Source organism: Hylobates moloch, unplaced genomic scaffold, assembly GCF_009828535.3.
Source record: "Hylobates moloch isolate HMO894 unplaced genomic scaffold, HMol_V3 SCAFFOLD_1, whole genome shotgun sequence".
NCBI classification, from domain to species: domain Eukaryota; kingdom Metazoa; phylum Chordata; class Mammalia; order Primates; family Hylobatidae; genus Hylobates; species Hylobates moloch.
Window position 1 is genome coordinate 163,566,210 of NW_026652276.1, and position 72,089 is coordinate 163,638,298.

General features: G+C 38.8%; 2 long non-coding RNA genes across 2 annotated transcripts; both read right to left on the reverse strand.

The window, feature by feature from the left end:
* Positions 1 to 14,532: 14,532 nt before the first annotated feature.
* LOC131382858 (uncharacterized) lies at positions 14,533 to 22,681 on the reverse strand. The gene is made up of 3 exons (XR_009212444.1): positions 22,640 to 22,681; positions 16,572 to 16,667; positions 14,533 to 14,636 (listed from the first exon to the last, which is right to left on the reverse strand). It is a non-coding gene; the product is annotated as an uncharacterized LOC131382858 (long non-coding RNA).
* A 5,204-nt stretch (positions 22,682 to 27,885) lies between these two features.
* On the reverse strand, positions 27,886 to 36,434 carry LOC131382854 (uncharacterized). Its single transcript, XR_009212439.1, has 3 exons — positions 36,132 to 36,434; positions 29,101 to 29,205; positions 27,886 to 27,932 (listed from the first exon to the last, which is right to left on the reverse strand). It is a non-coding gene; the product is annotated as an uncharacterized LOC131382854 (long non-coding RNA).
* Positions 36,435 to 72,089: the final 35,655 nt, after the last annotated feature.

Below are 72,089 nucleotides of genomic sequence, written 5' to 3' on the forward strand. Positions count from 1 at the left end.
ATAAGTTGTCATTGAAATTCATACAGGCAATGCATTTATCCTGTAGACTGCATTAGAATAATAGCTTTGCAAGCAAAAGGGGGTTTCCATGTCATCTGGTCAGATTACTTATCCTACTGCTGTGGAAACTGAGCCTTCAGGAAGGAACCGGCAGAGATAAGACTAGAACATTGGTCTCCATGTCCCTGTCCAGTGTTTCCTATGTTGAGATATAAAGCCCTCTTATGGCTCAACAGTTAGTGCAGAATCTTCGGGTTAATCTGACTTGCTCATAGCTTGGCCATCTGTTGCTCCACTACTTATGCTAATATGTTAACATTATATACGTGACTGTTGATGGGGCCTTCTTGGCACTGTACATGCATAATGCTCCCAGTTAACTCAGTTGACCCTGTTAAACAATGACAATGTCTGTGAGGCCCGAGTTTGTTCACATTCATTGTTACAAAAACAGGGTTACTGACCTTGTCATATTTAACAGTGTTGAGTAGACACAGCAATGTAGATCCTGAGGGCAAATAAAGAATTTCCAATGGTGACGTAAGAACTATGCTAATTAGCTTCCCCCTCCATTCTGCTTCCAGACACTGCATAACTCTATAGTTCAGCTAGAAGGCTCACTGAGCCTTAAACTAATAAAACCCAAGAATTTTTATGAATAATAATTTACAAAATGTATTTGAGCATGCACAACTTAGAAATGTGTTCATATGTGTTTCTTTAAGAAACAGTGGCTTTTGCAGAGCAGTGTGCCTGGGGGAAGTTATCACTCTATTTTTGCTGTTGCATCTCTACTGCATAGAAGTGAAACAATGATGTAGACTGATTTTTTCAAAAAAGACATAAAATGGAGCCAAGTGTGGTGGCATGTGCCTGAGTATAGTCCCAGATACTCAGGGGGCTGAGAAGGAGGATTGCTTGAGCCCAAGACTGTGGTGCTCTGTGATCATGCCTGTGAATAGCCACTGCACTCCAGGCTGGGCAACATAGCGAGACTCCATCTCTAAAAGAAATAAAAAATGAAAATAGAGTCATCTCTTTATCTATATTCTCTAAGAACCATTCTCTCAGCTTGAGATAAAAAAAAAATGCTGCCACACAATGACTAAGGAATTATATGTGGGGCTGGTTCACATATCTAAGCACTGGATATGAGCATTCTTACCTTGGTAGAAAAACAAGCTAAGTTAATTTTTCAACAATGCAATATTACCTTTGTACATCTTGTTCTCTCTTTCCCTCGGGGTCTTATATGAATGAATCAGAAAATTGCTCCCTTATGTGAAGCCTGAGTCTGCACCTGTGTTAAATTCACATGCAACTGAAATTGGGGGTGTGGGGATGGGGATAAAATGTCAGCGAAGCTAATGGGATGATATATCTAAGTTTGAATTCTGAAGTTGACTAGCATTTAACACAAAAAAGCATTGATGAGGATATTTTTATGGGCACATTATGCCACATTTAGAACTGAAATTAAGAATATAATCATGTTGACCAATTGTCCTTAAGTTTATGATTACAAGCATCTGGCTCTAGATTTTAGGAAACTCAGATAACCAGGTATTCTGAAAATCTCGGCATGCCAAAATTTTTTACTTTACCTTCTTTGGGTCCTGGATCACTTTTCAAGTATTGAAACAATTTCTGTGTCTTAGACATTGTAAGAGAGCTCATGAAAGGTAAGCAAGTCATTGAAGCAAAATACAGAAAATAATAAAGATTTGAAAGAAGAGAAGAGATTAATGACTTCTAGATTTCCAAAAGCAAGCAGAATTGTTGATGTTCTGGACAGGTGAGTGGGTGTGGAAGGTGGAGAGAGGAGGAGTCAGTGTAAAAGTAAGAGGAATTAAATGAGGAAAACAGATATGTAGAGAGAGTTGTGTCTATGTTTTAAGTCTGCTCTTCATCCATGAATGTAAGTGGTTGGGGCAAGTCAGTTTCCCTCAAAACGCAGCAAACTTGTGAATGGAATTTCTCATTTGCTTGATTTATTAATGTTTTTAGACAAAATTGGACAGTGTATGAGACGCATTCTGGATGAAGACATCTCTCTGAAAGATTTTGCTATCAGAGGAAAGAACGAAATGAGAGAGAAGTTTGGGGCTCTGAGACTAAGACACCTCAGTTTTATCAGCTGTGAAGTATACACTGAAGAGGACAATTATTTGCATATTGCAATGGGGGCTGGTTAAAATCCAATCAATTGAATCCAGATGTGAGTTTCTTGTATGTGTGAGTGTGTGTGGGTGTGTTTAATGGAGGGTTGCCAAAACATCTTGGGAGTAGAGACCACAAGCTAATATAAGCCAAAGGATTCACAAAATACAAGGAACACTTTTGCTTTATAAAAATCCTGCTTTAAGCATGGTGACTGGAATAATAAAATAAAATGGTCTGTGATAAATTAGTTAGTAGATATTTACAAATGGCTGGTCCTGTCTAAACAAAATCTTCCAAACTAACTCTACAAAAAGTGTTCCTGATATGGTGGTATCCAATCCCATGTTTAGGGAACACCATAACTGGTAGTTTATGCTCTTTAGGCAGGAGGTAAACTCCAAAAGAGCAATCTATGAGGAACCACCTCCTGGCACAAGGAGGTCATGAATGGAATTTTGATAAAATGCCAAAGGTCTGTTTATTTTATTTTAAGTTCTGGGCTACATGTGCAGGATGTGTAGATTTGTTACATAGGTAAACGTGTACCATGGTGATTTGCTGCACCTGTTAACCCATCACCTAGGTATGAAGCCCAGCATGCATTAGCTATTTTTTCCTATGCTCTCCCTCCCATACCCCACAGACCCCAGTGTGTGTTGTTCCCCTCCATTTGTCATGTGTTCGGATTGTTCAGCTCCCACTTATAAGTGAGAATGTGTGGTGCTTGGTTTTCTGTTCCTATGTTAGTTTGCTGAGGATAATGGCTTCCAGCTCCATCCATGTCCCTGCAAAGGGCATCATCTCATTCCTTTTTATGGCTGCATAGTATTCCATGGTGTATTTGTACCACATTTTCTTTATCCAGCTATCATTGATGGGCATTTGGGTTGATTCCATGTCTTTTTATTGTGAATAGTGCTGCAAAGAATACACAAAAGCATGTATCTTTATGGTATTAATAGAATGATTTATATTCCACAAAGGTGTGTTTTTAAAGAGGTGTAAATGTCCATAGAGATCTCAGTCCCCTTAAGAAACTAACAATAAAATCTTTTATCTTATAAGTTGATTAATTATAAGAATATTAGGGAATAATTCTGTAGGAGAATTTTGTTGCTCTTGTGCTTTCTTTTCAAATGTGACTAATTTTGATTAGTCAAAACCTAACCTCTTTCTTGGCACCGGTATTCTTGAAATAACTGCTTTTGGTTTAGAGTAACTACCACTATGATACAAACATTTGTTTTAATTTATTTTCTAAATATGTTGAACACTTAAAAGTAGATAAAAGGAATAATTTCTCCACAACCTCATTCACTTGGCAAATCAACTTGTTTTCATATTCCTGAGTTCTCATCAAGTCTTTATGCATGGATATTTCGTTTTACAAAGTTACAGGTGTGCTAGAATGAATAAGTGTTTTTGAAATAATAAAGTAATGGAAGTCTTATTGTTTAAATATTTAAAATCATTCAATGTCTTAAAATGATGGAGTTTAATTTATGTATTTATTAATGTGGCTAATTATTATTTGTTAAGAAAAAATTTTGTTTGTGTTAGACTAGAACTTTTTTCCTGAAATCTTAAATAGAACCAAGAATTTGTTTAAACTAGAGCTTTTCTAGAGCTTTGGCTTTTTCCTGTATTTGTTTTAGATTGTTTCATATTACTTTAAAAATATACAACCAAACTTGGGAATGAGAAATTCATAAATAGAAAAAATACTTAATTAGAAGAAATTGGATCCATTTCAACTTCACTGAATTTAATTCAACCTGAAACTTATTTTCTATGTGCTAGGTGTTATAAATGAAATACCATCAGATGAGACTTTTCTGTCTGCTAGGGCCTTCTAATGTACTGCATAGACATATTTATGGGTTGCACTTAAGGCAGGGTTTACAGCGGGAACAACCAAAGTTCTTGGACAACTTCTATACAAGTCCATGGAAAAGCTATTCCAAGAGTGAGGGCTTCTTAAAGTAAATGGAACTTCAACTGGGCCTGGAAGAATGGGAGGGCATGGTTGACTTTTGTTTGGATCCTTTAATAAACTCATCTTGATAAATGATAAAGTCCTCTGAAGGCAGTGGATTATGCATGGGTGATTTAAACTTCTTTTAATTAATGGGAATGGAGGAAGAACAAACTCTTTTTCAAAACTCATACCATGTATCAGACAGTGAATCAAGTAAGCCTCCTTAGGCTAATTGGCAATGAGCAGGGCTGGCTTCATGGGCATATGATCAGCACAGTGGCACAAGACCCTATGCTCAGAAGGACCTTGCACACTGGGTCTAAATGCAGTTATCCTCTCGAGATTATTAATTGTATTGTTTTGTAAGTGAAGTCCAATAAGACAATGGAACATGTGTCGGGGGCTTGGAGTCTTGGCTTGCTTGCTATTCCATCTCTCAATCTCTGACTACTATCTCTACTCCCCGCTCCTCTGGATAGATTCTCAGCCTCCCACTCCCAGCTCTGCCCTGTATATAGAAAATAAAGGCACTCTCTTCCTGGGGTGGCTGCGGAATTGTGTCAGCAGGGGGAGGTCTTTGTTCCATCATTGCCCTCAGTCCTTGCCAGGGACCTAACCATGAGCATGAGGAAGGACAGGGACCTGGGAATAAGCGTGGGAAGTGTGAAGAGGGTTAGGGTCAGGCGTGCAGTCCCCGCGGCATGTCAGCCATAGCCAAGGTGGTATCTGGTAGCACAACGGTGATCCAGGTACCACACTTTTCCCAGAGCAGAGCTTGCAATTTTAGGGGGTTGACAATTTGCTGTGATTTGAGAGATTGACCTCCCTGCCCCAGCCAGAGCCCCACATTTTCATTTTACACTGGGTATTGCAAATCCTGTGGCGGACCCTGACCGTGAGGCAGGTGTTATTGACTTTCTATTACAGACAGGAAACTGGAGCCCACAGAAGGGCTGGTAAGTGGCAGAGCAAAGGTGTCTTACTTGAAAGCCCATCCCTTTTCCACTTTCATGTCTAGTACCATCTCCCTTGAGAAACAGTGGGGTGAGGGAGAGGCCCCTTGGGATGCTGAGTGCTGTGGGTGTTCTCTCCTCTGGAGTGGCCTGGAGGTGACCTATAGCCATCTCTTAACAAGATGGACCTGAGCTTAATTGACTAAAGGTCTCTATGATTTCTTACAGTGGACAAGTAGGAAAATTTTAAGCTCCAGGCCCACTATTATGACTGAGTTATGACCCCCAAATTCAGAATTTAAAGCCATAACCACCAGTACCTCAGAATGTGACTGTGCCTGGAGACAGGTCCTTTAAAGTAATAATTAATTTAAATGAAGGCCATTCGGGTGGGCCTTAATCCCATCTGACTGGTGTCCTTATAAGTAAAGGAAATTTGGACCCACAAAGAGGCACCAGGGATGCGTGTGCACAGATGAAAGACTATATCAGGAAATATCCAGAAGACCGCCCTCAACAAACCAGGGAGAAATCTTTCAGAAGAAATCAATCCTGTTGGCACCTTGATCTTAGACTTCTAGCCTCCAGAACTGTGAGAAAATAAATTTCTGTTGTTTAAGCCTCCATTCTGTGGTATTTTGTTATGGCAGCCCTGGCAAGCTAATGCACCTACTAAGACACTGATAATGTGAATCCATCAATCTTCTGTTGGCCTAAATGGTATGGTAACAGGATTCTACCAAGTATTACATAAACGAAGAGTTGTATATAAAAGCCCATTAGATGAGACTTGAAAATTCTGTATGACAGAAATCCTGCAATAGAAAATTGAGAGTGAGAGAGAGAAAATGGGATGAGGCAAGAAGAAAAAATGTAGAATACCTTAGGTAAGAGACCATTTAGCTGTTGCTCCTCACCTTTTTTACATAAACAAGTAATATGTAAATAGTACATATTTGTTTAAAAAAAAAAAAGCTTACGTCAATTGAGTAAAAAATCTAGGTCTTACCAGGAGAGGTGGCTCACTCCTGTAATCCCAGCACTTTGGGACGCCAAGGCAGGAGGATCACTTGAGCCCAGGAGTTCAAGACAAGACCATTGTAGAGATGGGATCACTACAGTGAAATTTTAAAAAATTGGCCAGGCATGGTGACATGCACCTGTGGTCTCAGCTACATAAGAGGCTGAAATGAGAAGATAGCTTGAACCCAGGAGGTCAAGGCTGCAGTGAGCCATGATCACACCACTGCATTCCAGCCTGGGTGACACAACGAGACTGTTTAAAAAAAGAAAAAAGTCTAGGTTTTTCTGTCCCTCTTCATTCCCCATCTCACTTCCCACCTCAGCAGTAAGCACTGAGAGGTATACTCCTTTAGACCATTTTGCAAATCATTTAAGACTATATGTATAACATTTCTATATATGCTTAACTTTGCTTATCTCAATTTTAATTATTGAAAGAATGTGATTATATAATATGTATTGTTTTGTGATTTGTTTTTCCATTTAATAATATGTATTAGGGATTTTTCTGTATTTGTTATACACTTTTATTTTATGTAATTTATTATGAAAGTGAAACACCATAGTATAGATGCTTTATCATGTATTTAATCATTACATTACTGATAAACATTTCAGTTGTTTTCAGGTTTTTATGATTACAAAAAATATTGCAATAAACATTTTTGTACATATATATGTGACATTTAGATTTCTAATCACCGTATCACTTGGTCACTTCCATGGTTCCTCTTTTGCTTCTGGATTCCTTTTGGAATTTATAGCTAGGACTGTCTTTTTTTATCTGAATTAGGTATGTAAAAATAGGCTGAGATGATTTTTCTTTAATATCCATATAACCAGAGTTATGTATGATTTCCTGTTTCCTTGGTAGAGAAAGTTCTTTAACTGTTAAGGCCATGTAGCATGCTGTGCCCAAGGCCAGGAGTATGCAGTAGGCCACAGAGGATAGTTTAAGCTGTTGAGCTTAACACGTAACCTCTCTGTGGTTTGAGGTAAAGAGACAATAAAGCTGTGAACTAGGGCATGACTCAGCGCCAGAAGACAACCGTGTACCCAGGACGGGGGTGCCAACTCAGAATGACTCTTAGGATTCTCTCTGGGACGGACACGTGTGGTATAGTCTTCAATATGGAGGTGTAGGAATGCCCTGATAAACCCTGAGTGTTTCTTCCCAATTTCCATGTTTCAGTTCAAGGGGTTCCTGCCCAGTGAATAATGGCACCTTATGTTGTGGCTGCACAAAGCAACTAGTGAGACTTTCCTAAGAATAGCCAAGTTAGTTTTATAGTGACATAGTAAATATTGGTTTTTGGTTAAAAAAAATACCTGGCATGATTTTTTCTAATAGTCAAATGGATGAAGAGGTGGACACATTAAAGAACAATATTTTAAAATTATAAGCATTTAAAGATGGGTTAAATGTATACTATCACTAGACTTTAGTCCTTCATCCTGAAGTCTAAAAAGCAATAATTCTGAATCCCTTCCTACGCTTTCAAACCTTCCAGTGTCTGTTCTCTTTGGCAAAACTTCATGCCTCTTGGCTTCAGGCAGGCAATTTGTCAAGAAAGCTTGCCATTTTGGCTTGTTTCTCTTTTATTTCTTGTTCCCACCATTCATTCAGCCTTCAAAATCCTCTAATTAGCTGTTTACCTTAATTATTCCAGCTAGGACTTCATCTGGTCTCAGGTTCTCCCACTTCTGAGGATCCAAAGTGTCTGTGCCTTCCCTCTTGGGAGAATCTTCCTACTTTTCTGAAAAATGCATTCCCACCCCGCTTGCTCTGTGTCTTGTGGCTTCCATAGCCCAGGAGGGAAAAGAAAACTGGCAGTAGTCTTAAACATCTGATTCTGAGCCACATCTATCCCATTTTAGAGAAAATAAAATTTCTTACATAGCCTCAGCAGAACTCCGGGTTTCAGCTTAGACCAGAATTTGCAGACTAGTTACTAAGTACAAGACCTCAGCAAAATCTGGGCTTAGTTCACTTCTAGAATCTATAAGACACTGGAGGAATAGTGAGTTAGCACACTTTTTCTTAACCAGACCTCCTTATCTATCATCTCTTTTGGCTCATGAACATATAACATCAAATTAAACACCATGTAACTTGAGGATGATATCTAGCAGTTTTGAAACGGTTCAGGTCAAGGCACTATCAATCTTTTGAAGAATAGGTAGAGATTCCCTGGGTGACCATGCGGCTACACACCAAATAATCAAATATGTGATTTTGAGTCTCCCTAGGCTATTCATGGAAACCAGACTCATTTTACATAGATGTATTTAATGACTAATGAACTAACTCTTAGCACCTTGATAAATAACATTCTTTGTGTTTAAATTTTTACTTATGGACATGTGTTGGTAAAAGATATTGTCACTAGTTAGGCCCCGATTAACCCCAGAAACTATCTTCCTCATTAGGTATAATCATTAGGGTTGACACAACCTGATCATCCACCAGTTGGAATCTGATAGAAACAGAAGTGCCTACCATGAAGCTTTTGAGTGCCTTGGTGTTACATTTGAATTTGGAATTGACTAAGCCTTAAGCCTTCCAAATCTCACGAAACAAATTATGAAATGCATCACTTAGACCTCTTCAGGTGACATGGACCAGGGGTCTTTAAAACAGAGTTCCCTTCTTGGGCCACTGTGAGACTGTTAAGCTGGAGCAATCTGAAGGGTGGCCTGTCAATCACACACAGAGGAAAGACTGAAGATTATTTTAAGTATGATGGTTTATTTTACTTGGAGGTTTTGCTCCACTAAGTTCATTAAAAATCCTCATATATTTTTAAATTTATTTAAAATTCAGATTCTCTATTTCTCATTTTATCACCACTTTAATTAGGCATAACAGATTGAAATTAGGTATCATAGAATAACTTTGCATGTTGAGACTAACAATACTGCAATTTATTCTACGTGATGATTCATTCCCTCCCTCGATACTTGTCTGAGTCACCAGGCATAAATGAATATGCAAAGAACAGACCTTCATACTTCTGGATTTTCAGATTCTGAAATAAGAAAATCAGACATCTGTTTCTAAGACTTGTGAACTAACCCTGAGTGTAGAAATCTTTATTTTGTGCCTAATGACTGAAAAGCAGGTTCTGATGTGCTTCTTCAGAAGCACTTCATAAAATAACTGGTGCGTATAAAAATAAATAAATAAAAGGGTAAAATATGCCACAAAATATTTGCATATGATAATTTCATGAAACAGTCCCCTTGAGAAATACCTGAGTAAAATTAATTCACAATCAGTAGAAACCCAGTGGGAATGTGTTCATCGAAATAAATAACCCAAAATTATTCTTGGGCTGTGAAGTTTGTTTACTGCCTTAACTGAAGTGTGTATCAAACATAAGTACATTAGCATTGGCTGTGCACTGGGGGAGTCAGGCACAGCCTTCACCTCATGTTTTTTAGCCATTCTGCTGTTTATATTTTTTGGCAACTGGTTCAAACCACAGGGGGGTTTGTTCCAATATTGTGTGTGTGTGTGTGTGTGTGTGTGGATAGTAATGGGCATAGCACCTTTTCAAGAGAGCCTCCAAGGTATGGTTGAATTATTGAAAGCTGCATAAGAGTTTGCTAATTTTAAAAATTATTTTAAAACTCAATTCCCTTATAGGCAAAGGGCAATGAGTATTCTCAGTCAAAGAAATAAAGAGTGTTTCTTCCCACTTGGAATTCTCAGGGCTGACTACCACTCTACTCCTGTCCAGCTCTCTGTTGTCACCTCCCAACACTGCTTGGTGGTTGTTGCTGTGATGTTGCTTTAAATGTTTAAATGAAATAATACATTGTAAACTCTTGATGTTAGAGTTGTTGTCAATAAATTTCACCAGCATCAGGAAAAGCTGGGCAGGGTAAGGCACTGGTTACTTTTGGGTCATCCTTGGGAGAACTTTGGTGAAGGATGAGCTGAAGCTGATAACTAAAATAACAATAGACTAGCCGTAGCCTTGATTATGAAGATCAGCAACAATTCTGGTTTTTCTGATGCATATGAGATGTCACAGTGGCAGCGAACACATTGATTTTGTTCTTACTTAAGAGCAAATATTCACTGTCCCTAACTGCGAAATGTGCATTACTACTTATCAGTCATTTTCTTTCCCATGTGTGCTACTTTAGGACTCAGGTAATTCAGATAATATCTTCAGGATTTGGACTTCTGGAGATAAGGAGGAGTGAGCTGGGTAGTTTTGGGGTTGGCATTGAATTTTTCTGTAGGACTGAGAATACTGGGAGTTAGAAAAGAAAGATAGTGACTACACTTTATATATTTCTAAGATTTCTTTTCAGTCATGGTGATTCTGGGTGTTGCTAGCTGTGCTAAACATATGTGTAGGCATGGTCTTGTTTATATAAACACCTTGTGCCTGATGTTGGGCTACAAATAACTTGACAGACATTGCTTTGCAATGGTCTTGCAGCTTTGAGGTGGCAGAAACAGGATTTGAACCTAGGTCTGTCTAGAGTTTAGAGCCAGTATTTGTAACTATGATACACTTCTTTCCTCATATTCTTCTCAGGCTGCATAATTCTCCTTGCAGAAATCTTGCACCTTGTTTTTCCCCTTCCCTTTCAAGATTTCCTTCAATGTCCATTCTCTCTCTATATATACTTTAAGTTCTGGAATACATGTACAGAACATGCAGGTTTGTTACATAGCTATACATGTGCCACGGTGGTTTGCTGCACCTATCAACCCGTCATCTAGGTTTTAAGCCCTGTATGCATTAGGTATTTCTTCTAATGCTATCCCTCTCCTAGCCCCTCACCCTCTGACAGGCCCCAGTGTGTGATGTTCCCTTCCCTGCATCCATGTGTTCTCACTGTTCAACTCCCACTTATGAGTGAGAACATGCAGTGTTTCATTTTCTGTTGCTGTGTTAATTTGCTGAGAATGATGGTTTCCAGCTTCATCCACGTCCCTGCAAAGGACATGAACTCATCCTTTTTTATGGCTGCATAGTATTCCATGGTGTATATGTGCCACATTTTCTTTATCCAGTCCATCATGATGGGCATTTAGGTTGGCTCCAAGTCTTTGCTACTTCAGTGTCCATTCTAACCATATCTGGCCTATATAGAAATGTTGCTGGTTAGGATTCATACCCATAGTGAGACTCATGTGGCTCTTACAGCCAGATGGATGGAGAGAAGGATGAATGGGTGCATGAGTGGCCACACTCATTTTCTTGGAACAGAGTGGCCTAGGAATGTAGGAATAATGCTACATTCATAACATGTACTGACTAGGCATGGTGGATAACAAGTTGCACCTTCAAGATGTCAATGCCACCAACAATAGGTAGTCCCAATGAAAGTTACTGAACTAGATAAAACCAGTCTCCAGAAAGATTGTAGTGGTTAATAGGATGGAGTTTGAAGACAGAATTCCTGGGTTTAAATCCTATACTGCTGTGTAATCTTGGGCATGTTATTTATTTTTTTCTGCGCCTTCGTTTCCTAATCTATAAAATGGGCATACTTACCTCATGGAATTGTTGTAAGGAATATGAATATATAGACTCAGTTCCTGGCATATAATATGTGCTATTAAGTGTTTTCTAGTATTACCAGTAGTATGATGCCTTGTGTTTGATAATTGCTCCTTCTGATATCTGACTGTGGTCCCAACCGACATATAAGTCTTGGTATACCCTTAATAGAGCTTTTGCTTTACTTTGTACCCAATTCTCCTTCTATCAGCCCATAACCCATGCATTCCTGAATTTGTAGCTGACTTAAAAATATGTGGTAATGAGTCACTTCTCCATCCCCAAACTAAGAGTAAAAGCTTGGCTTCAAACTATATTCAAGGCTGGCATATTTCTACCCTATGGAAAGTAAAGCCAAAAAAATTTAATAAAGAAAAGAAGGAAAGAAGGAAGGAAAGAGAGAGATAGAGAGAGAGAGAGAGAGGAGAAGGAAGGGAGGAAGGAAGAAAAAAGAGAAAGAAAAAACAATGTCAGGGCAATATACTAGGGAGGTCAAGGAGAGAGGAGAGCATAATGCTAGGTTCGGTTTCTGTAACAGTCTTTAATGTAAGATGCTCAGAAACCAGAACCATTTGTAAATGAGACTACCTGTATGTTTCCATGATGATGCCCTACAAGTTGGTGGAAGAGTTTGAAAGGGAAGCAACTCTCTGTGATGCAAGATGTTAGTTTTTCTTCTCTGTTATCCCTGCAGATTCTTCCCCAAATCATAAACTTTCATTCAATCTAATAAGAAGAACTGGAGATTTTATTGAATAAACCTGACTTCACAGATTTAAGGAGCTAGCTGAATTTGCACTTTGGAAGTCTTGGAAGTATCAGAAAATTTATTCCAGGTGTCTTATTGACATTCAGTTAAATTCAACACTGTAAAAACGCTAAGGAAATTCCATTAATATATTTTTTTGCAAATATGATTGTCCACAGCCTCAATGGATAACTACATTCAGAACAACTGCTTCACTAAATGGTTCTCTTTTCTGCTAGTGTTCATAAAAAAAATCTAAGCAGCAAAAATGGAAGAAAAAAATGATGAGGGAATAAATACTTTCCTTTAAGACAATTGCATGACTAGACTTTACACTTAATTTCTTTAAGACTGCACAAAGGAGCTTTCTTAGTTAATTCATGTCTCTGTAGTGTAGCTTTACTCAATCATGTAAAAAAGAAACATCATGAATTACACAAGTGAGGGGTGGCATTGAAAATAGAACACATCCTTTCATTAACTTACAAAAATACAATTAGTAATTATTAGTGATTTCCTGGAGAAAGTCCAGAGCTGTATTAAAAATATCACTAACCACAAAGATCTTCAATGATCCCTTAGAGGAAAAAAATATACAGTTATGAGGCTTATGTATTGTACTTGCTTTGGAAACATAAAAGGAGTAATTCATAAAGCAACCACACAACATTTGTAATGTTTTTTACTTCTTTTGCATTCTCTGGGAAATGCAAAGAATGTTTCTTTTTCTAAATAAAATGCCCTGTGGCATTCTGTCTAGAATGAGAATGGTTATGTCTTCGTTCAGAAGTCATGGATATTTTGCCAAAAATGAGATCATTTTCTAAAAAGGCATATTTTTCAGTTTTGGCATATTCTCTTCTAATGGACAACATGTTTATGCTGATTCCAGAAAGATGAAAGACAAATCTAAAATATCTAGAATGTCTAGGGGCAGTCTTACTCTTTGTGTCAAATATTATTCAGAATCTTGCCATCTAAATATGTTAAAATTATTTTAAAAGAGCGTTCTATAATCTCATTAAAAAGTGGGCAGATGGCGTGAAGAGACATTTCTCAAAAGGAGACATAAAAATGGCTAACAAACATAAGAAACAAGTGCTCAATATCACTGATCATTCAGGAAATGCAAATTAAAACCACAATGAGATACCACTTTGCCCAAGCCAGAATTATTAAAAAGTCAAAAAACAACAGATGTTGGTGTGGACATGTTGGAAAGGTAATGCTTCTACAGTGTTTATGGGACTGTAAATTAGTATAACCTATATAGAAAACAGTACGAAGCTTTCTCAAATGACTAAAAGTAGATCTACCACTCAATCCAGCAATCCCACTACTGGATATCTATCCAAAGGAAAAGAAGTCATACAAAAAAGACATCTGCATGCATATGTATATCAAAGCACAATTCACAATTGCAAAGATACAGAATCAACCTAAGTGCCCATCAACTGATGAGTGGATAAAAAAATGTGGCATATATGCACATGGAATACTACTCAGTCATAAAAAAGATCAAAATAATATATTCTGCAGCAACTTAGATGGAACTGGAGGCCATTATGCTAAGTGAAGTAACTCAGGAATGGAAAACCAAATGCTGAATGTTCTCACTTGTAAGTGGGAGCTAAACTCTAAATTATGATTCTGAATAATATTTGACACAAAGAGTAAGATTGGTCCTAGAGATTCATACTAGATATTTTAGATTTGTTTCCATCTTTCTGGAATAACTATGCAAAGGCATACAGAATGTTATAATGGATATTGGAGACTCAGAAGAGGGGTGGGTGGCGGGGGTCAGGGATGGAAACTTACCTACTGGATGCAATGGACACTGGGTGATGGGTGCATTAAAGGCCCAGACTTCACCACTATACGATTCGTCCATGTAACCAAAAACCACTTGTGCTCCTAAAGCTATTGAAATTTTTTTTAAATCAAAAAACAAAAAAAAAAAAGAAAAAAAAAACTGAAGAAAAAATAATAATAAAATTAAAAAGTTGTTAATTTCAATATGCTAGGGCAACAATCCCTGGCAGTTGTGGAGACAGGCTCCAGGTATCAGGTAGATCCTTACCTGTTGATGTTTTGGACTCTTCCTTGTGTCCAGGTTTGGAGAAACACATGGTATCAGCCTTCTTGGTTTGGTGGGGAATGAATTCTTCCTGTGAAACATATGGCTCTTTGAAGACAGGTGTGTTTTGACTGGATAGAAATAGGGTCAGCAGAGCTCTCAGCTGCATCAGGAAGAAAGGGAAGGAGGCCCGGTATTAGGAGCATTTGGAGCAAGACCCCAGAGGATTCTCCTGCTCTCATTCATCTGCTTGCTATTTATGTAAAATTTCAACCTGCCTGATGGTTGCTTTCCTTTTTCTGTATTGCCTTTTGGAAAAGCAAGAAACTTAGTGCTGGGAAACTGCTGAATGAACTGTAAAATTCAATCAACTCCTGATTTTTCAAAATGCAGATTACCTGATTTACCCTCTCTCAGGTATCAGGTTTTGTTCTCAGTTTATATTCTGATGTCGGCCAGCTTCCCTGATCCATCTCTCCTCTTGGAGGTGGAACACTTAATCTAAGGTTAGACCAGGAGCTACCAGGAAGTTAAAATGTATCAAAAAAAAAAAAAAAAAAAAAGGATATGACAGGATGTCCCTCCTGATTCCCTTTCACCCATTCTCATCCTGACCTCTGTGAGATGGGGTCATTTAGTTTTATGATGTGAATTCAGGAAAGCCCATCATGATATGAATCCTATGACATGTGAGTCCTATGAAAGCCCATCAGTGTTGGTAAGAAAGCGCCATCTTATAAATCCTTCACTCAGTAATTTGAAGGTTCCAGGACCACTGCCCACAACGCTATGTGGCGTCATCATCCCCCTTCAGAAAGGAATCAGAAACACTGCTCTCCATGGTCTTGGGTATGTGTGACAGTTGCAGGAAGAGAAAGGGCCTTAACCCAGTGATGGTACAAGGCAGAGGAATAGGAAAGAGAAGAGGGGAGGAGACCAGGGAGCCCGGGGTGCCTGGAAGCCTGCCTGAGGCCAAGTTGGTATGATACAAAACATAAACAGGTGGGAGGTTTTACACTGTCTGTGAACCTTTGGTGCATTTGGAATTGGGTAGCAGAAATATTTTCTTTTTGGAAAAGGACTGAACCTTAATGTACCTCTAGGCATTTAGGGGCATTAATATAGGTACGGATATATTTTCAGCCTGGAATTTGAAATAAAATATTTGGGATTAACTGTTTTACTTGCCTCTGTGGGCAAGGAATTCAATAATTAAAAGTTAAATCTATGCTAAGATATACTATATATATACTAAACAAAATAAGACAGAGCATTGAAAGGTCATGGATGGGATTCCATAGTCATGGCTGAAAAGGCAGGTATCACCAATTGAGCAGGCGCACCTCACTGGTCTAAACACAGCCACTAGCAAATGAACAGGAGAAGAGAGTTAGAGATTGTGTTTAGAACAAAAGCCTTTCTGAAACTGCAAGGATTTTCTTTCTTTCTTTCTTTCTTTCTTTCTTTCTTTCTTTCTTTCTTTCTTTCTTTCTTTCTTTCCTTTCTTTCTTTCTCTTTCTTTCTTTTCTTTTTCTTTCTTTCTACTGAGGACCAAAATTAAGGTTTCCTTAGAGTAGTTTTACAACTCTGAAAGAACTGATTGTTCTAAAGCCACACCTTGGTTACTTCCTCTGCAATCATCACATTGAAAGATCAACAGATGCATGTTCAGGAGGAGGAGACATTCTCAGATTGTAGTTAACTTGGATCACAAGAAGGGGTGGGGGCACTGGTGTCCTGGGGCATCACACTTCAGGAGCTCAGGCACAGTCCCCTTGGGCATGCCCCCCAGCATGGCTGCGTGCCCTAGAGCGAATAGATCTTTAGTGTGTGAGCAAGGGCTTTTCAGTTTCAGAAATGAGAAGGTAGGTCAGAGGGAGCTTAGCCATTTTCGCATGTCTCTCTGTCTCTGTCTCTGTCTCTCTCACACACACAGACACACACACACACACACACAAACACACACACACACCACATTCACAAATCCGCAGTTGCTTTGAGTAGGGAAAACATTTTATTTTTATCATGTAGACATGGCCAAAATGTTCTCAACCCATTAAAAACTTAGAATAAGATGTAGCCCCTGCTACAGAAATACCTGTTCTTTTTATTCCTCAATGGAGATAACTGCATACAAGGGTCCTTAAAATGATATGACTGGGATGCAAGTCTCTCCTTAGAATAATTACCTGTTCTGAAGAAAAGGAAGACATGTTACATAAGGAAAGCAACTTCAAGTTCCTGTGTGGATCGTTATGAAAAAAGTGCCTGAAGAGGACACATCTACTCTAGGTAACGAGAGACTTCAGTTTAAGTTCCAGCTCTGCAATGCACTGGCTGTGAACGGATTTACAAAAAATCTTTCTTAAACTGTTTCTTTATCTATAAAACGGGCACACAAAAGCCATTTGGCTACTTCCCAAAATTGTCATGAGAATCGAATGTAGAACACTATACAAGGCACATGAAAGTAAAGCAAAAGTATAGAAAACTGTCTAGGGTGAATTAAAAGCAAGTCTGTGCCCAGTTATAGCTTAGTAATACATAAAGATTGTTGAAAAGCAAAATTGACATTTTGCTCTGCCACAATGAGCTAAAACCTTGAATATATACAATGTAGTTCTAGGGAAACAAACTTTATACCTTTAGATAAACATACAAAAAAGTTCTCCAAACTGAGTTACTTGTCTACTACCAGTCTACAAAATAGATAAAACCAAGAACTTTTTCTGTGAGTTACTGACTGTCTAATAAAACAACTTTATTCCTGATTTTACGATCAGGAATATATATGATGAGCCTCATAGGTACTAATGTAGAAATTATGTGTTTTTATTATATTATTATACTGTAATTCTGGGATATATGTGCAGAACATGCAGGTTTGTTACATAGGTATACATGTGCCGTGGTGGTTTCCTGCACCCACCAACCTGTCATCTAGGTTTTAAGCCCCGCATGCATTAGGTATTTGTCCTAATGCTCTCCCTCCCCACCCCCGACAGGCCCCAGTCTATGATGTTCCCCTCCCTGTGTTCATGTGTTTTCATTGTTCAACTCCCACTTATGAGTGAGACCACGCCGTGTTTGGTTTTCTGTTCCTGTGTTAGTTTGCTGAGAATGATGGTTTCCAGCTTCATCCATGTCCCTGCAAAGGACATGAACTCATTCTTTTTATGGCTGCATAGTATTCCATGGTGTATATGTGCCACATTTTCTTTATACAATCTATCACTGATGGGCATTTGGATTGGTTCCAAGTCTTTGCTATTATGAATAGTGCCTCAGTAAACATACGTGTGCATGTGTTTTTATAGTAGAATGATTTATAATCCTTTGGGTATATACCCAGTAATGGGATTGCTGAGTCAAATGGTATTTCTGGTTATAGAGCCTTGAGGAATCACCACACTGTCTTCCACAATGATTGAATTAATTTACACTCCCACCAACAGTGTAAAAGCATTCCTATTTCTCTGCCTCATCTCCGGCATCTGTTGTTTCCTGACTTTTTAATAATCACTATTCTAATTGGTGTGAGATGGCATCTTATTGTGGTTTTGATTTGCATTTCTCTAATGACCAGTGATGATGAGGTTTTTTTCATATGTTTGTTGGCCACATGAATGTCTTCTTTTGAGAAGTGTCTGTTCATATCCTTTGCCCACTTTTTGATGGGGCTGTTTGTTTTTTTCTTGGAAATTTGTTTAAGTTCCTTGTACATTCTGGATATTAGACCTTTGTACATTCTGGGTATTAGACCTTTGTACATTCTGGGTATTAGACCTTTGTACATTCTGGATATTAGACCTTTGTACATTCTGGATATTAGACCTTTGTTAGATGGATAGATTGCAAACATTTTCTCCCATTCTGTAGGTTGCCTGTTCACTCTGATGCTAGTTTCTTTTCCTGTGCAGATGCTCTTTAGTTTAATTAGATCCCATTTGTCAATTTTGGCTTTTGATGCCATTGCTTTTGGTGTTTTAGGCATGAAGTCTTCACCCATGCCTATGTCCTGGATGGTATTGCCTAGGTTTTCTTCTAGTGTTTTTAAGATTTTAGGTTTTAAGTGTAAGTCTTTAATCCACCTTGAGTTAATTTTTAGATAAGGTGTGAAGAAGGGGTCCAGTTTCAGTTTTCTGCATATGGCTAGCCAGTTTTCCCAGCACCAATTATTAAATAGGGAATCCTTTACCCATTGCTTGTTTTTGTCAGGTTTGTTGAAGAACAGATGGTTGTAGATGTGTGGTGTTATTTCTGAGGCCTCTGTTCTGTTCCATTGGTCTCTATATCTGTTTTGGTACCAGTACCATGCTGTCTTGGTTGCTATAGCCTTGTAGTATAGTTTGAAGTCAGGTAGTGTGATGCCTTCAGCTTTGTTCTTTTTGCTTAGGATTGTCTTGGCTATACGGGCTCTTTTTTGATTCCATATGAAGCTTAAAGTAGTTTTTTCCAGTTCTGTGAAGAAAGTCAATGGTAGCTTGATGAGAATAGCATTGAATCTATAAATTACTTTGATGAGCATGGCCATTTTCACGATATTGATTCTTCCAATCCATGAGCATAGAATGTTTTTCCATTGGTTAATGTCCTCTCTTATTTCTTTGAGGAGTGGTTTGTAGTTCTCCTTGAAGAGCTCCTTCATGTCCTTTGTGAGTTGCATTCCTAGGTATTTCATTCCTTTGTAGCCATTGTGAATGGGAGTTCACTCATGATTTGGCTCTCTGTCTGTTATTGGTGTGTAGGAATGCTTATGATTTTTGCACATTGATTTTGTATCCTGAGACTTTGTTGAAGTTGCTTATCAGCTTAAGGAGTTTTTGGGCTGAGACAATGGGATTTTCTAAATATACAATCATGTCATCTGCAAACAGAGACAATTTGACTTCCTCTCTTCCCATTTGAATATGCTTTATTTCTTTCTCTTGCCTGATTGCCCTGGCCAGAACTTCCAATACTATGTTGAAAAGGAGTGGTGAGAGAGGGCATCCTTGTCTTGTACCGGTTTTCAAAGGGAATGCTTCCAGCTTTTGCCCATTCAGTATGATATTGGCTATGAGTTTGCCATAAATAGCTCTTATTATTTTGAGATATGGTCCATCAATACCTAGTTTATTGAGTGTTTTTAGCATGAAGCAGTCTTGAATTTTGTCGAAGGCCTTTTCTGCATGTATTGAGATAATTATGTGGTTTTTGTCACTGGTTCTGTTTATGTGATTGATTACGTTTACTGATTTGCGTATGTTGAACCAGCCTTGCATCCCAGGGATGAAGCCCACTTGATCATGGTGGATAAGCTTTTTGATGTGCTGCTGGATTTGGTTTGCCAGTATTTTATTGAGGATTTTCACATCAACGTTTGTCAGGGATCTTGGCCTGAAATTTTCTCTTTTTGTTGTGTCTCTGCCAGGTTTTGGTATCAAGATGATGCTGGCCTCATAAATGAGTTAGGGAGGGGTCACTCTTTTTCTGTTGTTTGGAATAGTTTCAGAAGGAATGGTACCAACTCCCCTTTGTACTTCTGGTAGAATTCAGCTGTGAGTCCATCTGGTCCTAGGCTTTTTTTTGGCTGGTAGGCTCTTAATTACTGCCTCAATTCCAGAACTTCTTATTGGTCTACACAGGGATTTGACTTCTTCCTGGTTTGGTCTTGGGAGGGTGTATGTGTCCAGGAATTTATCCATTTCTTCTAGATTTTCTAGTTTATTTGTGTAGAGGTGTTTATAGTATTCTCTGATACTAGTTTGTATTTCTGTGTGATCAGTGGCGATATCCCTTTAATTTTTTTTTATTATGTCTATTTGATTCTTCTTTCTTTTCTTCTTTATTAGTCTGGCTAGTGGTGTGTCTGTTTTGTTAATCTTTTCAAAAAACCAGCTCCTGGATTCATTGATTTTTTGAAGAGTTTTCGTGTCTCTATCTCCTTCAGTTCTGCCCTCATCTTAGTTATTTCTTGTCTTCTGCTAGCTTTTGATTTTGTTTGCTCTTGCTTGTGTAGTTCTTTTAGTTTTGATGTTAGGGTGTCGATTTTAGATCTATGTATTCTTTTAATTCAGTGATCTGGTCCTTGAGAAATGTCCCCAGTTGAGGTAAGGAAGCCATCCTCCTTTGTACCCTCTGCATTGACCACCACCAAAGCAAGCATGGTTCAAAGTAAAGCAGCTCCCTTGTGTGGAGGAAAATCCCCAGGGAGAAACACAGCTGTGGCACATCAGCAGACAAGGCTTCTGGCAGCTGAGCAAACTTATGCTTTAGTGCTAGAGTGGGATTGAGGAGGCACATCACAGCAACCACTGTAAACAGTTCCCCAAAAGTTGGATTACTGATGAAAGTATGAGTTTATATTGCAATATATGTTTCTTAAATGTTGTATAATTTGTACTTCCATCAGCAACGTATGAGAATGTCTGTTTCCCTGAATACTCCCCAGCACTTGGTATTATTGCTTTTCCAAATGTTTGATGATTACATACTCTTGTTAATTTAAACATTTCCCTGATTATTGCTAAGTTTGAATATCTCTTTATTGGTGATACTTACTTTTGCCTTGGTAATATTTTTGTGCATGTATGTGTATGCCCTGTACTCATTTTTCTGTTGTGTTGTATCTTTGTATATAAATACCATTAATTCATTGTGAATTGTTGTGGGAGAGTCTCTTAAAATCTGTTCTCCATTTTGTTGCCTGGGCACATGGCTAGAGCACAGTCCCCAGTCACTTTTGCAGTTAAGTGTGATTGTATAACTAAGTTCTGAACAGTGGGTTTTCAGCGGAGATGTCTTTGTTATGCCTCCTAGTTGCCTTTTATCCTCTTCTTCAGTGGACACAGATACTAATGGCTATGGTGGAGCTTTGAGGTAGTAGGAGGCTGGGTCTCTGAATCACCATGTGGGGTAGCTGTCTGCAAACTGTGAACCCCTGCTCTGGACTATTAGATGGACAAGAAATAAACCTCTTTCATATTTGAGTTACTATACATTTTTGGGATGTACTATTTGTTTTAGCAGTTTAGCCCACCCTAATACAGCTGTATTGTCTAATTTCTTCTTAGTCCATCATATTTATTTGACCACATATCATAGTATCTTTAAAGGCTGCCTAGAGAAAAATGCACAGGCAACAGAATTTGAAAAGGGAGGCCAGAGAAGCAGGAGGGACAATAGGATAGTGTGACATTGTAGAAGCCAAAGAAAAAAGTATTTCAGGAAACAAGCCATGATCAATCATGTATCATACTGTTGAGAGGCTAGGCAGGGGCAAAAAAATGCTTGATGATTGGTTCAGTGCAAAGATGCCTCTGGAGCCAGGATTCCAGGACAGAAGTATTAGAAACCTTTCCTGTGATGAAGGCACCTTAATATCTGGGAAGTGAATGCTCTATTAAATGTCTGTCTTCTGCTAATGAACTTGCCAAATCTGTAAAAAGTCTGGAAGTTGCCCACCCATGCCCTTGAAGAGCAGTAAAAGCACTGTTCAATCTGAAGTATTGATCCACACATCTCTGCAGGCCTAGATATCTGGGTGATTCCAGCTCATTCCACTGGAATTCATCTGCAGGCAGGTCGTATGAACCACTATTAACTCTTAGAGAGCCGCGTTGGCCATTCACAGCTGAACTAACAGTGCCCTTCGCAGAAGGCACAACATTCACGAGCAGTAAGTTCTTGCCTACTACTCCCCACTGTCTGAACATGATAGATCGACTTTCAATTTTTCACCTACACTTTATTCAACTCTCTTGTTTTCTCAGGTGAGACTCTAAAAATTACTTCTAGGAACAGAACATTCTGGGTTACTGAATCTCAGGACACAAATAAATTATCTTGCTTACAAGAAAAAACACGGTAAAACTTTATTGTACATCCCAGTTAACGGGTTAAAATAAGAGAAAATATATTTTATCGTTTTCTTCCTCTTTTTTTTTTTTTTGAGACAGAGTTTTACTCTGTCACCCAGGCTGGAGTGCAGTGGTGCAATCTCGGCTCACTGCAGCCTTGACCTCCCGGGCTCAGGTGATTCTCTCACCTCACCCTCCAGAGTAGCTGGGACTACAGGCATACACCACCATGCCCAGCTAATTTTTTTGTATTTTTAATAGAGACAAGGTGTCGCCATGTTGCCCAGACTGGTCTCGAACTCCTGGACTCAAGCAATCTACCCACCTTGGCCTCCCAGAGTGCTGGGATTACAGGTGTGAGCCACTGCGCCTGGCAAAGAAAACATATTTTGATTAATCTTTTAAATTAAATGACCATGGAGATAACTTATCTACCATAAAAGTGAGAGATGAAAAGAGATGCAGACATGTCAAAAGACATCAATACATGTGCTTATTAAAAGTATATGGTGCTGTGCTTTAAAAACCTGGAACTGAAGGTGACTTTTCTAATTACCTATGACATGTGAAGTCAGTTGTCCCTAATACATTCAGAATGACACATTACGAATGAATAGATATTAGAGCTTTCTGCTCTGCTGCTTATAGAAACATCCGATGAAAGACAAGCACTTGGATATGTCACCTATGTCTTAAGAAAAGAAAATGAAAAGATAGTTGGAAAAGGTAGAGGGTCATTCTATGCTTCATGTTTTTAGTAATTCTGAGCATGAAATTATTTTTTGAAGAAAATTTCTTGTTTCTTATTTTAAAATATGTAACAAGTTTAAGCTACAGAGTTAAGAAGCTTCAGTCTTACTTGATTCAAAATGCTTATTAGTTCCTGGCAATTAAACAGCATACGCACTATCCATTTTAAGGTAATTTATCTCTAGTTTCTTCTTAGGAAAATATTTAGAAAGCCATATAGAATTTAGCAGTAGAAATGAAAATAGGGTCTATTATTTTATTTCTGCCTTCCCATTATATACTATTGAGGCTTTAAAGCATCTTTTTTTCATAATCAATTTTATAAATTACTCCTATTCATTAGCAAACAGATTAAGGGAATATTCACATTTTGAACAATGGAAATTCTCCAGAATTCCAAGACACTCATTTATTCCATATCATTTTGAATGGGTTACATACAAAGTTGTTTTGTTTTTGCACCTACAGTATGAAAACATAGAGATCCTTAATGCTATCAATGATATCTTCAATGTGTAAACAAAAAATTTATGTTTCCAGATTTTATGGCTGTCCTGCACATTTAAGTAGGCCTTTGTGTCTGCTGAGTAGAATGTCATGGAAGGGGAACACATGATAGCCTGCTGAGTCTAGATTCAACACATGTATTATGTTGATAAATAACTACCATCCTCGGAAATCCACTGCACTTAGTCTCTCCTTCTCTTGCAGTGATTGCCACACTCTACTTTGTTTTCTTGTTACTGCGGAATGTTTTCGCTCCCTCTCTGGAGCATGAGTTCTTCCAGATAAGCCTGTTTTTCAGTCTTTGCTGCGTCCCCCAAGTGTCCTGCTTGTAGTTGGCTGTCAGCACAATTTTGTGGAATAAATGACTTCCAAGTGATGTAAAGCATGTTCCACTTGGGTTTTTCTTATTATTATTATTTTTTTTTAAGTTAATCTGGCTGGGTGTGGTGGTTCACGCCTGTAATCCCAGCACTTTGGGAGGCCGAGGCAGGCTGATCACAGGGTCAGGAGTTCGAGACCAGCCTGGCCAGCATGGTGAAACCCCGTCTCTACTGAAAATACAAACAAATTAGCCGGGCATGGTGGCACATGCCTGTAGTCCCAGCTACTCGAGAGGCTGAGGCAGGAGACTAACGTGAACCTAGCAGGCGGAGGTTGCAGTGAGCCGAGATTGTGCCACTGCACTCTAGCCTTGGTGACAGAGCGAGACTCCATCTCAAAAAAAAAAAAAAAATTAACCTATACAAAATAGTTTTGTATATGAATAATTTCCAATGATTTCCCTAACAGATGTAGTAAAATACTGTTTCCAGCCCTAATTAATTAGACCGGGAGCAAGGCAGAAAACCCTGGTAAATAATTAGGCATTATTAGCTTCGTCAACAGAGTGGAGGGAAGTTTACTTAGAACTATAGGGAAACTTAACTCATGGAGCTGATTTTTGTCAATTTCTACATTGGTCTTTAGAAAAATCATGAGCAGAGTCGCACAGTATGCAGAGCTACTCTTCATGATTTGTGGTATTTTCCCTAAATTCTTTGCTAAAATATTACTGGTGTTACATACAAACATAACAAAAATGCAGTCTGTTTTAATTTAGTATAATTCCTTCACATTTTTCTGCTCTCTTCTTGGTCAAAATATATCTCTGTCTCTATCTCCACATACTTGACTTTGTAAGCTCTCTTCCATGCCCAAATCCAGCATAGTTCCCTGTACTTTCTGAGGGACTTCTATATGTATTGCAACTAGTTGATTAACTATGCAAGAAGGCTTCCCAGATGTTGCTAGTCTCACGTTTTACTCCCCTTACGCCTTAAATGCTCATTGTAGCACCACCTTTTGTAGAATGGAATCACGTGTGATGATGTTTCGAGAGCGACAGATACTATAATAAGGTTCTTTTTTCTAGCACTTCTTATAAATAAATGCCATTGGCTAGGTGATAGCATTTGGTTCTATGTCCCCACCCAAATCTCATCTCTAATTATAATCCCCATGTGTCAAAGGAAAGACCCATAATGCCCACGTGTTGAGGAAAGGAGGTGGCTGGATCATTGGGGCAGCTTCTCCCATGCTGTTCTACTGATAGTGAGTGAATTCTCTTGAGATCTGATGGTTTTATAAGGGGCCCTTCCCCCTTCACTTTCTCCTCTCTCTTCTGCCACCATGTAAGATGTGCCTGCTTCCCCTTCTACCATGATTGTAAGTTTCCTGAGGCCTCCACAGCCATGCAGAACTGTGAGTCAATGAAACCTCTTTCCTTTATAAATTACTCAGTCTTGGCAGTATCTTTATAGCAGTGTGAAAGCGGTTTAATGAAATGTGTCCTAATAAAGATATCGCCATTTTATTTCATGACAAATTATGGTATAGTAAAGCTTTGGTTCTTTAATCATAAAGCCATTGGGATTCTTTTTGTATGACTGAAACGTTGTGTTCATGGCCTTAAAACTACTTTTCTTCTGTTGTGTTTATTACATTTATAAGTTGTAAGGACATTCCATGGAATTCCAAGCTGTATGAATTTAGAGGCGAGCCTCCGGGAAGATAATTGATCACCAGTGGCTGTGAACCATTCTTTTGTGCAACTTTAACAGCTCAAAAGCTCATAGTTTCAGGCCTGAATGGAAGCTTGATGGTAGAGTCACCTCACCTGATGCTTGAATAATCCAATTTTCACTTCGCAGTCCCATCTTTCAAATATTTAAAGACATCATCATGTCACGCCTCCCCTCCCCAGAAACTCCTCCAAATCAGACTAAGCTAAAATTAGGTTATGGTCTATTTTCCTTCATGTGATACAGTTTTAAATCTCTTCGCCCATCGGATTGGACTTGGATTTGAATGCTAGCCCCATTAATTTATTATGTATGTAAAGCTAGACATGTTTTAACAATGTTTTGAACCTCAGCATTTTTTAACCTGTAAAATGGGGATAATAATACTAATAGGACTGTTAGGATGATTAACTCAAATAATCAACGCACATACCTGGTACTTAGTAAGTATTCACTTCCTTTCCATTTTTAAAGTGATTTGTAGAACGCTTGTGTTCCAGGAAGAAAGGTGTTGTGATTAAACAGTCAGAAAAATAAATAGGGTTAAGCGAAGTTACTTAGATTTTCTAATTACAAGATTTCCAGAGCTTTTAACAGGATAACATGCTTTGTGAATCTCCAGATAAATATGGTTTGAAGCATTTCCCAAGTTTATTTGACCACAAAACCCTTTTTGAGTAGTACACCGAATAACATTTTGTGTTTTTCTGAATATGGTGTGAGAAAGGGTGTCCTAGTGGGATCTTTGGATGTGTTGCTTTGCCCCCTGGGCTTGTCTGGAAGTATGATTGTCCCTCTGGGTCCTAGGAGTGGCCGATGCAGGGAAATTTATTCTGAGCAAACACAAAGAGGGCAAATATTTTTCCTCTGCTTCAAGTAAGAAAATAGTCAGCAATGAGGCTTAGGTCTTTTTGTTTCATCTATGATGCTGAGGTATAGTCTTCAGGTTTGGGAAACTGAGGAATTACTGTAATGAAAATACTATGAAAAATAAACTAATAGGAAGGAGGAAAAACTGAAGATATTATGTGGTGAGCTGGGCAGAATCCAGCATGCTGTCCCCTTTCATGAAATTAAATATTTCTGTTTATATGATGGAAAATCTGTGCTGATTCATTCTCATTAAGGCTCTAGCAAGTTCATCAGAAAACGTTTATAGAGACCTTGGGGAAAACTCAACAGGGGGGAATTTCCTGTTAGGGGCTGGGGGTGGGGAGCGAGTATTTTCCCTTTATTGGGGTTTGCTTTGTTAATTGGTGTTTGAAGAAACCCCATTTCTTTCATAGTTGAAGCTAAGCAGAATTAATGTTAATTAAAAAATCATGTTAGCATTCCCAGAGCACATTCAAGCCGTTAGTTGGGAAAAGCCTTGTCCAAAACACTTCTCTCATGGCTTTGTTTGTATGGGGAACCGACTGGTGAGGAGTTTCACCAGGATAAGAGAGGGAGCTGCCAGTTTATTTCTGGAACATAGAAGGATGTGTTTCAAAAGACACTCAAAATAAAGAACACACCAACATGTACCGGAAGTGGTTTGGTTTTCTGTTTTTTTAAAGCAAGGATGGAGCCATGCTTGAGACCTGTAAAACAGGATGCTGTACTCGAGTGTGTGTTGGGTAGAAATGGGTAGGGAACGGTGATCCTTGGCCTGTGATTGTCAGTATTCTAAAAAATGTACAGTTTTCAAACTTTACTATTTGAAGCAGACTATCTTTTTACTTGCCTGTAGAAATCTGTACGGGGGTCTTTCCATTTAATCTTCTTTAAGGACTATTTTACTTCACACACAGAGGACTTCAATAAATAGATACATTGCCATCTAATCCCTGAGGTCTGTGTATTTCCTTTGGGTATAATTAACTTCGGTGGCTTACTAGACCTAAACAACCACCTCAGACAGTACTGGGGGGAAAAGAAAAATCCTGAATATATTTTTCTGCGGGTTCTGGAGTCCACTGATTATTTTTTTAAGGTATGAGTTACATATTATGGAATGAGAATGTCTAATATTGAGTTGCATTTAGGTAGAAGTCAACTGACACTAATAGCCATTCTGAAATGTGAAATGATTTTCCAACTCAATGAAAATAATCATTTGATTATTTATTCATTGATGTATTCCTCATTTCACTTTAAAAACATCTGAAGAGGCTTATAACGAAGATTACATAGAAAATCAGTTTGATAATGTAAACCCAGAAATTGCAAATGGGATCTGCAGAAAGAGGTGGTAGCAAACCTGCTAATATGGCAGGCTAGTGCGGCTGTTCCAACTGAGCATCCATTTTGATTCTCTGCTTCCTGAAAGGCAGAATTAGAAGGCAAACATTCTTGAATTATTTCCATTAGAACTGAAGAAACACAAACAAATTCTTATTTGAACACAAGTTTTTCTGGCACTAAATTCTAAAGGAAAGAAATTTCTTCACATGTGCTTTTTTAAAGCATGTGATTTCTCTTTTGAAAATTATTTTTAGGCACACAAATGATTTATGAATACATTTAAACAACACAGAAGTATGTAGATTAAGAAGTTCAGGTTCTCCTTTACCCTTTCAACTTCACCCTCCCACCTGGAGTCTGGTGTGTGACATCTCTGAACTTTTTCTAAGACCCCCTTTATTTCCTACCGCTTGCCCCATGTGTATCAAATACATCATATACAGGGATCATATAGATGGATTATTCTTCAGCTTACTTTTATTTATTTATCTATGCTTTGATGATCATCCATATCAATATAAATAGTGCTATCTTGTTTTGTAAAACTCCTATACGGATGTTCTAAGATTTACCAAAACATTCTCCTATGTCTGAGTTATTTGCAATTTTTCTTCCTTTGTTTGTTTTTTCAGAAAGGGTTTGGCTCTGTTGCCCAGGCTGGAGTGCAGGGGCATGAACACAGCTCACTGCAGCCTCGACCTCCTGGGCTCAAGCGATCCTCCCACCTCAGCCTCCCAAGTAGCTGAGGCTGGCTAACTTTTAAATTTTTTGTAGAAACCGGGGTCTTGCCATGTTTCCTGGAACGGTCTCAAACTCCTAGGCTCAAGTGATTCTCCCACCTTGGCCTCCCAAAGTGCTGGGATCATAGGTGTGAGCCACAGTACCCGGCCACAATTTTTAAATATTACAAATAATGCCATAATAAACACCATGTGCATGTGTTTAAAAATTTTTGTTTGGTGGATATGATAGACACTTAGAAGTAGGAAAACACAGTCAGAAGGTATATGCGTAACAAAAATGACAAAGGGAGACTTTGTGATTAAGGGCAATGAGTTCTCAAAATCAGTAATTCTCAAATTTTTGGTATGGGTGTGTTCCTGTAGGTGTCATGCTCTTTGGAGAACCTTCTTACCTACTGCTGAAGATAATTCTATCATATGAACACTTTTCCTGTCATACCAGATGACATTTGAAGTAGGCAATAAGATAAAGAATCATAATTTCACATCTCAAAGAAGCCAACCTGGCCCACCAGGATCAGCTGCTCCTAAGGATTTTTGTTTTCAATATCTTGTGACTCGTTCATTTTGTTCTTGACTATCAGCATTTATGAGCAGATAAATAACACCTGTAAATAAGAAAATACTTGAAAAAAATACTTGAGTATTTTTTTCATTCAGAGCAAAAAAGATATCTGTTGCTGGATCTTAGAAGTAGAAAAATCTAAGTTTGGCACGTTGCAAAGGGAATCATTTGAGAAAGAGTGCTCTAGATTAAGTCGATGACAAAATAAGGAATGAGTTGTTATATATAATACCACCACTGAAAGGCCCACGTTAAATTTTTAGCCAGTACTCCTTCAAAAAGATATGATATCCAAAAGGACTTTATAACAAATTTTAGGTGAATTCCAGACTGATACATCTTTAAGATTTTCTTAATTATTTATATAGTCCTGAAATTTACATCCTGCTTCCAAATCAGTTCATTTAAATACACACGAGCAAGTTTTGCTTCTGTTTGAATAAACTCACATCTTTGGCTGATATTTCCGACATTTTTTTTATATTGTCTGAGAAGTAGAATGACTCCTTCCAGACAGGGATCTAAACAATTCTAAAGAAATACTGAATAAACAGAGAGCCACAGAATGCAGACTATAGTGTGTTAAACAATTCTGAGGTTATTCCTGGTACAACTTGCGCATAAAGGAAACAGAACTTCAGTCTTAAGGTAAACATTGGCATCTATCAAATGCACACATCTTATCCTCTCTGAATTTGATGCCTTCTGAAAGGGAAGATTCAATGTGAGTTGTAATCTGCAGAAGGCTTTGAGATTTAAGGCGTTCAACAATTCCACTTATCTAGTTCCCTTCTTTCAGCCCCCTTTTACCAGCTTCCTAGATTAGCCTCATTCATTAATTATTCTGGTCATACTTCGAGTAAAAGAGGAGAAAACGCAATGGCAGCCAATCACTTCAGAACTATAGACTTTACAAAAAAGACAAAGAATGGGTATCCCCAACAAGCATGTTTATTTACAATACCCATAACTATAGAATACCTCCAAAAATATGCCCTTGGTCTTTTTGTTTTCTAAGCAGGTATGTAGTTGATTAGATGCGTTTAAGGATTTTAAATGTTAATACGTATGAACATGTCTGTCATCCTTTATCCTATTCATATTTCCACATGATATTTTCAGAGATTTTGACTTGGGGGATTTTAGGTGGGGAAATTCTGATTCAGGGTCATTGACTTAGATAGTATCTTCATTCTCAGATCTCTGATTTCTTATAGAAATCATTCTCCTCATCTGGCCGGTCTTTTAAGACCAGAATCCAGTGATGATCACCAAGAATGAACAAGAGAGAATTGTGTCGCTAACTCGCTCTCTTCCCAGTTCTCCTTGGATTTGCACACTCACTTAGTAATTTGAACCCTATGGCATGGCATTGCATTCCTGAAAACTGACTTTTATGTCTGCATGCTTTTACTAATATTACTTATTTCTGGGCACAATGGTGCATGCTTGTAGTTCAAGCTACTCGGGAGGCTGAAGGAGAATGATTGCTTGAGACCAGGAGTTCAAGGCCAGCCTGGGCAATGTTGCAAGATCCTGTCTCTTAAAAAAATTACCTATGATTACCCCCCTCCCCCAGCTCACACTGATTCGTCTATATAGGCAAAAGCTGGTCTGGGCTTTATTCTGGATTTATTTTGAATTCTAGGTCATGTTTTCCACCACAACCATAGCACCAAGATTGATAGGGATCCTAGCATATCTCTTACATCTCCTTATGAAACCGACTCTATGACCATTTAGCAAATTCCAAAGTTTCCTCATTTATGTAGTGGAGTTACTACTGACACTCCTCAGAGATGTGTTGTGAGGATTAAATGAGGTAATATACACAAAGAACTTAGCATAATTCTGTAAACAAGGGTCAATATCCCATAGTTATCTGAGAGGAAAAAAAGCCAGATACAAAACAACTCCTGAAGTTCATTGAGGCAGTATTTCAATGAAGGCTCATTTGCTCTTCTCTCTCCCCTCCTTGGGTTTTAATTCTTCTTACGTAATATAAAAGTAGGAAAATGAGGTTACAAAAAGACTAACAGTTCTCAACACTATCACCATCTAATGCTCCCCAGTTTGTAAGATGAATGATGTACATTAAGCATCTACACCAAACAACCTCTGGGAGGCACACAAACTAGCTGGAATCCAGTGTGAGAGTGAAAAAGCAAAGCTACCTTTGGACACTGTAGTTATTGTGGTTAGAATGACATTAGGAATGATGCAATAGGCTGGCCTCCCTCCATCAATTTATAAAGGATCCCTTTGATATTATCTTAATTTACTTTCAGGACCTGGCCTAATACATTGTACATATTCACATGGTTTTGGCTAGCCTCCAGCAGAACAAGCAGTACAAGACAGTCTGGAGAAGTACTTACCCAACCAGTTAAAAGTCCAGTTTCTGAGATACAGCATCAGCCTGCTGAACATCGAATTAGATCCCACAAGATCTCTACCCTCCAATGACTTAAGGCCTAAAGTGGTGCAGCACATTCTGGACTCATTGATTAACTCAAACAGTTTTTGTCCTACTTCTCCATTATGACGGCATTCCTCAGCATCAGAATTATAACTTTTTTGGTAGTCCAAGGCTGGCAACATCCGAAGACCTTTCAATAACCTGTTTGCCTCTGCCTCATTCCTTCTCCACCTTATTCTTGGTAGATGTTGACAGTTCTAACATTATAGCATGGGCAGTCTTACCACTTAATCTAACCCAGTTTAAATCTTATAAGTTCTTTTTAAATCATACATTCTTGAATAATAGAAAAATGACCGGGAAAAAGGCATTTTTGGCAACTGAGATCATATTAGAAGCTGATATGAACCATTCCATGTTTACATCCACCAAATAGCTTAATAGTCTATCTAGTGGGTATTGAATATGCTGCTCCTCAACCTTGTGTAATTGTACTTTTAGATCCTGTGCCTCTCAAGCTTCTGCAATCAATAATTTTGTGTCTTTCATAAGTTCTACTATCTAGGACAATGTGAGTAGCACAGATGAGGCAGAGAATGGAGAAAAGATTCCAAGGGCTTCTTCGATCAGAAGTAGGTCTATCAGATGCTGTAAGATCAGGGGACACCTTCATTGTATAATCTATCCAAATGCAGTGTTTAAAGGACTGAACTATTTACTCAGCACATTCATTTGACAAATAGTTCTGGAGAGTTTATAATACACAGGATACCATATTAAAAACTGAAGATGAATGAGCAAAACTAGACATAAGTCCTCAACTTGATATATCATGGAGTGAGGAACACATATATTAATCAAATACAACTTACACACGTAAATGCAGAATTGTGGTAAGGGCTTCAAAGTAAAGGTATATAGGACAATGAGAATTCAGATCTTCTTCAATTTCTATCAGACATCTAGTGACAACAGACCACCATCATCACAGACTTTTTATTATCAAAATGGCTTCTTTTCAGTTGGTCCTAACTAGCTACTTCAATGATACTTCTCTTTTGGGTGTTTAAACAGGTTTTTGTTTGTTGCTTTTTTTTTTTTTTTTTGAGGTAGGGTCTCATTCTGTTGCCCAGGCTGGAGTGCAGTGGTATAATCACAGCTTACTGTAGACTCGACCTCCTTGGCTCAAGCAATCCTCCCACCTCAGCCTCCTGAGTGGCTGGGCCACAGGTGCACCCCACCACACATGGCTAGTTTTTTAATGTTTTAAATTTATTATTATTATTATTTTGAGATGGAGTTTCACTCTTGTTATCCAGCTGGAGTCCAATGGTGGAATCTCGGCTCACTGCAACCTCTGCCTCCTGGGTTCAGGTGATTCTCCTGTCTCAGCCTCCTGAGTAGCTGGGATTACAGGTGCCTGCCACCACACCCAGCTAATTTTTGTATTTGTAGTAGAAGTGGAGTTTCACCATGTTGGCCGGGCTGGTCTTGAACTCCTGACCTCAGGTGATCCACCCACCTCAGCCTCCCAAAGTGCTGGGATTACAGGTGTGAGCCACTGCGCCTGGTCTAGTTTTTTTATTTTTTTGTAGAGATGAGGTCTCACTATGTTGCCCAGGCTGGTCTTGAACTCCTGGACTCAAGCTATTCTCCGACCTCAGGCCCTTAAGGTGCTGAGATCACAGGTGTGAGTCACCGTGCGTGGACTAAATAGGTTTTAATGCATTCACTAAATAGTTCATTTCGTACCATGCTATGCATGATCTCAGGTAACCATAATTACTTGAATATTTATAAGAACATCTTCTATTTTTACGAAGGTGTGTATTCCTTGGTATGACAGGGTTGTGCAATAAAATATTTTGGTAGAATGAGGAGAGTCCCAACTTATAGACCCATTTTGAAAAACTAAAACAAAACTGTATTAATCTGTTCCTGCATTGCTGTAAAGAAATGTCTGAGACTGGGTAATTTGTTAAAAAAAGAGGTTTAATTGGCTTGTGGTTCCACCGGCTGTACAGGAAGCATGGCTGAGGAGGCCTCAGGAAACTTTCAATCATGGCAGATGGCGAAGGGGAAGCAGGCATGTCTTATATGACTGGAGTAGGAGGAAAGGGGGGAGCTGTGACACACTTTTAAACAACCAGATCTCGTGAGAACTCACTCAATATCATGAGAACAGCACCCAGGGGGATGGTGTTAAACTGTTAGAAACTGCCCCCAGGACTCAATCACCTCTAACCAGGCCCCACCTCCAACACTGAGGATTACAATTGAACATGAGATTTGGGTAAAAATATAGATCCAAACCAGATCCAAACCCAACTGATTTCTGCCAGAGCAAGTAGATAAACCAAATATCTTCTGCACCAATGCCCACTAGTGTTACTTCTTGACAACAGAATAACTATTATTACTTTCTTCCTTAGGTTAATTTGATAAACCAGTATCATCTCTCCCTCCAAGCAAAATATTCTCTTCCTAAGTGCTTCCCTCTCCCCACACTTCTCCACCTCTTATTGCCCTTTTAGGAAACCAAGTTCATGGATCGAATTTCAGTTATTCTTCCAGATGACAAATGAATTTATTTATTTCCTTGTTTTCCCATTAGTTCATTCAACACTTGAAGTCTCATTATACATTTGATATTTTGCCAGTGGCTAAGTTCTAAGACTTAGAACTTCTCTCAAGGCTTTCATAATCTCGGTGACACAAACCTTTACAAAATTTTATCAAGCAGCAGAGTGGGCCTTAATAAAAATGTGTATAAAGCATAGAAGTGATAGAATAGCAGCAGTAAGTGGTAGTAGGTGTTAGGAAGATTTCTTGGTGAAGGAGAAGGAATGTAAATACTCCAGGAAGCCAAAGAGTACATTAGGGAGGGACTTACTAGGCAAAGGCACACCAGCATCTGCAAAGACTGAGGCCTAAAATAGCACGGTGAACTACGGATGAAGAATTAAGTCCAAGGAACAAGTGCACCAGAAGACACTGGAGAGAAGGAAGCAAGGGCCAAATTATGGGGAGTTCTATTTGTCATGTGACCAGCCCAGAAGTTACTGTGTAGGCAAAAGGGAAACCATGGAAGGAGTTTAAGCAGGAGAGTAAAACATCGACACTTGTATATTTAAAGGATAATTTTGGTGGCAACTGGAGAATGAATTGGGAGTGAGGAAGGCTACAAACGAGGTCCAGTTACCCTGCTGTCAGAATCCCAGGCGGGAAATGGTAAGCCTGAACTAAGGCAGCGGCCAAAGGAATGCAGAAAGAAGGTACACTTCGGCTGGGCACGGTGGCTCATGCCTGTAATCCCAGCACTTTGGGAGGCCAAGGCGGGTGGATCACAAGGTCAGAAGATCGAGACCATCCTTGCCAACATTGTGAAACCTCAGCTCTACTAAAAATACAAAAATTAGCTGGGCATGGTGGCACATGCCTGTAGTTCCAGCTACCAGGGAGGCTGAGGAAGGAGAATCACTTGAACCCAGGAGGCAGAGGTTGCAGTGAGCCAAGACTGCGCCATTGCACTCCAGCCTGGGTGATAGAGTGAGACCCCGTCTCAAAAAAAAAAAAATTAAAAAATTAAAGAAGGTACATTTGAGAAAAGTTTACAGAATCAAGAAAACTTGGCAACTGATTGGATGTGGGAGATGAGGAAGAAAGAGAAAACTAGGTCTACCCTTGTGTTTGGGAGAAAGGTGGATGTTAGTTTTAAAACACAAAAGGTACCTCTGAGAGAACCTTGACAATCAGAAACCAGGTGTAATTTTCTATCTAATAACTTAATAACTTTCCTTCTACGTGATCTCATAGTTGGGTGGACCCACGATAGACTCCTTATCGCCCAGACCAGCACCTAGTTCAAGTTTTCAACTTGACTGCATACTGGACAGCTTTAAAAAAATACTAATACCTGGATCTGTACCCAATTTATGCAGGTGTGATCTAGACATTGGTGTTCATTAAGGTCTCAGTGACTGTAAAATGCCATCACTGCTCCAGAGGTTTCCTTAGATTTAAAACACCTACTACTTACTTAAATGCTTACTCTTCTAATTGGCCAAACACCATACCCTTCTCTTACTCTAGTAAGCTATCAAAGAATTTGAAGTGCAGGTATTTGTGGGCCCTTGGCTCTGAAGGAGAAAAATCTTGGCCCTTAGAATCCAGAAAAGATGTGTTCCAGAAGGCCAGGCCTGAACTCTCTGGTCATGCTAGACTCTCTGAGGACCAGCACTCTCACCAAACCTGGCTCCACCAGGGGATGCGTGGCCTGGTGGGATCGAGGGTTGAGGCTTGAGGGGAGTGTCATGCCAGGGACGTGGATTGAGGACACGGACTGTGAAAGTCTGCTTCTCAGTTGACTCATAAACCTGGCAACCACACAGCTGAAAGTCTCTCAGACAGCAAGGCATATTGGGTTCCTAGTGCTGCCATAACAAAGTACCCACAGTCTGGTTGGTTTAAAACAACAGAAATTTTTTCCGTTACAGTTCTGTAGTCTAGAGGTTCAATATCACGGTTTTGGAAATGCCATGTGTCCTCACCAGGTTCTAGGGATGAATCTTTCTTTGCTCTTCTCAGCTTCTGGTGATTGCTGGCCGGGAGTGTTCTTTGAAGCCACATATTCCAGCCTCTGCCTCCATCTTCACGTGACCTTTATCCTTGGGTATATCTGTGTGTCCAAGTTTCACGCTTCTTCTTATAAGGATAGCTTATAGGCCCTAATCCATTATTACCTCATCTTAAGTTGATTACATCAACAAATACCCTATTTCCAAATATAGTCACATTCAGAGGTACTGGGGTTTAGGACTTGAACATATTCTAGGGAACAAAATTTACCCACAATACAAAAAGACTACTTGTGTTATCTGTTTCCTGGGAGAAATTCCTCCTGCTGCCTCTCACTGACATCTTGACTTTTCAGGTTGTGACCTCAGCTTGCTGACTACATAATTGCCTGTCCTGCCATCCCTCAAACCCCCACCTGCACCTCCATATCTCAGATCAAAAGAGCCACAGATTTTTTTCAGAAGTAGAAATAATATTATAGAGGACATCTGCTGTGTATACGTATTTACAATAGATGTATTTTATGAATGGGGAGAGTTCTGGGACTCTTTTCCCCCAAGTCTGTCTACTCTGGAAACGAGTCTCTAACTTTATTCTTATTTTAACTTCTGACCTGAACATACCACAGATATCTCTGACTCAAATTCTGTCCCGGTTGACCACCTCTCTCTCCTTTTCTACTTTGTCTTCTCACTTTTCCTTCTCTTTGGTTGCTTCTCACCAATACAACAGCCTCACTTCTGAACCGGCAAAGCTTCTTAAACCCTAAGGTGGACAGTCTTGGCCCCCCTTAAACTCTGACTTAAACCCTGTTTTTTCCATAATGAATGTAAGCAGCAAGTCACAAAGATAAAAATTAAACTGTATCTCCTTTCCTATTTGGTGACCCTTTATGCTATCAGCTTACTTTTCTGCACAGATATAAAAATGTACCTCGAGATGTGGATCCATCCCATAATTTGTATTGTCACTTTCCTTGAATCCAGATAGGATCCCTCCAAGCCAATCCCACTTCTTCCTTGATCTGAGGCCCTGTCCTCCAGTTGCTGTGTAGAATCGGGTTGGAGAACTTGGTACTGACTACATGAAAGGCAGCCTTCTATTTTTATATTTGTTCTTTTGCATTAGAAATCCTAAGGGATTGTTTGTTCATGTCTCACTGGGCCCATAACTGAAATACTACTGGGAGATTTCCCCATGTTTACTGACCATTAGATTCACTGCTGTCTATTTCTGGCCCTGAGGTAATTTTTTTCTGTGAACTTGAACAAATAACCTCTATTTTCCTTTCCTTATAAAATGATATACTTATTGCCTACGCATGTTTTTGGGCTTAACAAGGTTGTTACCAAATGATTACACATGAAGCTGAATCATAAAACATTTTATGCTTATTTTTATTGGCTGTACTACAGTACACTTCAATTCAGAAGCCATTTATTTATTTATTGCTCACTGACAATGTACCTAGCATTGTGCTACATGTTATTGGTAGTCTATGGCTTGTTAGGAAAATAGTAATGTTCAGTACGTACCCGACTGATCAATATGTAAGATATGGCCCCTGTTTTCAAGTAATCAACAACTTCTATGATCAGTAGTACTTTGTATTTTGAGGAAAAAGTAATTAGTTAAATAAAATGTTATCAGACAAATGTAGGCATTTGCAATGGTAAGAGCTAAGAAAAGGAGAAGGGACTTAATACGTATTCAATATTTTACCAACATTATTCAACTTTGTCCTCACCACAAGCTTGTAAGGTATCATCCCCATTGCCAGAAGAAGAAACTGAGGCTCAGAGTAGTTCGGTGACTTGCCCAAGTTTACACCTAGTAAGTGGGGAATGAAAGTTTAATGGCAAATGCATTTAATGTACGTCAGTTTAGCTATAAAGTTGGTGCTTTCATCGCTACGCTAGTTTGCTAAGGCCAGATGCCAAACCCTAGAGCATGATTCCTTTGTTCAGTTCTCTTTACTGATGTTGAATTAGAAGTCTTGAGATTCTTCTGCCAATACATGATCTGACTCTGGGAGGAAGAGCTTAGCGTGCCTACAGTGTGATGATCCACCTTCTTAGCTGTCCAGTGAAATCTTCTTTTCTCATTTTACAGACTGCCTTTTGCCTGTGTTATCCACTCCAGTCATTATCTCTATGCTGCTTCTTCTCATGGCTCCCTTCTGGACATTTCTACCTGGAGAGGTCTCAAAGCTAGCACATCCCAAATTAAACTCATTATCTTCTCACCTTTCCTCCTTTCACTCTAAGGCTGGGGAAACCTTGCTTCTTCTCCATCTTTCATATTACCTTCTAGGTCAGTGTCATCATCAGCCAAAGTTGTTCAAGATAGGAACCTCTTCTAGTCCCACAGTCATCAAGTCCCATAGAATCTGCCTGGATACCTCCCACTCCTGCCCCTTCCACATCACTGCTGTCATCACATTCCAGGCTCTCATGACCTGTCACTGGGAAAATTATAAGAGCATGGGTCTCCCTAGCTGTGTTCTCATTCATTCTCCCCTCTCTCTTTACCCCCTCACATCCCTGACACACACACATGTGCATGTGCGTGCACGCACATGCGCGTTTGGATGGCAGAACATAGCCTGAGTCAACTCCAATCGGTTTCATCAGCCATTCCCTCTACCCTGACAGCTCTAGACTCCAGTGAAGTCCCTCACTCTTTCTACAAACTGTCTTTGTAGCCTCCAATAAATATTCCTGTTTTTCTCCCAACTAAACTACATATCCTCGGAAAATGAACTTGAGTGTAACTACCTGGTGAAGTCTTCTTGACTCCTCTTGACTCTTTGAGACAGAGTTAGTTCCATCTTCCTCTGTTTTCTCTCCCACCTCATACACCTCATGCCCCTATTAATACTTTTAACATATTATGGCCATTTTTATTGTAATTATGATGCCCCTATAATCTGAGTGCTTCTTAACAGGAGGGCCATTTCATTTGCATCCTCTTTATCATGAAATATTTTAGCTATTCATAAAAGTATAGCAAATAATATAATGAACACCAATGGATCCACCTTCCGGTTTTGTCATATAAAAAGATGTTTTTTAGTAACAGAATACTACAGATGGATTGAAGACCTCTGTGTACCTTTTCCCTTTCCATTCCCTCTCTTGCCAGAAGTATCCACTACCGTGGATGTGCTGTCACTTCACCCATGTGTGTTTTGACATTTATTACGTACAGATATATCCATAAACAATAATGCAGGGGTTTTTTTTAGAAGTTTTTAAAAGTGATGATGACATCACCCTGTGTGTATCCTCCTGCAATTTGAAGTTTTCTTTTTGCTCACTATAGTGTTTTTGGAATTTAGCCACATAGGTAGATGTGGCACTCATTCATTAATTTTAACTACTGCATAATATTTTTTATGAGCATAAGCCCAATTTATCTCTTCTTTCATAGCTTGATAAGCCTTTTCTGATTTTGCATGTCCATGCTTCCTTGAGCAGCTATGAGGGTTTCTCTAGGGTATACAAGCTGTGGGTGAAAGGTATGTCTTTCACCTCAAGACATACCATCACCTTGTTTCTTGCAGGACTTATACTTATTGATATTCCTGCCAGCAGTGTAGAGCATTCCCTTGCTCACTATTACCCCAATCACTTAGCAAGAATCTAGCGCACAAGAGATGCATTATACCTCCTAACGGTAACTGAAGGAATGAGTGAACAGTGCTTGAATTTATAAAAAGTCAGCCAAAAGAAGCAGAAATACAAGTACTTTTACTGAAATCACCAACAATAGGAAGTCTAGACCCGTGCTATTTAAATGTAAGTTAGTTAAATCAAATTAAGTTAAAGATTCAGTTCCTTAGCTCATGAGCCACATTTCATATGCTCAGTAGCCCCTTGTGGTTAGTGGCTCCTGGCTGCCACACTGCACAGCACAGAGGTAGACCACCTCCACCATGGCAGAAAGTCCCAGTGGACTATGCTGGTCTAGACTTTTCTTATTTCCTCCCTTTGCCCTGTTCCGACCTACCTTAAGCACCTAATATTTTCCCAGTACCTTCTAGATGCCTAGAATTCCCACCAAGTGTGCTTTCCTCAGCTGGAATTCATAATTCATGGCTCCTCATCTGATTTTCTTTAAAAAATGGTAGTAAAACATACATAACATAAAACTTAACATTTTAACCATTTTAAGTGTACAGCTCAGTGGCATTAAGTAAAATCACCTTGTGCAACCATTATCGCCATTCATCTCCAGAACATTTTCCTCTTCCAAACTGAAACTCTGTTCCAATTAAACACTAACTCACCATGCTGCCATCCTCCAACCCCTGACAACTACCATCCAATTTCCTGTCCCTATGAATGTGATTCCTGTGGGTACCTCATATCAGTGGAATCATACAATATTGTCCTTTTGTATCTGGCTTAGCATAATGTCATCATGGTTCATTTGTGTTGTACCATGCATCAGAACTGCATTCTTTTTAAGGCTGAATGGTATTCCGTTGTATGTGTACACCACTTTTCATCGGATTTTATATTTTCTTTTCCACTCAGGTATCAACTGGGTGACTGCCCAGCCAAATGAATGCAATCCATAGCATTAACAAAGGCTACAGGCTTAACTCAATGGCCCCCAGATAATAACATTACAGTGTGGAGTGCTGGGCAGAACGATGGGACAGGAATGAGGATTTCTGGCTTCTGGTTCCCAGACTGCTGGGCTACAGCGGGTGGCCTTCCAAAGTTACCTTAACTTTCAAGCATCAGTTTCCTTATCTAATCAAAAAAATAAATAAATAAAAAATAAAGGCCTTTCTGTTATTCTAAAATTCTGTGGTTTTTGGAGGACTCTTCAGTGCATTGACTCAAAATCAATAAGGAAAGTGGATATGAAGGCATTATAGCAAAATGAGTAAGGGAAATATTTTAGGAAAGAGTGCTGTCTAAAACTTTCCAATTCTATACACACACAAAAAGGAGGCAGCTTACACTATGAGTAAGGCCATATGCATTAGACATTTCTATGCCTAATGTCTCCCTGTCTAGAGTCAAGGGCAGGGTCTTGGAAAATTCTTACCTATTTTACTTAACTTTCAACTTTCTGTTAGGCCTCTGGGATATTCCAAATCTTCTTTGATTTTGTTTTGTTTTTCCAACTTAGTTTCATAGAATATTTCAAAATAGGAGCTAAATTCAACATTTTTTATATTGATTATTGATTTTCTTCTATATTATTATTATTCTCTAGTTTATTTCCTTTTACATTTTGCATTTATAAGTGATTCTCTAATCTTTACCCTGTTGAAATGCATTTGTTTCCAAGTATAATTAAGAACTGCCCCAGAGGATAAATAGTAGAGATGTGGACAAAAAAGGCAGAGATTGATTATACTCCTCCTGCTGTAATCTGGCTGGGGAATGACATGGAAAGGAGGGAAAGAACTTTGATGGCCTCACATTCCCACTTTTCCTAGATTTCATCCCGTCTTTATATATACCTGTATTACCATTGTATTTCTGACTACTCCTTACATGGATTCTAGGCAAAATAAACCAACATATATATTTTGCATTATGGCCACATTTTATGTATATGCTTTGAGGATTTAGCCAGGTGCATGCATATGGCCCTAATTCATTAATTTTAACTGCTGCATGGTGTTATGTTATGAACATAGTGCAATTTATTTATTTGTTCTTCTTTGATGGTTAGGCTGTTTTCAATTTGTCATTGTATATTTCTCCATGAACACATATGAGGGTGCTCTCAAAACCTTATGCTTTACCCAGTTTAGGAAATTTGCTTGCCGTGTTTTTTGGGACAAAATTTCTATGAACTCCAAAGAGTTCATTCATTCAACAGATAAAAACTGAGTATCTATAGTGTACAGAGATAAGGAAAAGCAAAGATAAAATCCCCGTTCTCAAGAAAGGACCATTGGAATGGGATAATAATCAAATAATAGAATAAAGAAATATAACATTGCAAGGGTAATGAATAATTTGAAGAAAAGGTCCGTCATCCTGTAAGAGCATAGAACAGGGAGAACCTGCTTGACTCAGGGTATCAGTGTTGGTTTTCCCATAGTCATATTTGGTCTGAAAGGGGAAAGAGGAATGAGTAAGACTTGGCCTAGTAAGAAATATGAGGTCTGGGCTGGGCTGGGCTGGGAAAGCCTCAGAAGCAGAGGGAACAGCAAGCAGACAGGCCTTGAGCTGGAGGAGGAAGTAGATGATTTAGAGAGAAGGCCCATGTGGCTGGAACAAAGAGTGATGGAAAGGAAGATGTGAGAAAAACTCAAGAACTAGAACTAGATGGGATGGAGAACGCAGGACATTTGACTTACACCCTAAAATGAGGGAATGCTATGAGCTGGTTTTAAGCTAGGAAGATATACTAGCAGATTTGGGTTTCAAAACAACAAACTCACTGGCTCCTATATGGTGAAGCCTTTGTGGGGATCTTGGTTCCAGTTATGGTGAATACATGTGGCTGAAGATAAACCTCTTGTAGTCACTGGCAGGACTCACCCATTCCCTTGAAGAATGATCCGAAATGAGGGAACACTTTTAAGTAGGAGCATCATCTTTTATGGCAGGATGCACAGCAGAGAGAGAAGAGGGTTGACATCATCCATAAAGTGGTGAGAATCTTTAGCAAAAGAGAGGTCAAAGTAAGGAAGAGTCTGTTCACGGAAGAGAAAAAGGGTGGGGAGAGAGGAAGTAGAAGCTGAGAGCTCAACTCCACGAGAAGCCTCTTAGTCATGCCAGTGAGTATAGAGATCAGACTATCAGGATAAACCAGGCAAAACACAGGGATAAGGCAGTAGCGGACACTTCAGTTAAAATCTGGAGGGAAAACATAGCTCTCTAGGCTGCCCAAAGTGGACCAAATAGCCCACAAATTGCACAACACAGCAACTAAAATCCTATAGTCTCTGGGAGGCCTGAGTGTCCCTACACTCAGCCCATAATTAATCCTCCTCCTTAGAAAATCAAAGTCATGACCTGTGACTTGTGGTACCAACATTGTCATGGCTCCTGCTGAGTAACTCACGGGCACCACTCCATGCTCCCCAGGCTCCAGCCCCTGTCTCAGCTCGAAAAACATACTTGACAACATTATCACGACTCTTGAAGAGCCAACTTTTACTTCCCCTATTATTTAACAATGTGTTTTCCCTTCTCATGCTTTGAGTAGATGTTTAGTTTCTAAGACAAGGGGAAAAAAAGAATTCTGAGTTTCAGTTTGCAGTGGGGAAATGCTTTACAATCAAGGAAGAACTTTTCTGAAAAACAATGATTTTTATTTGGCTGTTTCAAAAAGTATGTATTACCATAAGAAAGACTTAGATGCTAACAAAAATACAGTCTCAGAGAAGAGCCTGATTGAAGCATAATTGATTATGTTGGACAATTACAAATGCCCTTATTAAATAATTGCATTTAAACCACATGATAGTTTTATAACTGATTTATAAAAACAAAATTGTAAAAGTTTAAGTGACATAACTGTTCACAGTATCACTACAATTTTCAAATGAAGCAATTTAGCCTTAGAAGCAATTTTACTTTTCATTGTGATGTTATTTTGGTGTCAGGCTGCAAGCTTTTGTTCCACTCCAGAGTTCTAGGAATGATGATTAACCCTTCTCTCTTTCTGGCTGAGACAATGATACAGTTTTCTAATGTACTAGTCCTTCACATTTTGCTGCAGACTCAGCAGGTTCTGCAAAGAATGGTTTTCAGGCCTCCACTTATTTACATGGTTTCTATTTAATGAGGCATGTGGGTAATGTAAATCTTTCTTAGATTAGGTATATATGTGAACTCAGAATAAAAATGGCACATAAAAATGATACAAACAATATCCTCTTGTGTTTGAGGGTATTGATAAATAAAGTTAAGGCTTTGCACAGTTTCTTTCAAAATTGAGTCCACACTGGAAACAATGTGGCCAAGGGCCTGGTATCTCAGGCACATCTCCACAGAATGTTAAACAAAGGTCTATATTTTCAGGTATATGAATAAAGGATCTCTGAACATTCAGTGGGTAAAAGCCAAAACCATTAACATTCCTATATTTAGTTTCTGTGATTTAAATGGTTTTCTGCAACTACTGTCTCTATATCACGCACGAAACTCGCAAGGCATGTTTTACACTGGTAATAAGAGCTAAACCTGCTGTATTTCATTTCAGTCTTGCTGATAGCATTTATCAGCAAAATCTGGCTAAAAACACAATATGCAACTTAAACCTGATCATAACTAGGCTGCAGAGGAGGAAAGTGGGGGATTATCTGGAGGCTGAGAGCACAAATATAAGATTGTATTGTCATTGTGTGCTATAGGCCTTTTGGCAAACTGTAGTGTAAGCCCCAGCTGACAGGCCTTTTCACAACTGACAGAGGAAAATATGAAACTTAAATTCTTCATGACAGATAAATCTGCCGAATGAAAGGAAGACCAATAGGATAACAGTGGGACAAAAAAATATTGCTTCTGGGTAACTCCCTTAAATCTACCTCTTTTGTAAATATACAAAATAGGCATTCAATGAATATCTTCTGAACTCCTACCTATCAACTTTGCTAAGCAAGCTGTTAAATTGGAATGATAAAATAAGCATCTTTTCTTCAGCAGATGAATACAAAGTCTTATAAAACAGGGGTGGCAGATTAAATTTAATATGTGGGTATGAAAGACGTTTCCTGGATGACTATCAACTGGAGTGGATTTCTTGAACCAAGTTGACATGTTAATATTGTAGAGGGCTTATTAATTGAGATATTAAATGTACCTAATCCATCATGATTGGGATCTTTGTCAAATTAAAAAAAAGTATGACTATAAGTAATTGCTCTTTTCTGTCAGTGGGCCCTGAGTCCCCGAAATGTAACCAGAGACTATTTCTTAGGATTAGTATCATTGGCCTTTCCACTGCCCATACATACCTTTTACCCTTGTCAAAGGCACTAGGGCCTCCAGGGGTCTAGGGTTCTTTGCTTTTCCCCTGCTGGTTTGGCATTGGAATTCTTTTCATCCTGGGAAAATTTCATTCTGGTTGGCTCTACCAATTGTATCTAATTCCAGTGGCAGCCTATGGAAAACTACCTCAAACTATAAGAGGCCAGATTGAACTGAAAAAGTAGTTTCTCACTGTCTAATGTTTTTAAAAAAACTCTTCTAACTATTTACTATTAACCTCCCTGCTCTTTTGGCATCTCCTGGGGCAGCATACTTCTGCGGGGAAAGGAGGGATTCCTATGGGCTCCCTAAACAGGCTGCCTCTTTTATTTGTGAATGGCTGGACTGCCTTGGAAAGCCCCGGGTCAAGTTGATAGACACTGTCTTGTTGATAAAGCAAATTTCAGGACCCAAGAGCAGATCTGCCTTGAACTGTCACTTTCCCTGGTTGCCATGGCAATTCCTGGCTAATCTCCAGCACAAAAATCAAAATGAGAAAGAGAAAGAGAGAGAGAGAGAGAGAAAGAAAGAGAATGAATGGGAGGAAGGAAAGATGAAACAGATAAGAGTTCTTGGGGTCTTTTTTTTGTTTTGTTTTGTTTTCTGAGCCTTCACGTTCCCACCAGTGTGGGTTCTTTCCCCAGCCAGCCAGTCCCAGAATGTTTGGCGGCAGGACAAGGCCAGAGTCTCAGGCCATGGGAATCTCTGACCAAGTTGCAGGGAGGAAGAAGAAAGGCAGTTAGAGAGTTAGAGACTATGAAAAGGAGGTGGAGGAGGAGGGGAGCCAGCCTGGAGTCTGAGAGAAGAATCCAGGCGCCACGGTGTAACAGCTGCCTCAGGTATGCTAGCCAGTTTCAGCTCGTTCCCAGCTCTTTCTGGCAAGCCCCAGGCTCAGGCCTGTGTGTGCACGCACACACACACACACACACACACACACACACACACACACACATGCACATACAAATACGTACGCCCGTACATGCACGATTGAGTTGTATCTGTTGGGAAGAAGTTGCTAGGCTGTCCGCAATAGTGTCTTTCAGATATTTGCTGAAGAGCTGGGCTTGCTGGGCACCACTTTTCATAATTGTGGTGAAATTGCCTAAGACCTTGGTAAATAACAAAATCTACTCAAATACAAAGGGATTTAACTTACTGTAAAGATTATTTTGTTTTGTCTGCTGGATTAAAATTGCTTCCAAAGTTATTAGAGAAACTTAACATTAGCACTTGCCTTTCTATAAAGAAACAAACCACACACACACAAAGGTGCAGCATTATATGGTAATTATCCAAAATGCTACCGCTTGGAATAATAAGGATGCTGTGTGTTTACATAGCATCTTTCTTTTCCAAATAAATTAAATAGCTACACCACCCGCATCCCGTTATCGCTATAAACAGTCTTCTATGAGCCATGCGGGTGGCAAGGAAGATTATCTGCATTACATAGGTGGAGTGACTGAAGCACAGAGAGGCTTTCAAGATCACACGGTAAGGAAACAGCAATTCTAGATTTATTATGTAAAACACTAACTTGGAAGAGTTTTGCTGTTTAAATAAAATATATATTCTTTTCCATCTTGATTCTGTAAAAGCAATTTGCAGAGTCATTCCTCTTTAGGGACTCTTCCCTGACACCTTCCTCGTGTATAGTCTTTACCTTAGCACTTACCACTGTCTTGTAATACTTCATTGATTTGCCTGCCTTTTTCCTGAGATTATACTCTTCTTGAGGGCTGGGATTTACTCATCTTTGTATCTCCAGTGCTTGTAACATGGTTGATGCTTCTTAAATGTCTGTTGCTTGAATGAATGAATGAAAGAAAAAAGAATGAGTGAATTTTTGGACAGTCTTCTAAGAATTTCTGATGAAGTAACAATAAGTGCAAATTTGGACTTTAAATATGTCTCATCTCATTTTATCTTTGCTGTGACAAATATGTCCACCTTACAAACTATCTTTTAAGAATCCAGTGAATACATTTATAGCTAATTCTTTCCCTGCCTGGGATGTTGGGTCTATTGTTTGGAACAATAAACTTAAACTCGTGGAAATACTAGGGCTCCAGGTAGTCTATTGTAATTATTTTCCTTATAGCCTTCTTTATATATGGGAAAGCATTTAGGTGTGGAGGTTTTGGGAAGTGTTAATATATGGTTATTATGCTATACCCAAAACCCTTTCCTGTATGCATTGAATCTTAAAGCCAGACTATTATTTGTAGGGAGGAGGTGTAGACCCCAAAATAACAATAGGAACAATGATTGCTCTTCAAGGAGACTACAGATTTAACTTTCTTTTATACATTTCTCAGTGATCAATACAAAAAAAGGCAAGGTAATATATGTTAATCTTTACTAGATGTACTTTATGTATCCCCTTACGTTGGAAGCCTAGCAGGAGTAGAATGTCACAACAGACATTTACTGAAATACCTGGGGAAATGTAACAAAAAGTGTTAGAGGAAAATGGTCTTTCAGCTAAATTACCTAATATATTTGCTAATGGTATCTGATTTAAAAGCCATAAAAATACCAAGTTAAAAGCACATTAGAAGATGTGTTATATTTATAAGTGTTTGTCACCTTGGCAACAAAAGCTATATTCCAAATCTAACACTAGCTATGATGGGCCAAGACCTTTTAAAATTGGTAAATACTTCTTTATGGCAATGATCTGCTTTCAGCTACTGAATGCTAGAACTAGAAAAGGCAAGTTCTTCATTGCTTAGCAATTTTTTTCCCAGCTTTCTACTATGGGTAAGCTTTTTTTTTTTTTATTAGTTACTATGGTTTATTTGTAACGAGAAATGTAATGCATTTTCAAATGAAGTATCTGTCTTAATTATTCCCTTCTTACACCGAGAAATCTAGGTATAATAGCAGATTCCTAAAGATAGCATGTATTTATCAACCTACACTTCAATCTATCAACCATAGCACTAATCTTGGTTCATGGATGAAATACTACAGGTGTATGCCAGAAAATCAACTGTATGCTACAAATATCTATTCTCCTAAGCAGCTAGATGGAATATGTTCAGTTTAATAGGAGGTCATACATGAGGAAAGTTTTCACAAACTTTTACCTCCCCAGTGAGTTGCATGAGGACTGAAAATTTTCCTTCACTATGTCCCACTACAATTCTGCTCGTGCTGTTACATCTAGTAAAGATGAACAGTTTGGTGTGGGAACCCATGCTTGAAAAGGTAGATTTTAGGTAGACCTCAAAGAGGTTTAGATTTGGACTCTTACTGTTCTTTCCTCATTTTCTAAGCTACAATCTGATTTTTCAAATTCTATAAAAAATGCTTGGGTCATGTACCAGTCAAAGATTATAATTCCAAGAGTCTAACTAAATTCCCATGTGGTTGAACCAATTTTCAGAAGTAAACCATGGAAAAGGTCTGGGTAAACACACATTCTCTGTGGGCTGTGGCTGTTCACTGGGCGCCTAGACAAGTTGTCTCTGCAGCCAGCTTGGGAAAACCCAAGCCCAACTCGTGATCTGTAATCATGCTCAGCAGGTTCTCAGATACAGGGGCAACTTCAAGGGCCTAAGATCATCATTTCCAAGTAACCTTCTCACACAAGGAAAGTATGTCTCTCTTTTACCTAAAAAAATCAACAAAAATTCCCTACCACATAGGCCACACTAAAAGTTGCCACAAAGTACATCTTAGCTTCCATTGTATTTTCTCAGAAATAAGGTTTTCTTAGTGAGTATTAAAAATAAGCTTCAGTCTACGAGACAGGGAAATTAATGGTATACAAGGAGAATGTTCTAGAAGAGTACAGGGTAAGCCTCTGCCCAGAACTAATAAATTAAGGTAGTAGCTTTGAGTTCAAATATAAACCATGTGAACAAGGCTGGCATCATGTATTCAAACATAGTTAAACCAGGTTTACCTTCCATTGACTGAAGGCAAAGAATCACATGGATTGACTTGTATTCTAGTACTTAAACACACAGTTTTCATGTGATTGATAAATGCAACTTACCTCTTAAGAATGTTCTGGCTGCATCATGTTACCATTAGGTCCTTTGTTTAACTCCTAATTAATCAATTACCCAGTTACAATCTGTTGGAAATTTTTTAAAATGCTGTTTATTTTTGTCTCAATATGACTTTTATTTTTATTTATTTTTATTTTATTTTATTTTATTTTATTTTATTTATTTTATTTTGAGATGGAGTCTCACTCTGTCACCCAGGCTGGAGCGTAGTGGCACGATCTCAGCTCACTGCAACCTCTGCCACCCTGGTTCAAGAAATTCTCCTGCCTCAGCCTTCTGAGTAGCTGGGATTATAGGCACCTGCGACTGTGCTTGACTAATTTTTGTAGTTTTAGTAGAGACGGGGTTTCATCATCTTGGCCAGGGTGGTCTTGAACCTTGTGATCCACCTGCCTTGGCCTCCCAAAGTGTTGAGATTACAGGCATGAGCCACTGCACCTGGCCTCAATATGACTTTTAAATAGCATAGATGGAAAATTACAGCATCATGTTTAAAAATCATTATATAATGTATTATTTAAAGTATTAACTCCATAATCTCATTTCACTATCCAGAAAATATGAGCAAAATGCTCACTGTAGCCTGAATTTCACCACATATAAAGACACAGGGTACTTAATAAAAACTACCTTGAGTGAAAAATAAAACATGCAGTATCAATAAATTGTTTTTCTAAGAGAATAAAGGGCTCATGGGGAAAGAGATTATTTTTCAACTTTATATCTTCTGCATAGGAGGCAAGTAACAAATATTTGTAGAAATTGAAAATAAATTTCGGTAAGTCTATTTTATATATTCTTCATGATATGCACAAGGTTAAAGAATGGCCGTCCACATAAATATGTAGCCAAGAAAAAATGTTAAAGGTAAGAGTAAAATAAAAGAACATGATTCACTTCCATTTTGTTGAAACTTACCTGTAGATATATTTGCCTTATATACCTGAAAGATGAGCAGAAATTAGACAAAGAGATGGAGCCACAGTAACATAACTAAAGACAGAAAGTGAGAATTAGCATGGCAGGAACTTTCAGGAGGTAGGAAATGTGGTTAGGTCAGGTGGGGCCAGTTGTAGACCAGGAAAGGAAGCTAACATTTGCTGAGTGCCAGGTCTTGCACAGAGGTTCCCTGGGGTCACTCCTCATGACAATGTAGTGATGTAGGTGTGATTATTCTTACTTACAGATTAAAGAGAGTCTCAGAAAGTTTACATGACTGACTCAGTGGCTTTCTGCGCGGATGTGGCAAACATGAGACATAGTCCAATGTTCTTTTAAACACACTATATTGTATTAAAAACCGGGAAGAGAGATGTAGAGATTAACTTACATGGAAAGCAACAACAGAGAAACCAAGTCCAGAGAGGTGGAATCCAAATAAAAAATTTAAAAACACAAATGGCCTAATATGAGCCCTAACTGTTTTGGGATGTTGCCATGTGTGAAATGGGCAATATCATCGCATAATCATGTTCTTATTCTGAACAGGACCAACGGATTAATTTCCAGTTACCAATTTCAAAGTAGTACCGATTAAGACTTCATTGCTTAGGATATTACTGTTCATCATTCCAGAAAACCCTAGGTCCAATTTGGAAAACATAAAATATTCTAAAAGCAGATCTAGTGCAGGAATTTAGACACTGTCTTTTACTGGAGACCTGACAAATCTGCCACTATACTCTTCCCTCTGTGGTTTACTTGCTGCTTCCCCATATACGATACTAGCATCCTATTCAGAAGTTGATTGTTTTGTTTTGGTTTATGCTTCACACAGCAACAGCCTTGAGCCACTTCTAAGAGAGGATAATAATGACAAATTTGAAAATTTCTCCCCAAGAAAGGAGGCTGTGGTGAAAAATAAGAAACGGCATTTAAGCAACTACCATTAAAGGCATCTTAATTTTCTGTTGACAAACATGAATTCCCAAATGATTTGCAGGGAGGTTTCAGGGCTAACTGCCATAAAGCCTGTCTAGGACAATGTTTTCTGGTTCCACAGAAGTGGTAATGAAATATTCATTCTTCCATTGATTACTTTCAGTGGGAGTCGTTATGTCTTAAAAACCATGGCACTCTTTAGGTTGATGGTTCCCCAGCTCCTCTCACATTCTTACAGAGTCCCTTGACACCCTCACTTGGACCAGGCTCTCCTAATCTCAAACACCAATGTAGACAATGTAGACTTGAGACAGGAGTGCTGGAAGGAGCTCTGTGCTTTAAGGAGCATTGACTCCACACGTAGTACATCCATTCTTTCAGCAGAAGCAGCCTTGTTTTTAGGCCCCATTTCTGCAAACTGGAATTTTACCTTGCTCAGGAGGCTTAATCTCCACTAACTTAACTTTAATGAACATATTTTTTGTCTTAGATGCTGTCACTTTAGCTTTCCAGAGCATTGTAGGCTTGTAGTTATTAGATAGATACGTAGTCACTCTTAAGAGTGAAGCTCAGTCATACTCTTCTTAATTTGTCCTTCCTGGACTCCGGTTATATTCAAGGTTTGGAACTTTCCTGGTGCTTAATGCCTGCCTTTCTGCCTGTCTGGATTTTCAGTTTTGTTTTGCCAGACTTCTTTATACAATTTGTATCATTTTATACAATATCCTCATTTTACAAGCAAGAAAATAAAAATATAAGAAAGCTGGGAGATTTGCCTAAGGCTTCGACGCTAATTACTGGAGCTCAGGTGTACTAACTTTGAAGCCTATATGCTTTTACATAGTTGGGCTAAGGTTATTAGATGCCTCTTTTCTTTTTTTTTTTTTTTTTTGAGACGGAGTCTTGCTCTGTCGCCCAGGCTGGAGTGCAGTGGTGCAATCTCAGCTCACTGCAAGCTCCGCCTCCCGGGTTCACGCCATTCTCCTGCCTCAGCCTCCCGAGTAGCCGGGACTACAGGTGCCCGCCACTGCGCCCAGCTAATTTTTTGTATTTTTAGTAGAGACGGGGTTTCACCATGGTCTCGATCTCTTGACCTCATGATCCGCCCGCCTTGTTCGGCCTCCCAAAGTGCTAGATGCCTCTTTCTATTTTTCCCTGGGGTGGTGTGGGGAAACGACCAATGTCTTGAATATACCTGTTTTATTCTTAGCTGTGCAGATAACACAAACCTTCTGGCCTGGAGGTGTTCATAACAGAGCTGTGTCATAGACAAATGCAATAGGCATCATTTTTTTGTTACTCTCCAGTGACATAACTTTTATTCTAAATTCTAAATATATTTTATTTACCCTTATTTGGAGGAAATTCTCCAAATTTATGGACACTCTTGTTTCTCTAATATATCCTTGACATGTATCTGGCAACTTTGGGCAGTTAAGCACCACCCTTCTATTATAATCAACTAGAAATTACATTGCTTTACCAAAGAATCTTAACAAAAATCTCTCCCCCTTTTCCATGATATCAGTCTCTTTTGTTTTCCTTCTCTTCTCTTGCATGTTTCTCTCTCTCTCTGTCTCTTTTTTGTTCTCTCTCTCTCTATAAAAAAGCCAATCTGCCAGAAGTTTTAAGGTATCAGGTTTATTGAGGAACAATTTCCATACAACAAAATGCATTCTTTCCAGGTATAGTGTTGCATTTGACTGGTCCGTTTTGTGGTTCCAGGTTAGATTTTTTCACGATTCCTATAAATGGAATCATACAGTGTACAACTCTTTCCATCTGACTTCTTTCACTCAGGATAGTGTGTTTGAGGCTCATCTATGTCGTTCCACATGTGGGTTCCCTGATATGAGTAGACTTCCATTGTGTGGATATGCCTCCATTTATTTAACCATTGATGGACATTTGAATTGTTTCCAGTTTTTTGAATTTGTGAATAAAGTGGCTATAAATATTTGTATTCAAAAAGAGAGATTATTCCCCTTTATTTGAATTTTTATCTACTATGTCAAGAAATATTTGAGACAGAAAATTGTCCCCGAACATTTAAAAAAGGTTAAAATGAAAAGCAAACTACCTAACCCTTTTCAAGAATATTAGCCTATGGGTGGTTTTCTTTACAAAGTTTTAAGAAACACTTTTTTTTAAAACATGAGCTTGTTTTATCAATCATTCTGTTTTCAAACTGTTATTATGATAGACCTCTATTTTATTAAGATAGTTTCTTTTCCTACAGTCTAAAAAGTGAGAAACTGATTTGCATTTCAAACACTTGTTTTTTTGCTATTCTGGTCTATGAATTCTAGCTGAGACTTTGCCCATCTTTACTTCTCCACCTCTGTGTCTTAAACCTTATAATATATAACAGTCTTTTCCAAGGAAACATTTTTTTTTTCCATCAGTTTCTTTCCTAGGCCCTTAAAATATCAATAGAGCCTTTTGCCAGTCCATTATACTTTAAGACATCTTATATTACAATAAAACACAATTCCTGGGGATTTAAAAAATCAATAGTTATTTTGGTGTTTTAAATGTCCACAGCCATGGAAACTAGAGCTGCCCTGTGCTCTACAAGGGTTTTTATCAAACAGAATTTATAGTAAGCTCAGCAACAAAGCCCTATTGCTGAGTATTACCTGACGGGATGTAGAACTAAGTGACTGTGAGATCTGAAATAATGAGAGTCTGTTGAGTTTCATGCTTCCCACCCTTCTGCCTTCTTTAGGAATGGTAGCAGGTCTTTTTTCTGAGGCACTTATCTGGCCACCCACGCATACAGGCCTGGTCTACACACCGTATCTTAGTCTTTAACTGTGTTCCATCACATCCCAGTCATTCAGATGTGACTCTGCTGCCCCATGTGGAGTACCTGGAAGGGAGAATCTCTGAGACACCTGACCTTTTTATCTGAATAGACCTCTGAGTATTTCAGGAACTAACTACAGTCAAAGTCAATGGTGCTTTTTTTATTTTTTATTTTTGTGTCTTTTTAAAGAATTTCCTACCCAGGCCTGCCCAGAAGCCTTAAGGATATTTTACTGTTTTGTCTTCTCAAGGTTTTAAAATTTTGAAGTTTTGCCATTGATGGCCAAATCACTAAACTGTTTAGAATGGTGTGTATATGTGTGTGTGAATAAAGTAGGGCTTTTGTTCCCCCTAGAAGGATAACTAGTTTTCTCAGCATATTGAAGTAACTTGTTCACTCTTTCCCTTCTGATCCTTATTGCTAAACTTGCTATATACAAAATTTCCATATTGTGTGAGTCTGTTCCTGGACACTCCATTCTTTTATATTGGTTTCCTAAATGTGCTAATATCATTTTACCTTATTTATCATTACTTTAGAATAAATTGACATCTAGTAAAGTATGTCCCCTTATCTGGTTCTACTATCTCTTCTGTCGTACTTGGCTATTCCTAATTCATTTTTCTTGCAAACATATTTTAGAATCAGCTTTTCAATGTCAAGTAAACTGTCTGCTGTAACTATATTAATAGCAGACAAAAATATAAGAAAATTTCAACTACTTTGTAAAATTCAAATTGTTTTGTAACCCATCACTTATCTATGTCTTACAAATTTTATAGCTCCTGTAGTCTTGACTACCTAACAATATATCTGTTGTTGATGATAATAGAAGAAATTCAAGCACAAAATTATTTGAGCACTCTTGTACTATATTGCTTTTATTTGCATATTTCTAACTGGCTCATATGTCCTTTTCTAGATCATTTATAAATTTGTATCAGTTATGGTTCTATATTAGTCAGGATTCAATTCAAAAAAGAGACCACTTTAGGTATTATTAGCAGGAAAAATTTTTTATTTTTTTTTTAACTTTTGTTTTCTTTGAGGCAGAGTTTCACTCTGTGGCCCAGGCTGGAGTGCAGTGGCATGATCTTGGCTCACGGCAACCTCCACCTCCCAGGTTCAAGCAATTCTCCTGCCTCAGCTTCCCAAGTAGCTAGGATTACAGGTGTGCACCACCACACCTGGCTAATTTTTATATTTTTAGTAGAGATGGGGTTTCGCCATGTTGGCCAGGCTGGTCTCAAAGTCCTGCCCTCAAGTGATCCACGGCCTCGGTCTCCTGAAGTTCTGGGGTTATAGGCATGAGTCACCACGCTGGGCCATTAGCAGGAAGAATTTAATACAGATAATGAGTACTTATGAAATCATTAGATGTGTTAAAGGATCAGGCTGTAGTCTGGGTCTCTAAAAGTGATTGCAAAATGATACAGAACCCACCAGCTACCGCCACTGAGGCACTAGGAGAGCTGTGCCTGGGTCAAGAACCTGCCACCTCTCTGCTGCCACTGCTTCTGGGTACCAAAGGAGGTATAAGGCAGGGATTAGGATAACAAATCAAGTAATCTTAATGAGTAAAGCTTGCCACAAGTGCTTTTACTCATCACCAAGGAAGCCTTAGTGTGGACACTGGGACATTGTTGCAGAGAAACTCGGGTTTTCACAGCCATGTTTATCAGCAGACACAGCCAAAAAGGGACAGGAAAATGGCCTTGCCTCACTTCAGGCCTCTAAATCTTATACAAATGTGTTGAATTGATGGAACTTAATTTGCATCTAGAACCCTAGGTGCAAGGAAGTATGAGATATGAGGGTGTTGGCTTCTAAGTTGCCCACAGCCCATCCACATTATCCAGCATGTGTTTTTATTTTGTTTTTTTGTTTGTTTGTTTGTTTTTGCCTGCAAGCAACTGAAGTTTACCATATTCAACATAAGCAAAAAAGCAATTTATTGGCTGGGTGTGGTGGCTCACGCCTGTAGTCCCAGCACTTTGGGAGGCCAGGGTGGACAGATCGCGAGGTCAAGAGATTGAGACCATCCGGGCCAACATGGTGAAACCCCGTGTCTACTAAAAATACAAAAATTAGCTGGGCATGGTGCTGCTCGGGAGGCTGAGGCAGGAGGATTGCTTGAACCCGGGAGGTGGAGGTTGCAGTGAGCTGAGATCGCGCCACTGCACTCCAACCTGGCAACAGAGAGAGCCTCCAGGAAAAGAAAAAAAAAAAAAAAAAAGCAATTTATTGGAAAGAGAGAGCAGTTACATAACCAAAGAGAGAATATTCAAGTCTTAGAAAAGGTGGAAAGCAAGGCAGGTCTGAGAACTTAGGTAATGGAACATAAGAACTAACTCTCTCATTCTCTACCATTGTATGGCTCAGCTTTAACTGCTTCATGTTTGTTCACAGGATTCCATACCTGGGTGGTTACCACTTAAGATACAAATTTCTAGGAGGAAGAATCTCATTGCCTCAGTTAGGGTCAAATGATCGCTTCAGTGGTGGTGATAGTGGTGGGAAGGTAGACTCCCAGTAGACAATTTCCTCAGAATCTCCTACAGTCCAGAAGTAGCACATGTACAAAAAAAGAAAAAAAAAGGAAAGAAAGAAAGAAAAGAAAGAAGAAAGAAAGAAAGAAAGAGAAACAAAGAAAGAAAGAAAGAGAAAGAAAGAAAAAGAAAGAAAGAAAGAAAGAAAGAAAGAAAGAAAGAAAGAAAGAAAGAAAGAAAGAAAGAAAGAAAGAAAAAGTGAGTGCTGGGCAGACAAAATATACCAGTTGTCTCTTCCAGTGAGCCAGTCTGATAAGTGGCATTGCCTCAAAGTCATATACCTGTTGAAATATTCTTATGCCACAAAGCTTTTGTAAGACACATTGAGGGTTTACATTGAAAATGTAAATGTAAAAGTCAAAATTATAGACTTGAATATTTTAGTGTTGATCTTTTAGTTATATAGGTAAGTTTTGCTACATGTTTGAAATATTTCATTCTGTAGATACAGAAAATAAGATCCCTCAAGGAGTATAAAGGGTTTCCTTTGCATAAAGTCACACAAATAGGTATAGAACCAGATACAGAGGCCGCTTTTCTGGAAATGTTCCTATACATGCCGTAACAGTTAAAGTGCTCTTTGTCTTTAACTGGCTTTGTTATATAGGAGGTATATTTTGGGTTCTCATCCATATATAGCATTTATGCACAGTACATTTCAGAGAGCAACCTGACTTACACCTACCTGCCTTATCTCATGTTCGCATCTGTAAGGCCCCTGAGCTGTCACGGTGACAGCATGATTCAAAATTAATGACACATGGAAATTCACAGGCCCCCAGAAAAGAAACTTTCTCCCACACTGCTCAGGAAATTAAAAAAAAAAAAAAACTTCATGCCAATATACTGAAAAGAAAGTTGCTGCCAACTATGGCATTGTGACCCACTACGAAATGTGTACTGTAGACTTACCATATTACCGGCAAGAATCTTCCCAAATAAATTATAATGAAGTCCCCAGCTGCAGAAACAACCACATCTTGAAGCGTTGAAAGCATTACCAATATGAGTTTCTCATTTACTTGGCTGTGAGTTGGGGAATAACTGAAGGGGATTGTTAGTCTCTGGGTGCCTCAGTCTCTTGCCTGTCTTTCTCACTCTATTCTCCCTTCTTCTCTCTCCTTATCATGATGGAGTGACTGCTCAGTTCTTTCTCCTAGTAATATCATGCACACTCTCACTAGGGTGTCATAGTTCTCTTTCCTACTAACTCCGAGAGGAAAGTGGGGGATGAGCACCTGAGGAGCTTGTGAGGTGGAGTTTGCCCTCTTGCACCTCTGCGTTTGCTCTAAGAAGAACATTCCCCTGGGAGCTGCCTGGTCTGAGGAGGATGGGGAACAGAGTCTCCTGACTGACTTGCAGACCTGCATCTTGAGGCAGAGAAGCCCAGTAGATCCCAGTCAGCCCAGGGTAACTGACCTCTAGCTAGTCTGCATGTCATACATATGCATGAGGAGCCTCCCAGAGATCTATAGAGCTGACCCATAGATGCGTGATAAATGCATGCTTCTTCTTGTATGCTGCTGAGAGCTCGTGATTGTTTGTTGTTTGGTGTTACTGTAGCAGTGGCTAAGCGATTCACTCCTAATTCCCCTTCTCTCTCCCCTTGTCTCTTGCTCCATCATCCTCATTATTGAGAAGCCTCCCTCCTCAGCCAGTGCTGGTCCCTTAGGTTAATTACCTGCCTGCTAAATAGTAAGCCCCAAGTAATCCACTTTCAAAGTTTATCACCACAAAGGAAAGGAGTCCATATAAAAGGACATAAGCAGACAATGCTTTGACGACGTTAGCAATGCCTCTTTAAGAGGCATTTCGGAAGTGTGTTCATATTCGCTGGTGTATGTCACTATCAATTTGAGTAATTGTCACTGTAACACCATATATTATGAATTGAAGCACAGAAATAAATGGTGTTGAGGGTAACTCTATCTTGCAAGCCATTCATCATCCCATAGCAAGGGATTTCTTCAGGAGAAAATAAATAGCGAGAGGAATCTCAATTCTCCTCCACCCCCACTCCCCATCCACAGCTCCCACCCCCACAAAATATATAACGTCTTTTCTTCCTTAGTCTCCTGTTTGCCTTTTTCTTTTCATTTTTCCCAGCCTGTCTATTATGGAGTGATATACTAGGCATAGAATCACCATTCCTTTTTCTTCTTTACTGTGTAAATGTCAGTTGAAAGTATGCCAAGTTCCAGACACAATATAATCATAATACTACCACTGTGTTTCTGGATTAATTAATCATAATGAATGAAATTTTTCTTGATTCTGTATGCCAAGCCTGGAAGCATAATTCAATTTCATCTTTGACTTCTGTAGCCTGAAGCAACCACTTAAACTCAGCTGTCATAAGGCTTTTGGAGGGAGATCAAAAAACACTAAATAGAAAAAAAAAATCCAACTTGCAAAAAGCCATAAAGGAAGGAGAAAATATTCTTTTAATATACTAAAAGAAAGGCATCTACATATATATTAAAAGAAGGGCACAATAAAATATTGCTATTTTCCAAATATGATTATAAAATGTGATGACACTGCCTTTCAAAATCTTTGTTTTCTCCTCCCAAACCATCTGAAAATAGTATTAGACATGAGCAAAACACACATTGGTACAGAGAATGGGAACACTGAAAGTCTCCATGAAAACTAAACTAATTTGGAATCTATCAGAACTTGTTTTCAGCTTTAGAACCACTAAATCATTATGAAAACATCTAAGTTACTCTTTTTGAAATCGTATAACGGTAACATGGACTTTCTGTTTTGTTTGTTTCTAATATAGATCCCGTCCCCTTGGGGGCCCTTTATATATGAAGTTGAATTGCTTGTGGTTTAATTTAGAATCTATGACATTCATTGTTTTCATTCACTGTGGAAATAAAGATGACCATAAGGAAAAATATCATTCCTCTGTAATCTTAGCACTCAGAGACATCCCCAGTAATATTGTGATGTATAGAATTTTATTCTTTGTTTCCTGTTTGTGTGTGTCTAGCATATGTGTAACAAAATGATAAATACACAGTGTATTTGCCTTTAACAAGATAGCAGAAACATCCTTTCGTGTCATAATGTTCAACTCTCTCTTTTGAATGGCTATATATTTCAATAATTTTCATAGGACCCAAAACTGACATAGGTCCAGAGCAGCCATATTTATGATATTGATGGACGTCTAGCAGAGAATAGGATACTACAATGGCTTCAGAGATTAGTTCAGTTTGTGCTTGCATTTTGATTGAGAATGTATCTTGACTCTTCAGTATTCTTTGAATGACATCTACACCATCTTAAACTTCATGTTCATTCACCGTGATTACAAGCCGCTGGGCCCTAGAAATTAGTAAGACTGGTGTTTCTGGGAAAATGGTTCCTTCCACTCTGAGGATGCTTTTGCTATATCCTCTGATGAGGGTATTTCTGTATTCTTTGCCACGTTGCTGCTGACACAAGTTAGACACGACCTTCATTATGACTCAAAGCATCCACACGATCCCAGGCATCCATTCCATTGTGACATGACAGGAGCCTAGTTATTGAAATGAACATCTTCATGCCTCTTAGTGGCAAAGACCTGGAAAGAGGCAGTAATAAAGCCGCTGACAGTACATGCAAAATATATTGAACAGTCAACACCTTCTATTCACGTGCAGAATCATTCCTGGGCAGACTTATCAGGGAAGAGACAAGACGGAGTGCATGCAAGTTTACATCCGCAACAAAAGATATGATGCAGAAGGAGATGAGCAAGATGGGATGGGAATAATTATTCAATCAGAATGATGAAAAAATAACACAAAAGCCACAGGAATCTGTTGAGGTTGAAGGGGAAAAATGTGAAAGAACCAAATGAATTGCTTTACAGGAAAGGGTCACAATCCAGAGATTACAGGTGCTTTGGTGGTAACTGGGGATCCCCAGTAAAGCAAATCCACTTAATCTTTGATTAGCACCTCTAACTGCAATGAAGTCGTGGTGGATTTGATTTTAGGTTGGATATTCAACTTCAGGACAAGTTTTAGTTTTAAATTGTTACCCGATAAATATTTTTAATAAGCATTTTTTAAAAACAGTATTAACCCTGCCCAAACCCATTCTCCACTGATGCTGGCACACAGGGCACCGAATGTAGTAGACATTTACTCATACTTTTTTAGAAATGAAAAATAAACATGAAGCTAATCATAGCCACATATGTGTCCAATTTTCCAAGAAAAAAAATTCCTACTGGTTTATAAATTGGGAGACAACCATTGTGATGACATTTCCCACGCATCAACCCCAGAGTAGCTGTGAACTAATTTATTGTCCATTGATGTTGCAATTTTCAGTATACAGAATCCAGTGGAAATCTGGAACTGATTCCCAGTTATATCCACCTTATGACTCCATGTGAAACTCTAAAACAAGCCCCATGCTGAAGACTAGAAAAGTCTTTCTCTGCCTCAGAATGAGATTATTTACTTACACTGAGGTTTCAATCTGTTTCCAGCAGAAAATAGCAGCCAACAGTGTCTTTAACTGACTAGTTCATCGTTGTATGCAAGCTCTTCCTGCTATAGCACTTTTACAGGCATTTCTGAGAGACTGCATACATAACTGAATGGAAAACTTGGGACCCTATTTTGGCCCACAGTGAATGCCTGGTAGCAACTCTGGTTCCGTGGTCCCACTAGACTCAGCAACAAGGTCTCCCAACAGAAATGCACTCTGGTCTCATGCATAGTTTCAGGGGCTGCATCTTCCCCATGAATAAACCTACAGGGAGCTCTGTCTTTGGAACATCCAGTGAATTGGACTTTTTATTTGATTTCAGTTGAAATGGAATTTCACTATTTTCAGTTCTTCAAGGACAGGTGCCATAGTATAGGTTTTCCAGCCACAATGGTTGGTGTGGGCTGACTTACAATGTACTCATTGTGGTTACGAAAGATTTACGTGCCAAGCCTTCCTTTTAACATCCCTTTCTCAGCCCATCCTGGGAAAAGAAATGCTTGCTAGATTCTAGATAAGTCACTCTTTACTGTTTCTGTCAGATGTCATTCACTGGGGGACAGTGATGTGCCTTATGGAGATAAGGTGAATTGCCCGTTTCATGGCACTAATCTGAAAGCATCCTTGAATTCAATTCAACAGTCTGACCGCCAGACAGCTCTTGAAATCATGTAAGAGGAAAAGAAAGAATGGGATTCTTATCTGGGAAGTGCCATACTGTAAAACTATAAGCATGATGTGCTGACTGACCGATGGGATGGTAGATTACGTTAACACATGAAAAACAGAAACAGATTTGTTAGAGGGAAAGAAAATCACCTTATGCATTAAAGTTGCCTACTTTTATGCTTTCTACTTTTTAAATTGATTTTTTTCCACTTTTTTTAAAAGAAGTAAATGGTTTTATCCCAAACAAAACTGTAAAGCAGTTGAATTGATCTCTGTCATTCACCCTTTGTCTACCAAACCACTCTCCCTGATCAGAGAAGCCACTAGTCCACATCATGTTCTCTGTCTCTCTCCAACTTTATCTATCTTCCTCTGACTTAAACATCACCTGAGGGAAGAATCTGATACTTTCATTTATGCTGGAGGTAGCACTCTACTAGAATGTGAGCTTCACTAGGGCAGAGTTTGGTTTTTTGTCTATTTTGTTAATTGGTGCACCAAGAGCACTTAGAACAGTGCCTGACACATAGTAGATATTCAATAAATACTTGTTTTTGAATGATAAAACTCAATGCTTTTTCTGACATGAAGGTAAATGTACTTTTAAAATTATATGTATTATATGTCCTCCTGTTGCGGGTGTAGGGAGGGGTCACTTACACCATCATTTGACCACTTGTCGTTCTGTTTTTTGAAGAAAGAAGTCATAGGATAATTATTGAGCAAAACCTCTGCTCCCTCCTCCACTTACCCCTTATTTATTCTTATCTCTCTAAGAGGAGAGAGGCAGTCAAATAAATAAGTTTCTGTCCAGAGCAAATTTTCAGAGACTGAGGCAAAGGTTGAAGTGCTATCCTCATTACTCCCTAAAATATCCATATATTGGATGCAGTTCGTATTTATAGGATAGAAAAGCTACTGAGAACCAGAGTAGAGAGAGGTGAGGAGGCTGAACATCTGAGAAGCAAGTCAACTCCAATTTTAGAGAAGATACCTGCAGGTTTAATATAAGTATCTGTTAAGCTTCAGTACATAATGTCTTATAGAATATTGTGATTTTGTCAGTGTATTAGTCAGGGTACTCCAGAGAGACAGAACTAATAGGATATATAGAGAGATAAATAGAGAGATGAGAGGAGATTTATTATGGGAATTGGCTCACATCATTATGGAGGCTGAGAAGTCCCACAGTAGGCCATCAGCAAACTGGAGAACCAGGGAAGCTGGTAGCATGGCTCAATCTAAGTTGAAAGATCTCAGACCAAGGGAATCCCATTGTATAATTTTCTGTATTAGTCTGTTCTCACACTGCTATAAAGAACTACCTGAGACTGAGTAATTTATGAAGAAAAGAGGTTTAATTGACTCACAGTTCTGCAGGCTGTACAGGAAGCATGGCTGGGAGGTCTCAGGAAACATATGGCAGAAGGTGAAGGGGAAGCAAGCACATCTTACCATGGTGGAGCAAGAGAGGTGAAGGGGGAAGGGCTACACACTTTCAAATAACCACATCTCAAGAGAACTCACTCACTAACACGAGCACAGCAAAGGGGAAACCCACCCCTGTGATCCAATCACCTTCCACCAGGTCCCTCCCCCAACATTGGGAACTGGAATTCAACATGAGATTTCCGTGGGGACACAGAGCTAAACTGTATCACTGTCTGCCCGAGGCTGAAGGCCTGAGAAACCCAGGGGCCTACTGGTGCAAGTCCAGGAGTTCAAAGGCCAGAAAACCTAGAGTTCTAACATCCAAGGGCAGAGAAGGGTGTCCCAGCTAAAGAAGAAATCGAGAGAGAGAAAGCAAATTCACCTTTCCTCTGCCTTTTTGCTATATGTGGGCTCTTAGCCATTTGGATGATGCCTGCCCACACTGGACCATGCCTGCTTACATCTTACTCAGCCCACAGATTCAAATGCCAATCTTCTGGAAATACTCAGAAATAATACTTTATCAGCTATCTGGGTATCCCTTAATCCAATCAAGTTGACATATAAAATTAACCATCACAATCAGTCAGCTGAGCGACTTTTTTAACCCTAGGGAGAGACAGAGATGGGAGAGATAAAAAGCAACACCATCTACCTGATAAATTATGACCTTTTTTGTTCTTAATCTAATTTTTTAAGAACATTGCCCTCATATCTGAAAATTCCTGAAACCATACCTCAGTTCTCTTTCTACAGAAATATCATCCAATTGAACTTTCTAGATTCTCTTGATTTTAAAGAATGAAGAAGGCAAACTTCTTAGGTTGTTCATAGTTTGGGGATGAGGAATCATGGCTTTTTCATCTTAGCATTTTGCCTTACCCATAATAGAAACTCAATAAATGTCTGACAGATGAATTACAATCCTTTCCATTTAGTTACAAGGCCTCTTGCACCGTCAATGATTTATTGAACCATTTTAACAGTCATCCCCATTTGTCTTAATTTTACAACCTTAATACATTTATTCATCATAAAGGCAGCTAATGTTTGGGGAATCTAGAACAAAAACTATCTATCTCTGCCAGATACAGAAGGGACTTGAAATCAGGGGTTTGCAGTTACAAACCAACACATGCCTCTTGGTGTGGAAATTCATTTACACTTGGCAAATCATTGCTTCTTGTTTGTTGACTAAAAGTCTCTTTAAAAGGCTCAGATAGCTTCTTTGATATCAACTAACTTGAAAAAACACCATTCTGATTCTTTAAATTTAAATAAATAAAAAACACGTGGGTTAAATTTCTCTTAAAACACAAATGGTTTTTAAAATGAGAGAAAAAGGTGCTTAGCAAAAGACAGCTTGGGTTTTATTGAACCCAGAGATTTTCAAAAATAGTTTATGCTGCTTAATGAGCCCAAACCATGGTTATTTAAAATACAATTTTTAAAGGTGAAGTCCAAAAAAGATATTTAATAAAAATACTCAAATTCTAACTTTCTATAAAATACTGCTAATAAACAGTTTTACTTTGAAAGAGTTCATATTCTTTACTTAATGGATTCTACAGACATATAATTTTTTGAAATTGTGACCCAAGAGAACTACATATGACCTAATATCTCCAGACCTCTTTTTGTTTTCTTTCTTCCTTTCTTGTGAGCTTCAGATTATCTTTAGCCTCCTCAAATCATGGTGACATGCATTATTATGGGGAAAGTTCCCAAACAATCTTGACACTTTATGAAACTGTCCTTAAGGAGCTATTAGCTGTTATGGTTTGTTGTCTTCTATCATTTCTTTTTTCAAAGAAGACATTTAATTAATCCAAATTGCTCTGAGGATACCATTCAGTTTTCCTTATCCTTCCCTACCTCTCTCTTTCTCATCCTGTTTTTTTGTTCCCTACCCAAAAAGTCTCAGAATGCATTCTCTAGGAATATATGCATGATATTAATTTCTTAGATTCATCATTACTCAGGGAGAGAAATGCCTCTAGTTTCTATGGTCAGTGCCATTACCAATCATTCGTTTGTCCAGGCATAATTAATTAAGTGTGTATGATTCAGTGCTGCACTAGGCTGATTGGTTGTATAAAGACAGATATGGTCATTCAGTTGCTCACAGGGCTTAGCTAGTAAAATTTGAATGGACCGTAGGTTCTCAAAAGCAGCCCAAAAAAAGGTTAATTTGAAGGTAGACTCAGAGTTCTAGCCTCTTCTACCTACCAACGACACCCTCTCCTTTACCTTGCCCTGACTTTCATCCTCCCAGTTAAGGCTGCCATTGAGGAGAAAAGAAGCCTGTGTGTGTGTGTGTGTGTGTGTGTGTGTGTGTGTGTGTGTGTGTGTAATGTACCTCTAGGAGTGGCCAACATAATCCTCATTTAGCAGACAGCATATCTATCTATCTATCTATCTATCTATCTATCTATCTATCTATCTATCATCTATCTATCTATCATCATCTATCATCTATCTATGTGTATTTTGGGCAAGCGGGGGGGAGGCTTAGCTTAAGTCATGCCGCAATAACAAACAACTCTAAAATCTCAGTGCTATCAAATACAAACAAAAGCACCTGTCATTGGCTGCCTATGACTCTGAACCCTATTGGCTTCCTTCTGGGACCCAAATGAAGGAATGGCCCCATCTGGGACATTACATAGTCTTATGGAAGAGGGAAAAGAGAAAGGGCTGTGCTACATGGTGACTCTTAAACTTTGCGCTCACAAATGGCCTACATCATTCTCATCCATGTTTCAGTGGCCAAAGTAAGTTACCAGGCCAAGTTGACATCAACCTACATAGGGAGGAAATCAATGGACTAGTGATATATCCGCCACACCATTTGTAGACCCAGTTATGACATCAGAGTAAAAATGTGATTTATGGTATATCCTAGGTCTATTTTTCAAAGGGTTGGCTAATCTATATCTAAAGTTCATATGAAAATCTCCTTTCAGGGTTGACTGAATGAAGTGCTATTGAGCTGGTACCTGGATACCTTTGTTCAGGGAAAGATTTCTTCTGGGGTAGCTGCTTTCCTACCAGTGTCTCAATTGTTTCTCAATGCAATGTTGTGGTGTGAGATTTTCTATTTGTCATCTACAGTAACTTATATCAGCACTAATTTTTCTCTCAAGAAGCTTACATTTAACTAATATCGTAATAAAACCCTACACTCAAAAAAACCTCTGCTTTTCCCATTTTTCCAATTTAAATGTTCTCTTTGAGAATCATGATTATGCCCAAGCTGAGCTTACTTTATGTTTACATTATTTTTTAGATATTTCTGTGAGGCTCTTTTTCTAAAGCAATGAAAAATATTCTTTTTTTCTTTTCCCATAACTCAATAGGCTTTAACTGATTTTGTTCATTTGCCTTGGAAAAAAATCATCTTTTGGCTTAAACCAAGCATGGAAAATTTTAGCCCCAAAGGAACATTCTGGAAGACAGTTGTATAAACAAAAGAAAAAAGGTCTTGGATTAGAAAAGCTTTTTTCACATTTACTACAACAATACCAGCTAATTTAGGGCCACAACATAAATATAGAGGATATTAGTTTGTTCTCAGTGATAATAAAAATAGCTAGCAATTTATGTAATGATAATAATAATAAAATGGCTAAATTTTATTTCGTATTATGTGCCAATGCTGGGCACATTATATCATTTAATCCTCACATCAATCATATGAGGTAAGTACCATTATTATCCCTATTTTACCAAAAACAATACCAAATGAAACAAGAACTGAGGTTTTGAAAAGTTAAGAAATGCAACCAGATAATGAAGTTAGTAAATGGCTAAGTTGGTCTAACTGATTCTAGAGTCTAAAACCAAACACTGTTCCAGTCGTTCTCAAATGCGATCTCTGGAGCAGCAGCAACAACAGCTGGGAACTTGTCAGAAATCCACATTCTGAGCCTCCCCTCAACTGACCTAGCAATCGGGACTCTAAGAGTTGGGCCTAGTAATCTGTGTTTTAACAAGATCAGCCTTCCAGGTAATTCTGCAGGTTTGATAAGCATTGTATTATCCCATGCTTGTTTTGGCAACTTTTTTTCACTAAAACTGCTGTCTTTCCTCTTTTTCTCCTTTTACTTTTTATTAAAGTATAGCATACATTTAGTAAAGAGTGTAAACTACACTATCTTTTGATTTTGGTTTGTCTAGGAATTTCTGTTAACTTGCCCATTATTGTGGATGTTATGTTGCTTAATGCTGGATTTTGTTGTCTTTCTTCAAAGAGTGTTGAATTAGATCTGAGGGTTATTATTTGCATTTTAGTGTAATTCTTATAAGACTGGTTTTTAAGGGTTAGAGTACATCTAGAGTAGCCATTAATGTAGGAATAGTTTAGCCCTACTTCAAGAAATGTGATCCTTCTGTGATCTCTAGTGAATGTCCTGATTAACCAATGAGGAATCTCCAGTTTGGCTGCTGGGAATTCAAACAATACCAAGTACTGTGTGAATTCGGAGCAGTTGAGCTCATGGATCTTGATCAGTTGGTTTTTTTTTTTTTTTTTCTTGAGCGTGAAGAGTTCTTACTCTGTGGATATAGGTCTTAGTATTCCTCAAAACCCCAAGGGGAACCCTATGGAAATTCCTGAAACTCTTTTTCTATTTAGCTGCCTCTTTTCTGAAACTCTTCCCAGTAACATCCCACCACTTCAGATTCCCTGAACTCTCATCTCTGTCTCCTCAGCAAAGCTGCTGGGTTCTTTCTGACATCTTTCCTCCTGTTCTGCAATTTAGAATGGGCCTCAAAGCAGTCAGTTGAGGTGACCAGTTTCTTTTCCTTCTCTTGGGGACTACAGATCTGCACTGCCTGTTGTCCAGTGCCTGAAAAAAAATGTATTGTGTCTAGATTTCCATGTGCTTTAGGAAATCTAGCTCCTGTTACTCCATTGTGAGCAGTAGTAAAATTTCGCCACACTTTTTTTTAATTGACAAGCTGATTCTAAAACTTATTGTAAAAGCAAAAAATATAGATTAATAAACAGAATGTTGAAAAAGAAGAACAAAGTTGGAAGATTTCCTCTACCTCATTTCAAACTGTACTATAAAGCTACAATATGGTATGAGCCTAAGAATAGTTTATGTGTTCTCAATAGAAGTGTTAGCACTCCCAAGGGGATGGAAACTGGTTCTTGGAGGGGAAAACTCTTATTCTTTTCATGTATGAAGCACATATATACATATGGCATATAAACAGATATGTATCTCTAATATCAAAGTTCATGGAGGGATGGCGAAAAGACAGTCATATCAACAAGTGTTGCTGGGAAAACTGGATATCCACATGCAAAAGAATGAAGCTGGGTCCTTAGGTAACACCACACACAAAAATTAACTCAAAATGGATCTGTGACCTAAATATAAGATCTCAAACTCTAAAACTCTTAGACAAAAACGTAGGACAAAATTTTGTAACACTGAATTTGGCAATGATTTCTTGGATATGACACCAAAGGCACAGGCAACAAAAGTAAAAATAGACAAATTGGACCTCATGAAAACTTAAAAAATTTGTACATCAAAGACATTAACAATTGACTAAAAATCAACCTACAAGATAGGAGAAAATATTTTCTAATTATGTGTCTGATAAAAGATAAATAGCCAGAACACAGAGACTATTAAACCTTAACAATAAAAAATAAGCAACTCAATTCAAAAATGGACAAAGTACATAAATAGATGTTTCTCCAGAGAGGATATACAAATGAGCCAAAATCACATGAAAAGATATTCAACATCACTAATCATAAGGGAAATGCAAATCAAAACTACAATGAGATACCATCTCACATCCATTAGGATGGCTATGATTAAAAAAAAGAACAGAAGATAACAAGTGTAAGCAAGCATGTGGAGAAATTGGAATCACGGTGCATTATTGATGGGAATGTAAAATGGGACAGCCACTGTGGAAAACAATATAGCGGCTAGCAGCTCCTCAAAAAGATAAAAATAGAATTATCAGCTAAGTGTGGTAGTGTGTACCTGTAGTCCCAAATACTCAGGAGTCTGAGGTGAGAGGATATCTTGAGGCCAGGAGTTCCAGGCTGTAGTGCTCTGTGATCACACCTGTGATTAGTCACTGCACTCCAGCCTGGGCAACATAGACTGAGTCTCTAAAAAATAAAAAACATTAAAAAAATAGATCTAGCAATTCAACTTCTCTGTATATACTCAAAAGAATTGAAAGTGGAGTCTTGAAGAGATACTTGTACATGCATATGCACAACAGTATTATTTACAGAAGCTAAAATGTGGAAGAAACAGATGATAGATAAGCAAAATGTGGTATAAACATACAATGGAATATAGTCCCAACTCAAAAAGGAAGGAAATATGCTACAACATGGGTAAACCTCAAGGGCATTATGCTAAGTGAAATAAGCCAGTCACAAAAAGACAATCACTATGTGATTCCACTTGTATGAGGTAGTTGGAGTAGTCAAAATCATAGAGGCAGAAATTAGGATGGTGGTTGGTGGAGGATAGTGAGAGGGGAAAATGAGTAGTTTTGTTTAATAGATATAGAGTTTCAGTTTTTCAAGATTAAAATATTTCTGGAGATGGGTGGTAGTGATGGTATTATAGGTTATACAATATTAATATATTTAATTACAGTTAAGATAATAAATTTTATGTTATGTGTATTTTACCACAATAAAAAACATTGGAAAAAAAGTTAATGGAGCAGGGGGCAATTAGGAATAAAAATGTCTAGAAAAGCTCCTCAGGAGAGTGATAATAAAAGAAGTTGAGATATACTAGAATAGGCAGTTAGATAAATGGAATGGAACAAAGAGTCTAGAAATAGACTGACACATAGCCGTCAATTGAGTTTTGTCAAACCAACTATGAGGAAAATATTTTTAACAAATAGTGATATAACAACTTGATATTCAAAAGGAAGAAAATGAACCTCAACGTCTATCTTGTTCCACTCACAAAAATATACTCACAATGGATCATAGTTCAAAATATGAGACCCGTCCCAAAGCTTCCCTAGGATAATGCTTGAGAATATCTTCACAAGCTTGGGAAGATAAAAACAAAGATTTTTTTTTAGAACTCAAAAGTACTAACTATTTGGGAGGAGAGATTATTGTGGTGGACGGGAGGCAGCACTAGATTGCAACTCTGACTCAGGCGGACAGAGCAGTGTGCAGAGGATCTCATAGTGAATTTTAGCTCCAGAACGAGTGCAAGGACAAACCAAGAATCCAGAGAGGACCCACAGACCTTCTGAAGGAAGCAGACTGCTCCTGCAGGACCCAGGAGACACCCCAAATATTCTGGGAGGTGGGTAGCCTGGGGCAAATTCTCAAGCCCTGCTGGCCTACTGCCTGGAAATAGACTCAGTGCTATTGTGGGGAATGGTAGGAGTGAGACCAGCCATTTGGATTGCATGGGAGCTGAGTGAGGTCTGTGACTGCCAGCTTTCCCCCCACTTCCCTGACAACCTGCATGACTCAGCAGAGGCAGCCATAATCCTCCTAGGTACACAACTCCAATGACCTGGGACCTCAGACCCATCCCCCACAGCAGCCACAGCAAGACCCACGCAAAGAGAGTCTGAGCTCAGACATGCCTTGCCCTACTCCCACCTGATGGGCCTTTCCTACCCACCCTCATAGCTGGAGACAAGGGGCATTTACTCTGGCTGGTTCTAAGGCTCCACCCACCACCAGTTCCTCTCCATACTACCACAGTTGATGCTCTCTGGAAAATGCCACCTCCTAGCAGGAGGCCAACCAGTACAAAAATAGAACATTAAACCGCCAATGCTAAGAACCCTCACAGAGTCCAGTTCACCATTCTCCTACCTCCACTGGAACAGGTGCTGGTATCCATGGCTGAGAGACCCACAGATTGTTCACATCACAGGACTCTGTGCAGCCAACCCCTAGTACCAGCCTGGAGCGTGGTAGACTTGCTGGGTGGCCAGACCCAGAAGAGAGATAACAATCACTGCAGCTTGGCTCTCTGGAAGCCAGTTCCATAGGAAAAGGGGGAGAGTACTACATCAAGAGAACATCCCATGGGACAAAAGAATCTGAACAACAGCCTTCACCCCTAGATCTTCCCTCTGACAGAGCCTACCCAAATGGGAAGGAACCAGAAAACTAACTCTGGTAATATGACAAAACAAAGCTCTTTAACACCCCCCCACCCAAAATCACACTAGCTCACCAGCAATGGATCCAAACCAAGAAGAAATCCCTGGTTTACCTGAAAAAGAATTCAGGAGGCTAGTCATTAAGCTAATCAGAGAGGCACCAGAGAAAGGTGAAGCCCAATGCAAGGAAATCCAAAAAACAATACAAGAAGTAAAGGGAGAAGTATTCAGGAAATGGATAGCATAAAGAAAAAACAATCAAAACTTCATGCAACATTGGACATGCATAGAGAAATGGAAAATTCTCTGGGAAGTCTCAGCAATAGAATTCAACAAGTAGAAGAAAAAATTCAGAGCTCAAAGACAAGGTCTTCGAATTAACCCAATACGACCAAGACAAACAAAAAAGAATAAGAAAATATGAACAAAGCCTCCAAGAAGTCTGGGATTATGTTATATGACCAAACCTAAGAATAATTGGTGTTCCTGAGGAAGAAGAGAAATCTAAAAGTTTGGAAAACATATTTGGGGAAAGAATTGAGGAAAACTTCCCCAGCCTTGTGAGAGACTTAGACATCCAAATACAAGAAGCACAAAGAACATCTGGGAAATTCATTGCAAAAAGATCATCACCAAGGTTCATTGTCATCAGGTTATCTAAAGTTAAGAAGGAGGCAAGAATCTTAAGCGCTGTGAGACAAAAGCACCAGGTAACCTGTAAAGGAAAACCTGTCAGATTAACAGCAGCTTTCTCAGCAGAAACCCTACAAGCCAGAAGGGATTGGGGCCCTATCTTCAGCCTCCTTAAACACAACAATTATCAGCCAAGAATTTTGTATCCAGTGAAACTCAGCATCATCGTATATGAAGGAAAGATACAGTCTTTTTCAAACAAACATATCTTAGAGAATTGACCACTAACAAGCCATTGCTACAAGAGCTGTTAAAAGGAGCTCTAAATTTTGAAACAAAT